Raw genomic sequence first — 72,089 nt, 5'->3', positions numbered from 1 at the left:
TGCTGGTTTGGTAGGAACCACATTTACCCAGTGGGCCGTAAAGGACCTATATTGTCCTTGACTGTAGTTACAGCTCCACACGTCGGCGCTGCCGTGCACTTTGGCAGACACCGACAGGCTCAAGGACTGGCCCACCTTCTGTTCTACATATGTGTGCAGGGCTGGTACTGCCTTTTTGGCAAAGAAATGACAGCTTAGGACTCTCCACCTCGGCTAGGCACAAGCCATCAGTTTTGTGAAAGGTGCAGAGTCCACCACTTGGAAAGGGACTGCAGTACTAGCAACTTGGCCAGGAGAACGCTCAGCTTCTGCGCCGTTGGATGAGTGCACACAAACTGTTGTCTCTTAGCAATCGCTCCGGGGATTGATTGCTGCCGGAATGACTGACTAGGAGAAGGAGGAGCAGGAGAATTAGGACCAGCAGATGATGGGAAGGATAGACAGCTTCTTTTGGCTGAGGTGGTGGAGCCTTGACTGCCTGTAATCGGGTGCATGCAACTGGGTGATGCAGCGGTTGCTGCGGCAGGCTGGACAACCACATTGGAGCCACAGTTCTCCCAGGCCACTTTATGGTGGAGCTGCATATGTTGACGCAGGGCCGTGGTGCCAACATTGGCACCCTAGCCACGCTTCACCTTCTGCCCACAGATTCGACAAATGGTCATGTTCACCTCCCACCGCTGCTTAACAAAAAACTGCCACACGCCGAGTAGTTGATTTTACCCCTAACACTCCGCACTGACTGACTGCTACCCCCACTGCCTCCATGAACCCCTGCGCCACTACTTTCTGGGCTGGTAGGCTCCTGCGAAGCGGGCATGTTTGGCTCCCGACCTCCCACTGCTGCCACCCTGCTGACTCCCTGCCATGCTACCTACTCGCTGCCTCCAACGCTGCTTCATGCGCAAGCTGCCACCCTCTTCTCCCGATGATGATGAAGCCCCTTCGTCACCCGGCTCCCTGATCAGCTACCTTATCATCGAGTACTGTCTGCACATCGCTGATGTCCTCCTCAACGGTCTCTGAGCCAGGAGCAACACCAGCTCCCATGCCACTCTCCTCATCACTACTTGCCCAACTACTGGAGGAAACGGCGGATGTCTCCTTCGGATCTTGCCTCGTCCTCGCTGTATAGTGGAGTTGAGCCCACAGCATATAGTGCCCCTCTGGCTGAGGGAACAGAAAAGGACAGAGGCAGGTTGAGGACAGGTGAGGGCACAGGGCCTGCTCCCGGGCCATGCCAACTAAGGGTTGTGTCTGACAAACCCACGACTCTTGGCTGGGGGTGTCTGATGTCACTTGCGACGAAGTCGAAGATCGAGTCAACCATTCAAGAACCACTGGGTTGCAAGTCAAGACACTGGAAGCTCAGGCCTGGGGGCTCAGGCCTCTCGAAGTGACCCCTGCTGTCACGGCCCCTTACTCTGCTACAACCTGCGCCTGCGCCAGAAACACTTAGGCCTGTGCCCCATCCCTGTGCAGGGCCTGTCACTTCTCTGTCTGACATACTGTTAGATCAAATAAGTAAATAAAAAGGAAATTAATACATGCCAAAAAAGGCTTTCATTTTCTAACTTCACCACACAACAGCTAATAAGCCCCTCCCCCCCACTAATACACAACAAAAAAAAGGCTTTAGAACATATAAGTGCGGCCGTGAATGGCAAATAATATTATTTTTTTGCCACTAATACATGCCTAAAAGGGCTGTAATTTTCCCACTTCACCACACAACGGCAAATAAGCCCTTTTTATTTTTCTTCACTAATACACGCCAAAAAAAGGCTTCAGAACCGTAAACTGCAAATAGTTTTTTTTTTGCCACTCATACATGCCAAAAAGGGCTGTAATTTTCTCACTTCACCACACAATTGCTAATAAGTCCCTTTCCCCCACCCCCCACTAATTCATGACAAAAAAAGGCTTCAGAACATATGTCTGCGGCCGTGAACAGCAAATAATACTTTTTTTTTTGCCACTAATACACGCCAAAAAGGCTGTAATTTTATCACTTCACCACACAATGGCTAATAAGCCCTTTTTTCCCACTAAAACCTCATGCAGACGTCCGTGGAACACGGTCCGTGAGATACCGGACAGGCATTTGCAGGAGCACACGGCGTCAATGATTGCTATGACGCCGTGCGCTCCGGTAATGCCAGTCCGGGATCTCATGGACCGTGTTCCACGGACGTCTGCATGAGGTTTAATACACACAAAAGAAAGGCTTTAGAACATATAACTGCGGCCGTGAATGAAAAATATATATATTTTTTTTGCTACTAATACTGTATATGCCAAAAAGGGCTGTAATCGAATAATTCCTGACATTCGGATCAAATTAAACTTCGATAGCTTCGATTCGCTCATTTCTATTCGCCACTCAATAATTCAGATCGAATCAAATCTTTTTGGAATATTCGGTGAACCGAACGAATCAAATTTTTTGGGAATTTGCTCACCTCTAGTCACCATAAACAATCATTTTCAATTCGTTTAACACAACAAACCAGTATAACAAACAATGGAAAACTGGGCTGTTGTATAGGGCTGCAAGGTTCAGGGGCAGCACTGAAATAGGTAGAGGGGATGGATTTCTACTGGTTTTGTGGTTTTGCTTCTCCATAACAGTTAATTTAATTACACCTGTTCACACATAAGACCTGTGCATCATTTTTGGCTGCATTTTATTCGTTTTTTATATTTTATTTTTAAAAAGGGTGCAAACTAAAAATATTATTAAACCATTGGCGTTAAGCTGTGTTAAACCACACCCCCTTTTAATCTGTGTAACCTGGCATGGCATTTTTTCTTGAGAAAGGTGCCAACCCTACCTATAGCGATTGTGTGTCTCTATGCTGGATATGTGAGTATTTTAGGTAATTGCTCTATAAACAATTTTGCAATGTATCTGTTTTTTCCAATCATAAGATTTTTACTGGAGCACTGGGGGATTGTAGGGGCATAAGTGGTCATAGAGCTGAATAGTGCCCTATACAGTGCGTCTTCCAGACCTGCAGGAGGATCTGAGGGGTGATACAGGAGGGAGGGTCTGAGGGGTGATATGTAAGGGTCAGTCCCTAGAAACACGAAGTTACATGACGCTGTATTGCTAGTGATAAGGTTTCACACAGACTGTAATGCCTTCCTCCAGCCACAGGAGGCCACTGTGTCTTTAAAGGGAACCTGTCACCGGGATTTTGTGTATAGAGCTGAGGACATGGGTTGCTAGATGGCCACTAGCACATCCGCAATACCCAGTCCCCATAGCTCTGTGTGCTTTTATTGTGTAAAAAAATGATTTGATACATATGCAAATAAACCTGAGAAGAGTCCTGTCCCTGACTCATCTCAGGGACAGGACTCATCTCAGGTTAATTTGCATATGTATCAAATAGGTTTTTTTACACAATAAAAGCACACAGAGCTATGGTGACTGGATATTGCGGATGTGCTAGCGGCCATCTAGCAACCCATGTCCTCAGCTCTATACACAAAATCCCAGTGACAGGTTCCCTTTAAAGAAAGAAAAAAAGAAAGAAATGTAGTTGTTGATCCCAGAGGATGTAGGAGGAGTTCAAGTTCCCGGGCTGAAAGAGCAGGAGTGCTGCGACCTTGCTCAGGTGAACAGAGAGAGACTGGCTGTTGTGAGACAGATCAACAGGGACTATAAAGTGATTTTTCCTGGCTGCTGTGGGACAGATTAACAGAGACTGTGAAGTGTGTCCGAGTGTAGTGAGATACAGGAGGGTCTGACTCTGAGGGGTGATACGGGAGGGTCTGAGGGGTGATACAGGAGGGTCTGACTCTGAGGGGTGATACGGGAGGGTCTGAGGGGTGATACAGGAGGGTCTGACTCTGAGGGGTGATACGGGAGGGTCTGAGGGGTGATACAGGAGGGTCTGAGGGGTGGTACAGGAGGGTCTGAGGGGTGATACTAGTTTGTTAGGCTCATTAAACATTGTGTAAACTTTGCAGATGGCAGGAGATGGCACAGAGGCCTGAGGATTTCCTTCAGTGTAGTGCTGTGTACACACCATGCAGTATTATTATCTCTGGTACTCCACTCTGTAATAAGCATTAAGGCTTCATGCACACGGACGTTGTGCGGCCATTCCGTGCATTGAGCACTGCAATTTGAATGGGTCCGTGATCCGTCTGCACAGCAAAAAAATAGAACATGTTCTGTTTTTTTGCGGTGCGGAGGCACAGAGAGAAACCCCATGGAAGCACTCCGTAGTGCTTTCGTGCCTCCGTTCTGCACTGCAGCTCCAGATTGCGGACCCATTCAAGTGAATGGGTCCGCATCCGTGATGCGGGGAGCATACGGCCGCTGCCCGCATATTACGGACCTGCTGTTTGCGGGTGGCAATATGACTGGGCAACTGCCGTGTGCATAAGGCCTAAGTCAGTTGTACAGTGCGTCTGTCTCTTTGTAGCAGTGAGCTCGTCACAGTGTATCAGTCAGAGTTCTATGTCTGATCATCCTGCAGCTTCTAATAGCCTTGTCTTATTGACTGACAAACATGAGACGTCTTTAGGGTCCAGGGATTTATAACTCACTCCAAAATGTTTAAACAGGTTTAAAAGGATTGTAACGCTCAACAAATGTTTTATATTCAAGAGCAGATGTAGCAGAGCTGATGTTGTCACTTGACAGAGCTGCCATAACATGTGGTTTTTGGTAAGAATGCAGGTAAGTTTACTCCCTTGTCTTAAGGGTGCCTGCACGTGGTGCAGATTTGTGTGCAGAAAATCTGCAAGAAATCTGCACCAAAGCATGAAAAAAAAAAAAAATTCTGCATATACATCCACACTATTTATAGTGATATTGATGCCTTTTGTGTTTTTGCCATTTTTGGTGCCGATTTGATCTGGTTTGCCACAGATCTCACCCTTCCATTGAAAAGGGTGGATTCTGCACAAAAAAAAAAAAAGGAAGAACAATTGACTTGATGCAGACAAAATCCGCACGGCAGGTCAGTACTGCATCTAAGAAAAAAAAGAAAAGTGTACAAATATAGCAGTTCCTTTATGTGTAATCTCATTCACGTTGCTGATACTGTATTACGCTACGGTTTTTCTGCACAAAATCCGTGTGTCGGCACCCTAAAGGAACACACAGTTTTGAAATTTTCTACTATGCTGTCTGTGTTTCAGTACCTCACATTTTTCAAGATGTCTGCTTGCTGTCTGTGAATAGATATTTTATTTTTTTCACCGTAGCAGGTGATCATGTGACCAGTGTCCCGCTTACTCTGTATTAACGATTTTGCATTAAGAATTCTGTTTGTCTTCTCTGTTGCAAGACTTTTATAGACATCTTCAGATGATCCATATTCCTCTTTGATTTTGAAAAGCTCTTACAAAGGCTGAAGGACCAGCTGAAGATTCATCTATTTATCTATCATATTGTAATTCTGTGTAATTTGTAAGAGGATCATAGGAGTCTAGCAGTGGTGCACCTTGTAATAATTTTTTTTTTTTTAAATACATTGCCTAAAGTACCGTAGATATTATTTTAACATTCTGTGTTTTCTTATTTCCTATTTATTTTGCAGATTTTGTAGGTTGTATATTTGCGGTGTCAGTGGGTATTTACTATCATCAATGAGTGTACTGGTCACTGTCTTCAATGAGATTAGCATAGTATTCTCCAAAAATACTCTGTGCTGCTGGGCGTCCCATTCTCTTCTCTAAAGCAGTCTACACTGCCGAGTTCCTGTGACAATTTTAAACAAGCTGCATGGCAGTGTGGCCACACATTTAAAAGATTCCCGCTACTCAGGGAAAGCCTGCCCCAGTGAGCTATCCTCTAGACCTCTGGGACTCGCAACAGTCCCCCAATCCTGTCCAGGTGGCTACTGATGCCACATCCAGGTTGTGACAGAAGTACCATAGCTTAGGTCACTGCAAACCACCAGAGATGAAACCCTTAACCCCTTTACTGCCCTAGACCACCAGAGTTGCAGACATTAATCCCTTTTCTGCCTTAGACCCAAGAGTTGTTACCATAACTCTAGCAACTACTCTAAGTCTAATTATGCCAAATTATTTGGTGCTATCGAGTGATATTTATTTAGAGGGAACAGTACGCAGGTTCCTAATTTCCCTATACACTGACTACAAAGGGTTAGAGGGAACATTAGTCCCTGCTTTTTCTTTGTTTCCTTCTCATTCATGATCATTCATGACACTATCCTTATCACATGCAGTCCTGTCCTCAGTAACATTATAACATGATTGGACAGCTCAGTTTTCCTAAAATACTCTGTTTGGGGACATTATAAATGCTGGGGACACTACTGGAAACATTATAAATACTGGGAGAAATCATCATGGTGGTTTGAACTGGATAGAGAAGAAAAGAAATGTGAATGACTTCATTTCCAGTCAGATGAGATATCATCTGCAAGCAAGTGGATTTACCTGCATTGTATTCATTGTGTCTGCACTTTTATCTATCACTATATGGTGACTGTATGTTGGTAATATTTGGCTTATTATATGTAGTATCAGTGTGGTGTAACATTCAGTCACTATGTGGTGGTAATATATGTTCATGGACTTGGCAATATTATTTGTGTCTCAAATAGTGTTATTGTTTGTATTGTTGGTTTTGGTATAGTGCTTTTTATTCAGTATCAGTATGGTGGTATTATTCTGATCCTATAAGGTCATGGTGTAGCGGTATTATTTGACCTTTTCTAGGCGCGCTAAAATAAGTTTTCAATAAACAGGATTTATTGAACATAAAGTACTACACGATTTGGTGCGGTTCATATACCTGACAATGGTGGCGGGCCATCACTGAAAAGCATAGTACTTTATGTCCAGGATTTTAGGGACCCTTGAGTATGTTTTTATTATCTAATATTATTTTATATTTTATTCCATGTGGCAGCTGGTATGGAAAGTACTTGAGGTGGCTATGAGGCGGTGACAACATACGTTGGATCTACACAAATCATTAGCAGTGCAGTTGTAGTGTTGTCACCCCATTCTAGACTGCTTAGCCATCAGTGCAGTAGAGATATTATTCACTACCGACACTGCAAGACACGAATATTAATAACAATTGTCTTTTAATTACTGGACTACCCCTTTAAATATGTACGACTGTGCAGTCTTTTCACCATTACATTTGGTTTTTGTACTTGAAAATCCAAAACAGGTACAGCCCTGTAAAATAATAATATCTTATTCATTCCAGTATCGACAGAATCACATTAATTACGAGAACCCCGAGAATCTACTAGCTTCATGTGGCACAGCGGGCATATCCTGAAAAGCAGCACAGCAGCTTATTTCATCATGCTGTTAGCATCAACAAATGAACAGATTAATTATGAGGTCACAGGTCAGGAGAGAAACAAGCCCATGTGATCTGCAAAGTTAATGAAGTATCTGTCTCCCTAAATGTCACTGCTGAAGCTGCAATGATTCCACTTTGGCCTCAGCTTTCTGTGTGATTGTTATTGATTGAATCAAATGGCTTTTTATTGAGAGCGATGCAAGAAACAAGTAATTATGAATATATTATCTAACCAGGGATGCTATCTGAGTGACAATAAACCATATTTATCATAGGCTGCCACATGAAGAGAGGACCCAATGTGTAACACTGACATCAAATATCATGTAACAGTACTAGAAAACATCCTCTACTGTAATAATGTCCCCTAAGTACAATATAACTACAATAATACTACCCCTATATACAAGAATATAACTACAATAATACCAACCACGATGTAAAGAATATAACTACTAGAATACTGCCTCTTATGTGCAAGAACATACAGTATCTCACAAAAGTGAGTACACCCCTCACATTTTTGTAAATATTTTATTGTATCTTTTCATGGGACAACACTGAAGATATGACACTTTGATACAATGTAAAGTAGTCAGTGTGTAGCTTGTATAACAGTATAAATTTGCTGTGCCCTCAATATAACTCAACACACTGCCGCTGGCAACAAAAGTGAGTACACCCCTAAGAGAAAATGGCCAAATTGTGCCCAAAGTGTCAAGATATTATGTGGCTACCATTATTTTCCAGCACTGCCTTAAAGGGGTTGTCTGAGTTATTTTTTTTGTTCTTTGTATGTTTCTAACTAGGGAAATGTAAGGACTTTACAATTTACTTACTTTATCTCCAGTTGCTGCTTTCTGAGATTTTACTGAGGGTTACATGACCTGTGATGTCAGCTTTTCTCCCTGCTCTGAAGATGTTTCGTGCACAAGCCCCCCTGTTTCGTGCACAAGCCCCCTGCACTGCCGGCTGTTGCTTATTGCTCTCTCCCTGGATTCTTGAGGAAAAACATTAACCCCTTCAGCTGCACAGACTCAGGGCTGGAGGCTTTACTGAGTAGCTGCAGGCAGTGAGGAGACAAATGCTGGGCGCAGGAGCTGGCAAAGGAGTTCTGCAGAGCATTTCAAAAGAACAGGTAGGGGGAAGATCCTGTGTGTATCAGCAGTGTCATTGCACAGCTAAGACTTGTAGTCCTACAAATTCAACATGCTGCTGAGTCTCCCAGCAGGCAGACATGTCACTCAGGGCAGCATTTGTATTCACTCCCTTTGCAGAGCAGGGGAGGGGCACAAATATTCATGAGGAAAACCTGAGATTGTTGTGATTGCAGGTAAACAAAGGGCCAGAAGAGAACCAGGGAAATGAGGAAATATATATATTTTTTTGCCTAAAACTTGCTTAGCTTAGTTATATATTGCTGTCCATCAGATTTACAGTGCAATATTTTTTTTTTCATAACTCAAACAACCCTTTTAAATCTATTGGGCATAGAGTTCACTAGAGCTTCACAGGTTACCACTCCTCTATGACATCACGGAGCTAGTGGAGGTTAGAGACCTTGCGTTCCTCCACCTTCCATTTGAGGAGACCCCACAGATGCTTAATAGGATTTAGGTCTAACTCCTTTACCCTCAGTTTCTTTAGCAAGGCAGTTGCCGTCTTGGAGGTGTGTTTGGAGTTAGGATATTGGAATACTGCCCTGTGGCCCAGTTTCCGAAAGGAAGAGGATCATGCTCTGCTTCAGTATGTCACAGTACATGTTGCCATTCATGGTTCCTTCAATGAACTGTAGCTCCCCACAGCCGGCAGCACTCATGCAACCCCAAACTATGACACTCCCACCACTATGCTTCACTGTAGCCAAGACACACTTGTCTTTGTACTCCTCACCCGATTGGCACCACACATACTTTACACCATCTGAACCAAATAAGTTTATCTCATCAGACAACAGAATATGGTTCCACTAATCCATGTCCTTAGTCTTCCCTCTGGGACAACAGCCATGCAGACCCCCCTTTAACCTCTGCAGCAATGCTGGCAGCACTCATATGTCTATTTTGAAGTGGCCATCGCAGTCACCAGACTTAAATCCGATTGAGAACCTCTGGTGGGACTTAAAGAAAGCAGTTGCAGCGCGCAAGCCTAAGAATGTGACTGAACGGAAGGCTTTTGGAGTGTTACTAAAGTGTTACTGGAGTGTTACTAAACAATAATTCAGTCCCTTAGATAAAACTGATAAACAGTCCTCACTTAATGGAACTTGCGTCAGATTAATGCCATTGTACTCTACTGGTAAATTTTGCGCATCTCCAACATCAGTGTCTCCACAATACTTGTTTCCTCTTGTAACCGCCTCTGTGATTCTTATCTCCTCAGCCTCCCCCTTCTCATTCTTACAGTACGTCTTACAATAAACATAATATGACATTACAGCATATAGTAAACAATTGCAGACACCCTATCTGGGGTATTGCAGTGGCATTCAGTCCTCCTCACAGGTTGCTGGCGGCCATTTTAAATTATTCTTGGAAAACCCCTTAAGGGGTCATGCACACGACTATGTATTTTGCGACCACAAAACACGGATCTGCAAGAAATACGTTTGTGTGCATTCCGTATTTTGCGGAATGGAACCGCTGGCCCTAATAGAAGAGACCTATCCATGTCTGTAATGCAGACAATAACAGGACATGTTCTATTTTTTGGCGGAACGGACATACGAAATGCACACGGAGTAACTTGTTTTTTTTTGTAGACCCATGAAAATAAATGGTTCCGTATACGGTCTACAAAAAAAAAATGGAACAGATACAGAAAGAAAATATCTTTGTGTGCATGAGCCCTTAATGTGGGCCAGTAAGGTAGAGTTTGCCTAGCAGTGTTTTCCTATTCCAAGTGTGTGGGTAAGCGTATAATTATGTAGTCAGCCTCACTACTGAAATTAAGGAGTGGAGTGATTTAATGTGAATAATCCCCAAACTGTTCATAGCATAATGCTGTCGGGCTCCGAGCATTCACTGCAAAGAGCTAATCCCTTCATGGGTATATTGTACTACTCGTAACATATAACTCTCTCAGCGTCTTATGGTGAATGCCCAAAGCTCGAGACTTTTATGTTATGAGCAGCTCAGGGGGTTATTCCAAGTAATACGAGTTTATGCTACATTAATATCCCCACAGACGATGAATACTACAATATACCCTCGAAGGGACCAGTGCCTTATGGTAAATGTCCAAAGCCCTTAGACTTCCTTATTGCCCCATGTTAGGCCTCTTTCACACTTGCGTTGTCCGGATCCGGCGTGTACTCCACTTGCCGGAATTACACTCCGGATCCGGAAAAACGCAAGTGTACTGAAAGCATTTGAAGACGGAACCGTCTTCCAAATGCGTTCAGTGTTACTATGGCACCCAGGACGCTATTAAAGTCCTGGTTGCCATAGTAGTAGTGGGGAGCGGGGGAGCGGTATACTTACAGTCCGTGCGGCTCCCCGGGCGCTCCAGAATGACGTCAGAGTGCCCCATGCGCATGGATGACGTGATCCATGTGATCACATGATCCATGCGCTTGGGGCGCCCTGACGTCACTCTGGAGCGCCCGGGGAGCCGCACGGACGGTAAGTACACTGCTCCCCGCTCCCCACTACACTTTACCATGGCTGCCAGGACTTTAGCGTCCCGGCAGCCATGGTAACCACTCTGAAAAAGCTAAATGTCGGCTCCGGCAATGCGCCGAAACGACGTTTAGCTTAAGGCCGGATCCGGATCAATGCCTTTCAATGGGCATTAATTCCGGATCCGGCCTTGCGGCAAGTGTTCCGGATTTTTGGCCGGAGCAAAAAGCGCAGCATGCTGCGGTATTTTCTCCGGCCAAAAAACGTTCCGTTCCGGAACTGAAGACATCCTGATGCATCCTGAACGGATTTCTCTCCATTCAGAATGCATTAGGATAATCCTGATCAGGATTCTTCCGGCATAGAGCCCCGACGACGGAACTCTATGCCGGAAGACAACAACGCAGGTGTGAAAGAGCCCTTAAGCTGCTGAAATAACTGATGAGTTATGGTTTTAAAATTGAAAGAACTAATCAATACCAGAGTTTTAATACGTATCAATAAAAGTTTTTATGTAATTAGCCCACCCTTATTGAAACAGAAACTGGAGATACCTCTAGCTCTACCGTGACATCTTTCAGCTCAGACTAAGGCCTCATGCACACAACAGTTTTGTGATCTGCAAATTGAAGATCCTCAAAACACGGATGCTAGCCACGTGCGTTCTGCATCTTGCAGAACGGAAAGTCCGGGTCATAATTGAAAAGTCCTATCTAGTGATGAGCGAAGTATTCAAAAATTCAATTCGGCTGCTTTGCAGAATTTTACAAAAAAAATTTGCTGTGCGACAAATTACTTCATCATGAAGCGCATTTCTTTGTAAGTAATGGGTGCAATGACAGGGAGCGGCGATTGCGCTGCCCCCCCTTCCCGTAATTGTACCCCTCAGATGCCCGTTCATAGCTGATTGTGGCATCTGACATTGATATTACAGTTTATTATTAAAAAAAAAAAATAATCATACTTACCTCATCCATTTGATCATAAAGAGCCGACTGCCATACGTCACCGCGCATGGGATTTAGTGTGAGATCTTCAATCAAGATGGACGGATGAGGTAAGTATGATTTATTTTATTTTAATTTTTAACACCATTCAGGGAAAATTGATTAGCTACCGAAGCACGGTGAATCGAATTGTCCCTGAAATTCCGATCAAATTCCACTTTGTGGAGTTCGATTCGTTGAACACCAGTCCTATCCTTGGCCATAATGTGGACACGAATAGGACAGGTTCTATATTTTTGCAGATGCCACGGAATGGACATACGCGTTCCCATTGAAGTAAATGGTTCCACATCCGACCCGCAAAAAATGCGCACCAGATGCGGACAAATGTGTGCATGAGCCCTAAGAGTCCCCCAATGTATCTTACAGGAGGAAAGGCAATCAACCAACCAGTCCAGTAATCACAAAATAACATGCTAGAATAGATTGTCCTAAACTGAGTGGGCATATTTTAGTGTTGTTGTCCATCCTTGACCAGCTGTATACACTCTCCCAGCATCTTCAATGGATATGATATGAAATTAAAGGGTTAAATGCTAAATTGTTATTGGGCCCGCCACAATCATCATTTCAGTAAGTCATACGCTACCTGATTTAATACATGAACGGGTTCAAAGCGGCTGCAATACTTAACTCTTTATGTCACTTGCTTACCCAAAGAGCCCGTGGGTTGGTTGTTTTTGCATAGGCAGTGATAAAATATTTGCTGACTCCACAATCACATTGCTAAATGCGTTCTGTGGTTTACTGATAATAACTTGCGAGATTCCCTGCAGGGACGCCATTATCTTTCCAAAGCAGCGTAAAATATATCAATTGTGCGGTGCTGAATATCCAGCTCCTGATCTTCAATATCACTGTTTAGGCAGTAAAATATTACGATAACAGATGGAAAGCAATGTCTCCTAATAAGAAGACCTCGTGAAGAGCTTGGGCTGTCATAAGTGAACTTTGTACGGAAGAATAATGATGCCTAAGTAAGCAGGAGAAGCCTTCATAATACAATCCACAATGATGAATTATAATAGAGGAGCTTGGGTAGTTTTACATGCCTTGAGATGGTGCAGAATAAATTTCGGAAACTCCAGTTGTAAATGCTGAACTGAACTTTATCTCAGTAAGGCCTCATGCACATGGCAGTTGCCCGGCCATGCACGTATTGCGGCCCCCACACAGTGGGTCCGCAATATACAGGCACTGGCTATGTGCACACCGTATCATGGATGTGGACCTATTCACTTGAATGCAAAGAAAAAGGGGGTCAGTCAGCACATCCCAAAGCGCAGGGGCACGTTGCTATGGCTGAGAACAAGACTGTTAAACAAAACAAGCAATGCAACAGCTCACTGCAAATCAAATAAAGTACAAAATTGCATCATAATAGCAAATGCTGAACTAATAAGTTAGAGATACTTGAATGGGTCCGCAATCCGGAAGGTTCTGTGCGGAACAGAGGCACGGAAACCCACAGAAGTGCCATGGAGTGCTTCCGTGGAGTTTCTCTCAAGTTGAATGGGTCTGAATCCATCTGCGGCAGCCGCACAGATGTTGCCCGTGCATTGGGGACTACAAATTGCGTTCCCCAATGCACGGAACGGCCGAGCAATGGCCGTGTGCATGAGGCCTAAGAGGCAGACACACTTATGGGTACACAATCCAGGCAGAGTTCTTGGCAGTTACTCTCAACGTGAGGTTCAAATATGGAGCATCTCTTTGGCAGCTTGCACCCTGTATTGCACCTGACTTGACTAAGGAATTGATGAATCGTTCCCTACCAAGTCCACTCCAACCACATTAACAATCCCCATCCATCCAATAATGACCCAACACCTTGAGTGGATTTAATTGGCCACAGCTGCCATTTATTAACAAACATAAATAATATAAACACAATAATCATAAATAACCTACCAGCCTCAATCTATTAAGGGCCCCCGAACAAGTAATACTGGGGAGGGATCTTTAAGCCCCAAGATCTGATATAAATCTACCCAGTGTAACCCCTGTAACATAAATAAACACCAGCTCAGAGGCAGAACGAACTAAACCTTGGGCCCAAGCCCAATAAACCCAGACGGATCTTCTTCAGACTACAACCCATTTACCTGCACCTGGGGAGTCCAGAGCCTCATTGGATCCCTCCCCACCACACCAGAACTGCAATTACCACCGACTCCAAGGACCCCCCAACTGCCACAGCCGCTTTGACAAATGCCAATCCACTGGGTCAACTTTCCTCCCACTCAAGCAATCTGTGGCAAAATAGACAAGGGAAAAGACAAAAAAAGGGGGCTAAAGTACATCTAACTGAAAATGGCTGTCAGACTACACTCCCCCCCCCCCTTTTTTTAACCCTGTAGTTTGTTGCAATAGCCTGCTCTCTCATACTATGTGGCTTCAGCTACACACTACTGCCTGTTTCCTGCTGCCAGCCCTTACAGGATTTGTAACAGAACTGCCTAGTGTCACGAACACTACAATACACAATAAATGACATGCACACGGGGATCCATACTGTAAATGCACAGCATGCAGACCATTTAAAGTAAATGCTGCAATTCACACTCTTCCTGCTCTTATTAACAAAGGCCGGAATGTACTGGATGTGCCAGGGGTGCCAGATCATGGGGGCACATGCAATAATCAAAATAATTCACTATAAAACAATTCAACATTTCAGTCATATGAACAGATAATAAGCGATAAAAAGTGCAAAACACAACAGTACAATTTTGTAAGGGGGCAAGGGCAGGTCAATTGCAGTTCACCCCAGGGTTTACTAAGGAAAAGAAGAACCAATGGCCTAACCATTATGGTCACATAGACTGCAAGATCGACAAGCCTGGAAAAGTTCTTGACAGTGGAGAGTGCTACTTTCAACTGTATCTGCATCCCCAGAGCATGGATCCAGTGGAAATCTATGGCAGAACAGAGAGCCAATGGCCCCCTGCTCCATCACTTAGTCTGATAAGCCACAGGCTTCCAGTGGCCCACCAGAGGTTGGGAGTAGGCAGATAACATCAGTGCCCAGCACAGTCAGCGTGCTGGCATCCTGCATCACCCCACCAGCACCAGGCAGCAGGAAGGGCACCCAGGAAATGATCCTGGCAAATGAGTTTTTTTTTATTTGCATTGGTTCAAGGGTGCACAACAAGTCTACTTTTAAGGGGACATTACTGTTGTATCGTACAATGAGGGACATTTTATTGAGTGTGGGCACAAAGACATTGCTATGTAAGGAGCACTAAATGGGAACACTATTACTGTTTATGGAGTACTCATACTCTATGGGCAACTAAGTGGGTCACTATAGATAGGCAGTTCTTGAAGGTAGGGAGTATGGTTGGTGTATGGAAGCATTTACTTTAATGTACAGGTGCAGCCCAGCAAATAGTAGTAATCTGCCTGCCGATCCCATGGCATGACTGCACCATGTATGGGTACCTGTTAGGAGTTATACATGTTAACATGTTTACTGCCACCTGTAGGCTATATAGATATGACAGTTTATAACCATTGTTATATTGTTTGTGTCTGAATAAAGTTTGTTGAATTACCTCACATCGCCTCAGGAAACATGGTGTCAGAAGTGGAGAGGGCTTTGGTGTTTTAGAAACCACTAAAGTCCTAATATCAGAACAAAAGATCAACAAGAATAGTTTCTCTGGTAATTTATTAATAAGATACACACAGTGTTACAGAAAATGGCTGCAAACGACTTCCCTGTGCCGTCTCCCATGGACTGTAAAGGGGACCTGGCAGTTAACTGGACATATTTCAAATCCCAGTGGGAAGATTATGAGGTGGCAATTGAACTTGATAAGAAAGACTCCAAGGTAAGGACAGCGACACTGCGCTCAGTGATGGGGAGAGACGGTCTGCGTATTTATCAGCACCTCTCACTCTCTGATGCCGACAAGCAGGACATAGAGAAAACTCTGGATGCATTACAGAGCCATTTTATGCCTTCACGTAACATCATTTATGAGAGGTACATATTCAATACCACAAACCAAGGCCCATCAGAAACTATAGATCAGTATGTGACTAGACTGAGGCAGCTAGCCGCTACATGTGAGTTTGGAGTATTACATGATGAACTTATCAGAGACAGAATAGTTCTGGGATCAAAAGACATTAATGCTAGAAAGAGAATGCTCAGAGTACCAGACCTGAACCTACAGAGAGCCATTGACATGTGTAGAAGCCATGAACTTACAGAAATGCAAATACAAGCAATGCAAGAAAGCAAAAGTGAAACTGAAGCTGTACATTATACTGCTAAAACATATAAAAAGCCCATGAAAGAAAGCAAAGTAAAAACAATCAGATGTAGATACTGTGGAAACAACCACCCCTGGGGCAGAGACCACTGTCCTGCATATGGAGAAACCTGTAGTAAATGCAAAAAGCAAAACCATTTTTCTAGAGTATGCAGGCAGAAAGCAAATGCCAGAATACATATGGCTGCACAGATCAAGAGCAGCAGCTCAGAAGAATCAGTATTCACTATTATTCATCAAATAGGAGCAGTAAGCAGTCCAGGATCACAGTGGTTTGTACCACTAGAACTCAGCATTGACAGAGAAGCAGGGGAAAGGTTACACTGTCAGTTAGACTGTGGGGCCACCTGCAACCTTATGACATACAAAGACTATTGCAAAATTGTTAAAGAAGGAAAGCCAACATTACAGAAGAGTAATGTCAAATTAAAATGGTACAATGATACCTATATGATACCTATGGGCCAATGTAATCTAAATTGTACATATAAAGATAAAACATATACACTGCAATTCCAAGTTGTCCAAGGTAAACACAAACCACTTCTCTCAGCAGAAACATGTCAGAAAATGGGCCTCCTTACACTGAATGTAGAACATAATGTATTATTACATGATGACCAGCAAACAACTACAACTTCACCCTTTTCTTATGAAATGATCACAACTGAATATAGAGACATTTTCAAAGGACTAGGGTGTCTACCTGGAGAGTATCACCTAGAAATAGATGAAGCAATACCTCCTGTTCAACACCAACCAGAGACACTGGGAGTGATAAAAAAGGTCATAGAACCTACGACATGGATAAGTAGTATGGTTGCTGTTAAGAAACCAGGCAAGCTGCGAATATGCATTGATCCCAAAGACTTAAATAAAGCACTAAAACGCTCACATTATCCAATGCCCACTATAGAGGAAATCCTGCCAAGTTTAACAAATGCTAAAGTATTTTCTGTCTTAGATGCTAAGGATGGCTTCTCGCAAGTAAAACTGGACACTAAAAGCAGTTATCTCACTACATTCTGGACTCCCTTTGGGCGTTACCGATGGCTACGCATGCCTTTTGGGATTGCTACTGCACCAGAAGAATATCAACGTAGACAACATGAAGCAGTAGAAGACCTGCCCGGAGTGGAAGTTATTGCAGATGATATATTGGTGTATGGCTGTGGTGAAACTACAGAGGAGGCCACAAAGGATCATGACAAGAATTTGATTGGACTCTTAGAGAGAGCACGAAAGCTGAACCTAAAATTCAATAAAAAGAAGCTGAGATTGAGGCTATCTTCGGTACCATACATGGGACATTTACTCACAGCAGAAGGCCTGCGTCCTGATCCAGAAAAAGTCAGAGCAATTATAGAGGTACCAAAGCCTGACAATGTACAAGCAGTTCAGAGACTGCTAGGGTTTGTAAACTACCTTTCAAAATTCTTACCACATCTTTCGGATGTATGTGAACCACTACGCAGACTGACAGACAAAGACAGCTTGTGGGCCTGGCAATCCAGCCATGATGAAGCCCTCAAGCAAATAAAAGATATTGTTACTAAACATCCAGTTTTGAGATACTACAATGTCAATGAAGAAGTAACAGTCCAATGTGATGCCAGTGAAAAAGGTCTTGGAGCAACACTTTTGCAAGGAGGTCAGCCAGTGACGTTTGCATCACGTACACTGTCTTCAACAGAACAAAGATATGCCCAGATTGAAAAGGAATGTCTTGCCATTGTATATGCATGCCAGAAGTTTAATCAGTACTTAAATGGAAAAAATATTATTAACATTGAGACTGATCATAAGCCACTAGAGAGCATTTTAAAAAAAAACTCTCCTAGTAGCACCAAAACGTCTACAGCGCATGATGCTACAGTTGCAAAAATACAACCTTAATGTGGTTTATAAAAAAGGATCAGAAATGTATATTGCAGACTTCTTATCAAGAGCAGCATTACCTCATAAAACAATGGACAAGGACACCCCAGATTCTGAGATTTTCTTGATGCAATCAGAGGATGCTTTTTCTAAGGAACTGGAAGAGATAAACTTTGCAGAATATCTAAGAGTGTCTGATTTGCGCCTACAACAAATTCAGAAGTTCACAGAACAAGATGAAGTCTTGCAAGCATTAAAAACTACTGTTCTTACAGGATGGCCAGACCAGAAAGAAAAAATACCGATTTGTATCAGGGACTACTGGGGCTTTAGAGATGAGATAAGCATACAAAATGGAATCCTATATAAAGGACACAGAGTCATCATACCAAAAAACATACGCCCAGAAATGATAGCGAGGACTCATTCTAGCCACTTAGGAATAGAAGCATGCCTTCGCAAGGCCAAGGATGTCATCTTTTGGCCACACATGGGCTCAGATATTATAGAGGCAATAAAGAACTGTAATACTTGCAATGAGTATATGCGTAAACAAACAAAAGAACCTCTGATGACTCACAAATTGCCCACTCTACCCTGGAGCAAACTAGGCATGGACTTATTTTCCTTAACAGGACAAGATTACTTAATAATTGTTGATTATTATTCAGATTTCTGGGAAATTGATTTAGTTTCTGATACCACCTCTAAAACAATTATAGATTGTTGCAAAGCACATTTTAGCAGACATGGAATCCCTGATTCTGTAATTACAGATAACGGACCACAGTTTGTCAGCTCAGAGTTTGCACGATTTTGTAGAGAGTGGGAATTTGAACATCTTACATCATCCCCATATCACAGTCAGTCCAACGGTAAAGCTGAAGCTACTGTAAAAATAGCAAAAACACTCATAAAGAAAGCTAAACGAGATGACAAGGATATCTGGAAAGCGGTTCTTGACTGGAGAAATACCCCATCAGAAGGCACCAGCAGTAGTCCTGTACAACGGCTAATGTCAAGAAGGACCAGGACTTTACTTCCGACTGCTCAGAAACTGCTGTTTCCAAAGGTTATAAAAGGAGTGGTCGAGAACCTAACTGAAAGACGCAAAAAAGCAAAGGCATATTATGATAAAGGAGCCAAGGAACTTCCCGAACTAAGCATTGGTCAGCCAGTGCGAATACAACCATCGCCGTCGTCAACAGATGAAATTTGGCGACAAGGTATTTGTTTGGAGAAAGTTGCTCCACGATCTTATAAAGTGGAAGCAAATGGACAGTTGTATAGAAGGAATAGGAAGTTTCTGAGGACTGCAGATGACAAATCTGACATTGAAATAAGTGAAGTGATTACACCAGGTACAACTCCAGATGGGACAACTCCCAAAGAAACAGGGATGGATGATCATATGCAACAATGTGAAGCTCCTGCCACACCAAGACGTACTAGAACTAGGGTTATTAGAACACCAACAAGATATAAGGATTTTGTATGCTAGATATATTATAAAAAACATTGTCACCTTTGGAATGTATTGTGGTATCCAATCATCTTATGTTATATATTACTTGATTTCACAAGAAAGGGAGGATGTTAGGAGTTATACATGTTAAAATGTTTACTGCCACCTGTAGGCTATATAGATATGACAGTTTATAACCTTTGTTATATTGTTTGTGTCTGAATAAAGTTTGTTGAATTACCTCAGATCGCCTCAGGAAACAGTACCCTAAGTTATCAAGTTAAGCTTAACCCCCACCCCCAAAAGTGCCACCATTGCCTTAAAGTGCAGCTGAATACAGTGTAATTTTCTAAGCGTGTTTTTATAAGTATTAATACCATTGCTTCATTAGGTTAAAGAAGTACTTTGATCACTACACATGTTGCATGTTACTTACATACTTGGAGTCATGGAGAAGGAGTCACTTAAAGGGGTTGTCCCATGAAAATATTTCTACAGTTTTCCAACCAGCATCTGGATATGAATTATTGTGTACTTGCATGTGATTAAAAATTTTGCATAGCCACTGAGTTATTCAATAAAATGTATCTGTATAGCCCCACCTGCAGTTTTTTTTATTTATTTCTTTGACCTGCTCACTGAGAAGGCCTGCACATGCTCAGTTTTATCCTTCAACTGCCTCCTGAGCTGTGATAGGTAGAGCTGAGACACGCCCCCCTGAGCTGCAGCAGATTGGACACTCCCCTTGAGCTGCCAGCTTGATATAAATCTAGCAGATCAATGAATGGGGAGATCTCTGGATCCATGTGAGGTACAAGGCTGGATCTAACTTTGTTAGACAGAGATCGTCATGTTCTATACAATGTCTCATTTTCATTTTTTACATTACTCATAGGATAACCCCTTTTAAGAGTCATGGTTGATAGTTCAGAACATACTTGTTTGCTTAATTATTGTACCAAAAGCTGATGACCTATCCTAGCTTCAAGAACGTTATTCAGTCAACAGTAGGCCATTCAACAGCAGAGCAACTTCACCTCCATGACTGCAAGTAGATACTTAAAGGGCATCTGTCAGCAGATTTGTGACTATGACACTGGCTGACTTGTTACATGCGCACTTGGCAGCTGAAGGCATCTGTGTTGGCCCCATGTTCATACTGTATGTGTCTGCATTGCTGAGAAAAAAGATTTTTTTATATATACAAATAAGCCTCTTGGTTGTTACACCTAGAGGCTCTGCTCTCTCTGCAACTGCGGCCCCCTCTCCACTTCGACAAGGCCAGATGTGATGACGTTTTCACTCACTGGCCCTGTCAATCAAAGTGTGGAGGGTTCAACAGTTGCAGAATCTGCAGAGCCTCTAGGTGTAAAGACAACATCCCTGTTGCTCCTAGAGGCTCATTTTAAATATCAAAACATAATTTTTCTCAGCAATGCGGGCACATATGAACATGGGACTAACACAGATGCCTTCAGCTGCCAAGTGCACGTGTAACCGGTCAGCCAGTGTCATAGGTGCAAATCTGCTGACAGAAGCCCTTTAACATACAGTGTGTTTGGCTGTAGTATTACTTTTACCTACTGTAGTTACTATAAATACTTCGGGGACATCTTTAGAAAGCTACCATATTCAGCTACCCTATAAGGCAGAGTTAAAGGGGATGTCTGCTCTTTAACCGCTTCATGACAGCCCATTGACTATAAATGTCCTTGGGCTGGTCGTTTATCTCTGAATGGACGCTTTGGAACGTCCATTTAGAGATGGCAGCTGCACGATTAGCTGTCAGTGACAGCAGGCCACCCCAGAGAGAAGGCAGAGACAGTTCCCAGGTGTCCCTGCCTTCTAGATCACTGTATACACAGTGCTCTACGAGCGCTGTGTATACAGATAAGGAAGCGCTATGCGGCTGGGAGAGTGCAGGAGCTGTCGGCTCTTCCACAGACCTCGATCAGCCCTGCACTGAGGCTGTACAGTGCAGTATTATGCTGTGAAATAAATAGTGGAAAGAAAAAAAAAAGTTAAATGTCCCCCAGAGGTCTTGTATGACCTTATGGGGGACGCAAAGTGTAAAATAAAAATAAATTTAAAAATTTAAAAATAAAGTGTTTTATATAAAAAAAAAGGTTTCAATTAAGTAATTTAAAAAAATGTTAAAAATATAAAAAACTTAATAAAATAGACATATTTGGTATTGCCGCGTCCATGACGGATGGCTCCATAAATATGTCACATGATGCACCCTGTCCGATACACACCATAAAAAAATTAAAAAAATTGTGTCAAAAAAAGCCATTTTTGTCACCTTACATCACAAAAAGTGCAACACCAAGTGATCAAAAATGCGTATGTCCCACAAAATGGTACCAATAAAACAGCCACCTCATCCCGAAAAAAAATTAGATCCTAACTAAGACAATCGGTCAAAAAATAAAAAAGCTATGGCTCTCAGACTGTGGAGACACTAAGGCCTCTTTCACATGGGCGAGATTTCTGTACGGGTGCAATGCGTGAGGTGAACGCATTGCACCCGCACTGAATCCGGACCCATTCATTTCTATGGGGCTGTGCACATGAGCGGTGATTTTCACGCATCACTTGTGCGTTGCGTGAAAATCGCAGCATGCTCCTCTTTGTGCGCAGGCCCCATAGAAATGAATAGGGTTGCGTGAAAATCGCAAGCATCCGCAAGCAAGTGCGGATGCAGTGCGATTTTCACGCACGGTTGCTAGGTGACGATCGGGATGGGGACCCTGTTCTGCTTCGCATTATTGAACTGTTGTATAACACTAGTCAGACAGCTTAACCACCTCAGCTCCCCTAGCTTAAACACCCTTAATGACCAGACCACTTTTTACAATTCTGCACTACACTACTTTCACGGTTTATTGCTCGGTCATGCAACTTACCACCCAAATGAATTTTATCTCCTTTTCTTCTCACTAATAGAGATTTCATTTGGTGGTATTTCATTGCTGCTGACATTTTTACTTTTTTGGTTCTTAATCGAAATTTACAGAAATTTTTGAAAAAAAAATGACATTTTTCACTTTCAGTTGAAATTTTATTTTTTTTTAACTACATTTCTATATACATTTTTCTCTAAATTTATTGTTCTACATGTCTTTGATTAAAAAAAAAGGTTTGGGAAAAAAAAAAAATGGTTTGGGTAAAAGTTATAGTGTTTACAAACTATGGTACAAAAATGTGAATTTCCGCTTTTTGAAGCAGCTCTGACTTTCTGAGAACCTGTCATGGTTCCTGAGGTTCTAGAATGCCCAGACAGTAAAAACACCCCACAAATGACCCCATTTCGGAAAGTAGACACCCTAAGGTATTCGCTGATGGGCATAGTGAGTTCATAGAAGTTTTTATTTTTTGTCACAAGTTAGCGGAAAATGATGATTTTATTTATTTATTTTTTTTCCTTACAAAGTCTCATATCCCACTAACTTGTGACAAAAAATAAAAACTTCCATGAACTCACTATGCCCATCACGAAATACCTTGGGGTGTTATACTGCCCTGGCATTTTAGGGGCCCTAATGCGTGAGAAGTAGTTTGAAATCAAAATGTGTAAAAAATGCCCTGTGAAATCCTAAAGGTGCTCTTTGGAATGTGGGCCCCTTTGCGCACCTAGGCTGCAAAAAAGTGTCACACATGTGGTATCGCCGTACTCAGGAGAAGTCGGGCAATGTGTTTTGGGGTGTCTTTTTACACATGCCCATGCTGGGTGAGATAATTATCTCTGTCAAATGACAACTTTGTATAAAAAAATTGGAAAAGTTGTCTTTTAGAGAGATATTTCTCTCACCCAGCATGGGTATATGTAAAAATACACCCCAAAACACATTGCCCAACTTCTCCTGAGTACGGCGATACCACATGTGTGTCACTTTTTTTGCAGCCTAGGTGGGCAAAGGGGCCCACATTCCAAAGAGCACCTTTAGGATTTCACAGGGCATTTTTTACACATTTTGATTTCAAACTACTTCTCACGCATTAGGGCCCCTAAAATGCCAGGGCAGTATAACTACCCCACAAGTGACCCCATTTTGGAAAGAAGACACTCCAAGGTATTTCGTAATGGGCATAGTGAGTTTATGGAAGTTTTAATTGGAAGTTTTTATTTTTTGTCACAAGTTAGTGGAATATGAGACTTTGTAAGAAAAAAAAATAAATAAATAAATCATCATTTTCCGCTAACTTGTGACAAAAAAAAAAATTCTAGGAACTCGCCATGCTCCTCACGGAATACCTTGGGGTGTCTTCTTTCCAAAATGGGGTCACTTTTGGGGTAGTTATACTACCCTGGCATTTTAGGGGCCCTAATGTGTGAGAAGTAGTTTGAAATCAAAATGTGTAAAAAATGCCCTGTGAAATCCTAAAGGTGCTCTTTGGAATGTGGGCCCCTTTGCCCACCTAGGCTGCAAAAAAGTGTCACACATGTGGTATCACCATACTCAGGAGAAGTTGGGCAATGTGTTTTGGGGTGTCTTTCTACATATACCCATGCTGGGTGAGAGAAATATCTCTCTAAAAGACAACTTTTTCCATTTTTTTATACAAAGTTGGCATTTGACCGATATATTTATCTCACCCAGCATGGGTATATGTAAAATTACACCCCAAAACACATTGCCCAATTTCTCCTGAGTACGGCGATACCACATGTGTGACACTTTTTGCAGCCTAGGTGCGCAAAGGGGCCCACATTCCAAAGAGCACCTTTAGGATTTCACAGGGCATTTTTTATCCGTGTTTTGCGGATGCGTAGATCCGCAAAACACATACGGACGTCTGAATGGAGCCTTACAGGGGGGTGATCAATGACAGGGGTGTGATCAGGGAGTCTACATGGGGTGATCACCCCCCTGTAAGGCTCCATTCAGACGTCCGTATGTGTTTTGCGGATCCGCAGATCCGTGGATCCGCAAAACACATACGGACGTCTGAATGGAGCCTTACAGGGGGTGATCAATGACAGGGGGGTGATCAGGGAGTCTAATATGGGGTGATCACCCCCCTGTCATTGATCACCCCCCTGTCAGGCTCCATTCAGACGTCCGTATGTGTTTTGTGGATCCGCGGATCCGCAAAACACATACGGACGTCTGAATGGAGCCTTACAGGGGGGTGATCAATGACAGGGGGGTGATCAGTGACTGGGGGTGATCAGGGAGTCTATATGGGGTGATCAGGGGTTAATAAGGGGTTAATAAGTGACAGGGGGGGTGTAGTGTAGTGGTGTTTGGTGCTACTTTACAGAGCTGCCTGTGTCCTCTGGTGGTCGATCCAAGCAAAAGGGACCACCAGAGGACCAGGTAGCAGGTATATTAGACGCTGTTATCAAAACAGCATCTAATATACCTTTAAGGGGTTAAAAAAATCGGATCTACAGCCTGCCAGCGAATGATCGCCGCTGGCAGGCTGCAGATCCACTCGATTACCTGCAGTTCCTGTGAACGCGCACGCCTGTGTGCGCGCGTTCACAGGAAATCTCGCGTCTCGCGAGATGACGCGCCGGCGCGTCCACTCGGAATAACAGGGCCGCCGCAAAGACGTAATCCTGCGTACGGCGGTCCTGTAGTGGTTAACAATAATTCAGAAGTCAAGATCCAGGAGCAGTCATGAAATGGAGGAAATACAGTTCCAGGTTAAAGGTTACTCTAACGCTTGCAAGGATTCTGTCCATTGAACCCACTCACTTAGTCTCTCTTGTGAAAGCAATGCATCCCATTCACTTTTCCCAGATGACAGTTCACAAACTAAGGCCTTACCTCTTATTGTCACAGGTGATACAAACCCTACGGGATCATAGAGGCTATTTACGGTGGATAGAATGCCTCTACGTGTAAAAGGCTTTTCCTCTGAGGAAACTCTGAAAAGAAAAGAACTATCATTTTCTAGATTCCAACTTAGATCCCAACTCATTTTCTAGATCCCAACTTAGGCCTAGGGTTTTCTGCAAGGGAAGGGTGTCTGTACCTAGGCAAAGATCTTTAAGGTCCTTAGCTCTGTCTGCTACAGAGAAGGCTTCCATTACTTTTTGGCTGTTGGAAGCGATTTTATGAAGACGCAGATTGGATTCTGCCAGCATTTGCTTTGCTTTACTGAGGAGATTGCATCTTCAGGTGTGCTAGCAGAAGCGAGTCCATCATCTACATAGAAATGTCTCAATGCAAAGTGTTTGGCTTCTTGTCCATAGCACTCTGCATTTTTCTGGGCAGACTTTTGAATGCAGTATATAGCGACAGCAGGAGAGGGGCTATTGCCAAATACGTGCACTTTCATTCTGTATTCGACAACTTCTTTGTCTATGTCATTGTCTTTGTACCAGAGAAAACGTAGAAAGTCTCTGTGGTCTTCTCTGACATGGAAGCAATAAAACATTTGTTGCACATCTGCTGTGAAAGCAACGGGCTCTTTTCTGAAGCACATGAGGACACCTAGCAAAGTATTGTTTAGGTCAGGGCCACTCAACAGTACGTCATTTAAAGACACTCCTTTATACTCTGCGCTGGAATAAAAAACTATTCTGATTTGGTTAGGTTTGTGTGGATGGTAAACACCAAACATTGGTAGATACCAGTGTTCCCTGTCTGTCTCAAGTGGTCCTGCAACTTCAGCGTGATCATTGTCTAGCATCCCCTTAATGAATTCAGTGAAATCTCTTTTCACTTCTGGCTTTCTCTGCAGTGTTTTGCTGAGTGAATGCAAACGCTTCATGGCTTGCTCCCTGTTTCTAGGCAAAACACATCTGGGTGTGCGAAAGGGGAGAGGGGCCACCCAACTGTGATTGTCATCTTGGTAAGCCTCTCTATCCCTAAAGATCTGATCCTCTATAGAGAGGGCCTGTTTATCATCATCTTTAGTTTTCTGGAACACTGTTATCCCTAGATTGTCTGTCTCAATGTTGTAATTGATTTCTTCTTTACCATATAGTGTAGAAGAGTCACAGTGTTGTATTGACCTGCCAAAGCTTTCCTTGACAATGAAGTTGTTGTGACAGGGACTGAGAAGGGATGTGCGTCCATTTGTTAACACAGGCGTCTTCAAAGTACTAATGTTGTCAGGCTGGTGCACTGTCCCCAGGCAAACTTCTCCTACAATGACCCACCCCAGGTCCAGTCTCTGTGCATAGGGGGCATTATAAGGTCCATTGATTTGCTGGCATACCTTCTGTACCTGAAGGATATCTCTTCCAAGAAGTAGAAGGATAGAAACATCTGGCTCAACAACTGGGATAAAGTGAGCAATTGGGCGGAGGTGAGGGTGGTGATGGGCTACTTCTGGAGAGGGAATCTCAGTTTTGTCGTCAGGTATCATGCCACACTCTATTAGGGTAGGAAGTGGGAACTGCACTTTCTTATTGAAGGATTCAATGGTAAAGTCAGTAGCTCTTCTCCCTGTGGTTTCAATTGTCCCCGCACATGTCCTTAGAGTGTATGGAACTGCACTTGCCTTAAGGTTAAAGATATCAAAGAAATCTGACTTTGCAAGGGATCTGTTGCTCTGTTCATCTAGCACTGCATACTCTTTCACTGCCCTTTCTCTCTTGCCAGTGGGATACACAGTCACTAGACAGATTTTAGAGCATGATCGTGCACTCTTGCCTCGTCCACATACTTCGGTGCAATTAGACATTACCGAAGAAAGTGGGGTCTCTTGTTGATCCCTGCCCTGATCTTTCCTGGGTTCTACAGTCTCTAGTGGGGCAGGAGCATGGCTAGGGTGCAAAGCTGCAATATGTCTCTCACTGGCACATTCTGTACATTCTACTGGTATTTTGCAGTCTTTGGCAATGTGATAAGTAGATCCGCAGCAATTGAAACAGATGCCGTTTTGTTTAAAGAAGCTTCTAAAGCCTTTGCATTTCTTTAGTGGATGTGTTTTTTTGTGTATTGGACAATGTCTATCAGGGTTTTCTATGGTGTGTACCTTGTGGGTGCTTTGGTAGTCTGTGACTTCTGAAGGTACAGCTGTTTTGTGTGTGGATACATAGGTCCTACCGTGAGGTCTGTGAGGTCTCTCAGGTCTGTGTGATTGATTGCCGCTGGTAGTGAAGGCGAAACTGGGATCACTTCAGATTTTCACTTGCTCTCGGACAAACCTAGAAAACACAGAGAAAGGGGGAAAAGCGACTCCATAATCTTCTTTGAATTTACCTCCCACAGACATCCACTTGTCTTGCAGATTTGAGGGTAGCTTCTCTACTATGGGATTAGTGCCTCTAGCTGTATCTAGATACGAAAGTCCTTGCAAGTAGCCATCCTCTTTGGCATAAACTATCTCTAGTAGAAGATCACTTAGTTCTTGTAGCCACACGTTGTCTCTGTAGCCCACCTTGGGAAAGACTTCAAGTTTTTTCAACAGTGCTCCTTCTATTACCTCTGGGGATCCATACGTTTCTTCGAGTCTTCTCCAGGTCATGTTGAGTCCTGCTGCAGGGTTGAACAGGTTTGCTCTTCTCATCCTCTTAGCATGCTCTGCTGACTTGGTGCCAAGCCATTTTATCATTAAATTAAGCATTTCTGCTGGTGATAAGTTCAGACCTTCAGTGGCATTCAGAAAGGAAGATTTCCATGCCCAATAGTTTTCAGGACAGTCATCAAATTGGAGAAAGCCTGAGCTAACCATTTCTTTGTGGATGAGATATTTGGTGACATCCACTGCACATTGTTGTTTGCGCATGTAATCTATAGGTTGAGGTGATGGGAACACTTGTTTTTTGTTCTTAGGGGCTTATGGTGCTTCATTCTTGGTTTGCTGGCAGCTGCTGACCTCATGAGGTTGATTGGTCCTGCTCAGGGGGTATGTTGATCTCGGCCTGAATTCCTTTGCTTCAGGTTTAAGAGACTGTTCCTTTGTATGCGCATCAGTAAGGTTCTGGACGTACTCACTTGTACGATCTGCAGAGAATAGAGGTTTTTCTGGAACCTCTGAGTCCTTATATGATTTTTCACTTCCTGACCGACTTGTTCCCATGTAGGAAGCGGCCTCTGCTTCAGCAGCTGCATCTGCAGTCTGTCGCTGCAGGATGAGCAATTTTGATTCTAAAACCGCTTCTTCTTGTGCTATGGCAGCTTCCCTAGCTGCTTTCTCTTGTGCTAGGGCAGCTTCCCTAGCTGCTCTCTCTTGTGCTAGGGCAGCTTCCCTAGCTGCTTTCTCTTGTGCTATGGCAGCTTTCTTTGCTGCTAACTCCTGCATCATCATGGCTTCTTTTTCTGCGTACTGTAGCTGGACGCGGGCAGCTTCTGCCTTGGCACGAGCTCTAACTGCTGAGGACCTTGCTGAGGACATCTTGCTAGCCCATGAAGTTCTGGACACATGCAACTTTGCATCATCTTGCTGGGCACTGGGAGTGTTCTCCCTGCCTCGCTGTGTCGGCAGTAGCATGGCATAAGCCTGGTACTTTGTTCCTGATCTTAGACTCATGCTGCAGTAATGGCGTCTCAGTTTATTCCAGGCCGCCACGTGGGTTGTCTTTTTACTGTTCTGCTTCGCGTTATTGAACTGTTGTATAACACTAGTCAGACAGCTTAACAATAATTCAGAAGTCAAGAAACGTGAGACATCAGATCTGTATGTATTCTTTTTTCTGAATAACTTTGTAAAAAGACAATTCCATCATAAGTCCAGGAATAGATCAAGAGCTCCTCTGCATGCAGCCTGCTAGACCCAGGAGCAGTCATGTAATGGAGGAAATACAGTTCCATGTTAAAGGTTACTGCCTTTGACTCAGAGAAAAATACACTTCCTGTAAAGTTCTGGCAAAGTAGAAACTAACTTTGACCACTAGATGGCAGCAACGTCAAACATAACATTTCAGTATAATCTTTACAGCACATTACATACATTTATTATGCACAAAATGGGCAGAACAGACCCGATCATTATTATTTCCCCTTATAACATGGTTATAAGGGAAAATAATAGCATTCTGAATGCAGAATGCATAGTAAAATAGGGCTTAAGGGGTTAAAAAAAAATAATAATAATTTAACTCACCTTAATCCACTTGTTCGCGCAGCCGGCATCTCTTCTGTCTTCATCTGTGAGCAATAGGACCTTTGATGACGTCACTACGCTCATCACATGATCCATCACCATGGTGATGGATCATGTGATGGACCATGTGATGAATGCAGTGACGTCATCAAAGGTCCTATTGCTCACAGATGAAGACAGAAGAGATGCCGGCTGCGCGAACAAGTGGATTAAGGTGAGTTAAATTATTTTTTATTTTTTTTAACCCCTCCAGCCCTATTGTACTATGCATTCTGTATTCAGAATGCTATTATTTTCCCTTATAACCATGTTATAAGGGGAAATAATACAATCTACACTACAACTAACCCAAACCTGAACTTCTGTGAAGAAGTTCAGGTCTGGGTACCACAGTTGGTTTTTTATCACGCGCGTGCAAAACACTTTGCACCCGCGCAATGAAAACTGAACATCGGAACGCAATCGCAGTCAAAACTGACTGCAATTGCGTACCTACTCGCGCGGGTTTGCCGCAATGCACCGGGACGCATCCGGACCTAATGTGGACACGCTCGTCTGCAAGGGGCCTTAAAGTTTGAAAAAGCACAACAAGCGCAAAACGGCTGTTGCCTTTTAGCTGTGTTTTTCCCGCATGACGCTGACCTTTTTATGTGAATAGAGCTGCATAGAGTATTTTTTGGTGAGTGCCACATTCATTTTTCTTTTCTCTCCTTTGTTGCAAATACTACTTGTTTTTTATGCTGAGCACCACCACTACTTACATTCGATCAGTGCAGCACTAAATTAAATCCCACACCTACAGCAGTGCCGACCATATCCTCTACATATTACTATTCTCAAGATAGGTCATCAATAGGGTTGAGCGAACCCGAACTGTAAAGTTCGGGTTCGTACTGAACTTTAGGATTTTTGGACCTCGGACCCGAACCCGAACATTTCAGTAAAAGTTCGGGTTCGGGTTCGTTGTTCGGCGATTTCTTAGCGCTTTTTAATCAACAAGCGTTTAACTGTGTGACCTTAGAAGCCATCACAGCCATGCCTACTAATGGCATGGCTGTGATTGGCCAGTGCAGCATGTGATCCAGCCTCTATATACCGTATTTTTCGCCGTATAAGACGCACTTTTTTCCCCCCAAAAGTGGGGGGGAAATAGCAGTGCGTCTTATACGGCGAATGCTGCTGATTTTGCCGAGTTTTCAATGATACACCCGCCGCGATGCCGTGCGGCGGGTGTATCAGCTGTGAGGGAGGCGGGACTGGGGGCTGGCATCTGCTTTTATAATGACAGCGGGGCCCGTGCAGTGACTGTATTCTACTAAACGGGCCCCGCTCACTGTATATTATTGTATCTCTAATAGTAAATTGTTATGCATATAATCGCATAATGAGCGCTGTGTATTACTTACAACTACAGTACAAGCGCTCGCCGCTCGGTAGGTAGCAGAGAGGAGGGAGGAGGCAGGCCGGGAGGACGGGCGCTGGCAGTGTGAGTCATACGTCACGCGCCTGCGCCGCCTACTTTATGAATGAAGCAGGCGCGTGACGTATGACGCACGCTGCCAGCGCCCGTCCTCCCAGCCTGCCTCCTCCCTCCTCTCTGCTACCTACCTACCGAACGGCGAGCGCTTGTACTGTAGTTGTAAGTAATACACAGCGCTCATTATGCGATTATATGCATAACAATTTACTATTAGAGATACAATAATATACAGTGAGCGGGGCCCGTGTAGTAGAATACAGTCACTGCACGGGCCCCGCTGTCATTATAAAAGCAGATGCCAGCCCCCAGCCCGTGTATTGAGGGTCATTCACTACAGGGACACTTATGGAGGGGATCTGTGGATGACACATAGCATAAGATGCTATATATGTGTCATCCACAGATCCCCCCCATAACTGTCATACACAGATCCCCCATAAGTGTCCCCCACAGATCCCCCATAAGTGTCCCCCACAGATCCCCCATAAGTGTCCCCCACAGATCCCCCATAAGTGTCCCCCACAGATCCCCCATAAGTGTCCCCCACAGATCCCCCATAAGTGTCACCCACAGATCCCCCATAAGTGTCACCCACAGATCCCCCATAAGTGTCACCCACAGATCCCCCATAACAGTGCCATCCACAGACCACAATTAGTTCAAAACCCACCAAAAGCACACCTTTTGGTTCAAAATATTTTTTTTCTTATTTTCCTCCTCAAAAACCTAGGTGCGTCTTATGTGCCGGTGCGTCTTATAGGGCGAAAAATACGGTAAGCTGAAGTCACGTAGCGCTGCACGTTACTCTGCTGTTACTAGTGTAGGGAGAGGATTCTGCTGGTGCTTTCAGGGAGAGAATAGGACAGAATCTGTGATCAGAACTCCAACTTAACTCATACATACATTTAGTTGTGTGGGTGCAGTGCACAATCTTTTTACCCTGCCTCGAGCCCAGTGACAGAAAAAAAACACTTTTCTCTGTCTGTTAGTTAGGTGGGCGGCCGCGGCCATTTTATGCAAACTCAGTGCACCAGCACTGCATCTGAGCTTTTGTGAAAATCAAATCCAAGATTGAAATACTGCACTAATAATCTGGTTTTAAAAAAACACCCTTTTTTGGCAATATACAACATCTGGTGCATTTGCAGGATTAGTCAGTGTGCAATTTAAGCTAGAAATACAGTCATAATTTTCTGGGTTTTTACAAACACCCTTTTTTTGCAAAATACACTATTTTACAGCCCTTGATGCATCTGCACGTGTGAAATTCAATCGTTATATAACGCTTTCATATTCTGTTAGTAAAAAAAACACACTTTTTTGGCAATATCCAACATCTGGATTAGGCCTCTTTCACACGACAGTATGTCTTTTTCAGTGTTTTGCGGTCCGTTTTAAACGGATCCGTTGTTCCGGTTTTTGTTTCCGTTGTGTTTCCGTTTCCGTTCCGTTTTTCCGTATGGCATATACAGTAATTTCATAGAAAAAATTGGGCTGGGCATAACATTTTCAATAGATGGTTCCGCAAAAAATGGAACGGATACGGAAGACATATGGATGCATTTCCGTATGCATTCCGTTTTTTTGCGGACCCATAGACTTTAATAGAGCAACGGAACGTGATTTGCAGCCAAATATAGGACATGTTCTATCTTTAAACGGAACGGAAAAACGGAAATACGGAAACGGAATGCATACGGAACACATTCCGTTTTTTTTGCGGAACCATTGAAATGAATGGTTCCGTATACAGACCGTATACGGACCGCAAAAAACGGCCCGCAAAACGGAAAAAAAAAATGGCCGTGTGAAAGAGGCCTTAGTCAGTGTGCAATTTAAGCTAGAAATACAGCCATAATTTTCTGGGTTTTTAAAAACTCCCTTTTTGTGCAAAATACACTATTTTACAGCCCTAGCTGCATCTGCACGCGTGAAATTCAATCGTTATATAACGCTTTCATATTCTGTTATTTAAAAAAAAATTACTTAATATTGCAGCTCTTGCTGCATCTGTGATTGTTGAAAACAAGTTTTAAAAATGTAAATAATTTTCTGGCTTTGAAAAAACACAAATTTTAGGCAATATCCAACATCTGATGCCTTTGCAGGATTATTCAGTGTGCAATTTAAGCTAGAAATACAGCCATAATTTTCTGGGTTTTTAAAAACACCCTTTTTTGGCAAAATACACAATTTTACAGCCCTTGCAGCATCAGCATATGTAAAATTCAAGGGTTATATACTGCTGTCATATTCAGTTATTAAACAAACACCCGTTTTGGGCAAAAAAGTAAATTTTGCAGCCTTAGCTGCATATGTCATTGTGTGATACACACTTTAGATACTGTGGTTCTAATCAGATATTTGAAAAACAGCCATTTTGTGCAAAAAACTTAAATTCCGGCCTAGTCTGGATCAGTACGTGTGAGATACACCCTTTAGATACTGTGGTTCTATTCAATAATTTGAAAAACAGCCATTTTGTCCAAAAAACTTTAATTGCGGCCTAGTCTGGATCAGGACGTGTGAGTTACACCCTTTAGATACTGTGGTTATATTCTTCTATTAATAAAACACCCTTTTTGGCCAAAAAACACATTTTACAGCCCTTGCTGCATGTCATTGTGAGATACACACTTTAGATACCGTGGTTCTATTCAGATATCTGAAAAACAACCATTTTGGGCAAAAACTTTAATTGCGGCCTAGACTGGATCAGGACGTGTGAGATACACCCTTTGCATACTGTGGTTCTATTCAGTTATTTGAAAAACAGCCATTTTGTGCACAAAACTTAAATTCCGGCCTAGTGTGGATCAGTACGTGTGAGAAACACCCTTTAGATACTGTGGTTCTATTCAGTTATCTGAAAAACAGACATTTTGGGCAAAACACTTAAATTCCGGCCTAGTCTGGATCAGTACGTGTGAGATACACCCTTTAGATACTGTGGTTCTAGTCAGTTATTTAAAAAACAGCCATTTTGGGCAAAAAACTTAAATTCCAGTCTAGTCTGGATCAGGACGTGTGAGATACACCCTTTAGTAACATAGTAACATAGTACATAAGGCCGAAAAAAGATATTTGTCCATCCAGTTCGGCCTGTTATCCCTGCAAGTTGATCCAGAGGAAGGCAAAAAAAACCTGTGAGGTAGAAGCCAATTTTCCTCACTTTAGGGGAATAAAAAATTCCTTCCCGACTCCAATCAGGCAATCAGAATAACTCCCTGCGGCCTAGTCTGGATTAGAACATGTGAGATACACCCTTTACATACTGTGGTTCTATTCAGTTATTTGAAAAACAACCATTTTGGGCAAAAAACTTAAATTCCGGCCTAGTCTGGATCAGGACATGTGAGATACACCCTTTACATACTGTGGTTATATTCTTCTATTAATAAAACACCCTTTTTGGTCAAATTCTTTTTATTGCGGCCTAGTCTGGATCAGGACGTGTGAGATACACCCTTTAGATACTGTGGTTATATTCTTCTATTAATAAAACACCCTTTTTGGGCAAAAAACTTTAATTGCGGCCTAGTGTGCATCTGTACGTGTGAGATACAACCTTTACATGCTGTTGTTCTATTCTGCTATTAGTTAAACACCTATTTAGGGCAAGATCCAAAATTTGAGAAATATGAGGAGAGCATCAAATAAGGGACGTGGCCCAGGTCGTGGTGCTGCTGGTGGAGCTCCTGTTGCAGGGAGAGGACGTGGTCGATCTGTGCCAGCTACACGCACAAGTGAAATCCCTTCCTCAGGTGCGAGTAGGTGACAGAACCTGCAGCGGTATTTGGTTGGGCCTAATGCGGCTCTACGAATGGTGAGGCCAGAACAAGTACAGGCGATAGTAGATTGGCTTGCTGACAGTGCCTCCAGTTCCTTCACATTGTCTCCCACTCAGTCTCCTGCTGAAAGATCAGAGTTGGCACCTGCAGCCGATGTCCATCAGTCTTTCACCTCACCCCCTTGCAAATCAGCCAAGCCGTCTGAGCCCCAAGTCATGCAGCAGTCTCTTATGCTGTTTGACTCCCAGGCCATCCACCTATCCCTGCCCCAGAAGTGGAAGAGATTGAGTACACTGATGCCCAACCACTTATGTTTCAAGATAAGTACATGGGAGGACCATCGCAGCACGTCTCGGATGATGACGAAACACAGGTGCCAACTGCTGGGACTTTCGAAAGTGTGCAGACTGACAAGGAGGGCTGGGGTGAAGACTGGGTGGAAGATGATGTGGAGGACCATGAGGTCCTTGACCCCACATGGAATCAAGGTCATGCGAGTGACTTATATAGTTCGGAGGAAGAGGCGGTGGTCACACAGAGCCACCAGCACAGCAGAAGAGTGAGCAGGGTGCAAAAGCGGAGTGGCCGTCCCCTAGACAGTACGCCTGCTACTGCCCACCGCAGCAAGGGACCGAGCACACCAAAGCCAGCTCCAAGGAGTTCCCTGGCGTGGCAGTTCTTCAGACAATGTGCTGACGACAAGACACGAGTGGTTTGCACGCTGTGCAATCAGAGCCTGAAGCGAGGCATAAACGTTCTCAACCTGAGCACAACCTGCATGACCAGGCATTTAAGTGCAAAGCACAAGCTGCAGTGGAGTAGACAGCTCAAAAACCAGCTCTGGCTCCTCCACCTGGGTCACCAAGCATCTCCACAATGTCCCACGGAAGCGTTCAGCTCTCCATCTCCCAAACGCTGGAGAGGAAGAGGAAGTACCCCCCTACCCACACGCGATCCCTAGCCCTGAATGCCAGCATTTCTACATTACTGGCCTTTGAAATGCTGTCATTCCGTCTGGCGAGACGGATAGTTTTAAAGGTCTTATGGCGGTGGCCGTCCAACAGTACGTGGTGCCCAGCCGCCACTACTTTTCCAGGCGAGCCATCCCCTCCCTGCACAACCAAGTGGGGGACAAAATCAGGTGTACACTGCGCAACGCCATCTGTGGCAAGGTGCACCTGACTACAGATACGTGGACCAGTAAGCACAGTCAGGGCCGTTATATCTCCATAAGAGCACACTGGGTAAATGCAGTGGCGGCTGGGCCTGAGGCGGATAGCAGTTTGGCGCATGTCCTTCCACCACCGAGGATTGCAGGGCGCTTCAGTTTTCCTCCCGTTGCTTTCTCCTCCTACTCCGCTTCCTCATCCTCTACCGGCTCCTCATCCGGTCAGCGTAACACCTTCACCACCAACTTCAGCACAGCCAGGGGTAAACGACAGCAGGCAGTTTTAAAACTTATCTGTTTGGGGGACAAACCCCACACCGCGCAGGAGCTGTGGACGGGCCTTGAACAACAGACCGATGAGTGGTTTGTGCTAGTGAGCCTCAAGCCCGGCCTGGTGGTGTGCGATAATGGGTGAAATCTCGTAGCAGCTCTGGGACTAGCCGGTCTACCGCACATCCCTTGCCTGGCGCATGTGCTGAATTTGGTGGTGCAGTGATTTCTTAAAAATTACCCCGATATGTCAGAGCTGCTGCATAAAGTGCGGGCCGTCTCTGCTTGCTTTTGGCGTTCTCACCCTGCTGCTGCTCGCCTTTCAGCGCTGCAGCGTAACTTCGGCCTTCCCGCTCACCGCCTCATATGCAACGTGCCCACAAGGTGAAACTCCACCTTGCACATGCTGGCCATACTTTTGATTTGTACGTATTTTTTTTTTTATGTCATTTCACTACATTTTCAGGTGAGATTCACCAATTTATGGGTGTGATATACCACTGCTATACCTAGTAGACAGGTTAAAAAAATTCACATATTTGTCTGTTACATTTGCTGGTGAAATTCACAAATTTTTGGGTGTGATGTACCACTGCTATACCTAGTAGACAGGTTAAAAAAAAATCACAAATTTGTCTGTTACATGTTCAGGTGAAAATCATAAATTTTTGGGTGTGATGTGCCACTGCTATACCTAGTAGACAGGTTAAAAAAATTCACAAATTTGTCTGTTACATTTACGGGTGAAATTCACCAATATTTGGGTGTAATATACCCCTCCTCTACCAAATAGACAGGTTAATAAACTTCACTAATTTTTCTGTTACATTCTTGGGTTGACATTTGAAAATTTTGGATGTGAATAAACCGCTGCTCTGCATTTTTTCAAATTTTGCCAGATAGAAAACCCTGCTCTGACAGGGAATACAATTTAAGAAATTCTTCTTTAATTGATGCGCGCCACCTCCTTTCATTCAATGCTTAAACTTTAACAAGTTGTCCCACATTTGCGCTTCAATACTTTGTCCCATATTTCCACTCTATCATATTTAATTTGAAACAATTAAACTCCCTTGGATGTGGTATCTCTTTCTCACGCTCCCTCTCCGGCGTGGAACCCTGATTCGCCGATAACCGTGATCAACATGGTAGGCCCAGAAAAGAACATCGAAAGTTGATAGAGAAGATATCCAAATGGATGGTGGACGCACAGGGACGTGCGATCAGGCAGAAGATATCTAGAGTCAACAAAGCAGGGCCTCTCCTGGCTAATGTTTCCAAATCCAAAATACCACAGTGACATTCCCTATAATTTTTTATTAATCATTCCAATAACAGAGCATCTTAAGAGTCCTGTATAGTTATTTGCTGGAAGGAATGGTGGCTCACCTGGCTAAATGTATGGAGATAGGTGCTCTAATCTAGGACTGCTCAAAAGTTTGGGTCCCCATTGACTTCAATGGGGTTCGGGTTTGGGGTCAAGTTCGGGTTACCGAACTCAAACTTTTTTGTGAAGTTCGGCTGAACCCGTCGAACCCGAACATCCAGGTGTCCACTCAACTCTAGTCATCAATATACCAGCACCCCTGCCGATCAGCTGTTTGAAGAGAAGGCTGTGCTTATACAAGTACTGTCTTTTCTTCATAGTTTACCTGGTCGCCATCACAACTGTAACACCCTGGACTGGTGTTACAACTCCTACACCCTGCTACTATCTCTAATGGGCTAACCTGAATGTCATCTGTGTATTTCTGTCCAGGTCCTCTACATGGTGCAATGATAATATCTCTATGCAACTGTTTTATTACATGTGATGTGCCTGGTTCACCAGCAGGTGGCAGTGCAAATGGCAGAGCTATAATTAGACAAAATGGAACTCACCATTTCATTCTTACCCCTTTGAACTGAAATGAGCCAGTCCTGCTTCCTGCTGGAAGGGTGGGGCAGAAGTTTTCCAGTTAGTGGGAGTTGGAGTCTAGTTCTAGACAGGAGAGGAGTGTGAGCAGGGACGCGCTCAGGCATACCTATGCCAGCCGGAGCACCCTAAGCTCTACTGGACATGAAGAAGAATGTCTGGAAGCCATAGGGGCGAGAGGAGTAGTTCTTCGGCCACCTTAAGAGAAATCAGCCAGAAGGATGAGTTCTTCGGCTGAAGATAACTTTTACTGAGTGTCAGGAGGGGAATGACAGTCGACGGCACCCCATTCAAGGATACCAGAGCAGATCAGAAGTACAGAACCCAGACTAAAGCAGAATTTAGTGCAGCTTAAAGGGACACTGACAGGCCGTTAGAGCATATAAAGTGACATATATTCTTCTATTAGTCTTAATAAGCTTAATTAAACTAAACCATTATCCTATACTATTACCATAGGCTGTCCCTCATTCAGTTCTGTGCCCAGCCGCGCCCCAACTGCTGTCTCTTAGTGCCGCCCAGCTCATTAGTATTCACTGCACTGGGCGGCTTTTTTTTCTCCTGACGCAGTGAAATCCCGCGCATGCTCAGTACTATCTTCTACTTGAGCTGGAGGGTGCCGGGGACCTTATCCGGCGCAGGCACGGAGCGACAAGATGAGGCTGATGCCAGGAAATAGTACTGGGCATGCGCGGGATTTCGCCGCGTCGGGAGGAAAAAAAAGCCGCCCAGTGCAGTGAATACTAATGAGCTGGGCGGCATTAGGAGACGGCAGTTGGGGCGCGGCTGGGCACAGAACTGAATGAGGGACAGCCCCTTGGGCACAAAGTAAGGTAATTTGCATATTGATAAAAACACTTTTTATAAGTAACGAGGCAGCGAGGGGTGATAATGGTATAGTTTAATTAAGCATATTAAGACCAATAGAAGAATATATGTCACTTTATATGCTCTAACGGCCTGTCAGTGTCCCTTTAAAGAAGTAAAGCAGAGTATTAAAGGGGGTCTTTCACCTATACTGACTGTTTTTGAACACTAACACCATTCTCAGCATTATAGTACCCATATGTGAATGCTACTTACTGTTTAGCTGTCCTTCTCTTATTTCCTTCAAAAAACACTTTAATCCACAATTCAAATTAGGTCTGAAGGTGCCCAGGGGCGGCGTTCAAGCGGCCGGTGCCCAGGCCCCTCTTTGCTATTCATATGAAACCCCTCCCCTTTAAACACTCAGGCCGGCCCTAGGTTCTTCTTATTACCGCCTCCCTTGATTGTGAAATGCCGCACCTGCGATGTGCATCCGAATTGCCGCGCTGCGCACAGCATTACCCATTATGGGCATCGGCCTCCGAGCGTTTATTGCGCATCCACCGGCCCCAACATCCCGATCTAGCCGGCGGCTACTTCCGCTGGCTAGATCGGGATGTTGGGGCCGCCGCATGCGCAATAAACACTCGGATGCCGATACCCATAATGGGTAATGCTGTGCGCAGGCGCGGCAATTCGGATGCACGGCGCAGGCGCGGCATTTCACACTGAAGGGAGGCGGTAATAATAAGAACCTAGGGCCGGCCTGAGTGTTTAAAGGGGAGGGGTTTCATATTAATAGCGAAGAGGGGCCTGGGCACCGGCCGCTTGAACGCTGCCCCTGAGCACTTTCAGACCTAATTTGAATATTGGATTAAAGTGTTTTTTTAAGGAAATAAGCGAAAGACAGCTAAACAGTAAGTAGCGTTCACATATGGGTACTATAATGCTGAGAATGGTGTTAGTGTTCAAAAACGGTCAGTATAGGTGAAAGACTCCCTTTAAGCAAGCCTGTCAGTACAGCAGAGAGAGAAAAAGCAAGCACAGTTATTGAAGAGGCCTGCCAGTTTATGCCAAAGCCTGCTGGAACCAAGACAAAGCTTGAAGATTGGCTTTGATGAACGTTTATTCAAGTAAAGCTGCAGTTGAATTTCATCACAAGGTCTGGACTCAATCTTTCTTTTAAATCCCGTAATTATTCCCCCTTTTTATTGCTTTGGAGCCAAAGCCTGGGGTCCCGCAGTATCCAGGTAGGAGCACCGTGACAACTTTTAGGCCGCACTACACCACTCGGCATTTCACTAAACCTGGGATGCGATAGAGGGCCCTGGGGGGCGGCGTCCGGCGTCCGTTGCACAACTGCGAGCAATTCACTTCAATGGAACAGCTTCTTTCTATGCACTTGAATGTAATTACTGCTGATCAGTGTGGTAGCCTCTCGCCAATCTGATATTGATTATCCTCAGGATAGGTCATCAATATAAATAAAGCGGACAACCCCCTTTAAAGCTAGTTCTTCTTTTTAAATTATAAAATTATTTCTGCTACCACTAGGGAGAGCATCCTACTTTTTTATGATTGTGTTCATTAGGAACTGTATAAATCTTATACAGTAAACTCCTCCTAGTGGCATCTACGAAAAGTAGACAGAATTGTATCATTTAAGTCAACTGTTGCATAAATTTTATTTAGGCATTTCGATTAAAAGGATTGTCTTACTTCTATAGAGTGCAAACACGACCACTGCTGTTGAATTGCTCAATGGTCATAACCCCTGGAATGAGCAGTGTATAATGTGATGGGAAAATGAATCCAGCCAGTAAAGGAGGCAATATGGACAATCACAATACATTAGTCAGTGCCTTGTATTAACTTTCTCTACATAATAAATGTCTTTTGCTGAAGTCAGACATCCCCTTTAACACCGTTACCATCCCAAACCACTAGAAATATTAGATGTTAACTCATAACTAGAGATGAGCGATAATTCGCCAAATTTCACAAAAAAATTAGCTTGGTGACGAATTACTTCATCACAAAGCGCATTTTTTTGTAAGTAGCAGGTGCAATGACAGGGAGCTGCGATAGTGCTGCCCCCGTCATTGTACCCCTCAGATGCCACGTTTATACATGATCACGGCATCTGAGTGTAAAATTAACAATAAAAAGAAAATTAAATCAAACTTACCGCCTCCATTTGCTTGCGACGGGCCTACCGCCGCCATCTTGCTTGAAGATCTTGGCCGAAATCCTGTGCAGCACGAGATTACGTCATCACGCCGGCTGGTTAAATCGATTCGCTGACACAAAGCATAAGGAAATTCAGCTTCTAGGCGAATCAAATTTATCCTGAAATTCGGATCTAATTCCGCTTCGTGGGATTCGATTCGCTCATCTCTAACCATAACACCCGGAGATCTTCAGGAAAATTACATATGAATGAACCCATAACTACCTTGGACCACCATAATTATGAATATCACTAGTGTTGAGCAAAGTATTCAAAAATTTTATTCAGCTGCTTTGCCGAATTTTACAAAAAAATTCACTTCCTGATGAATTACTACCCGTTATGGTACCCATCAGATGCCGCGTTAATAGCTGATTGTGGCATCTGATAGCAATATTACAGTGTAAATTAAAAAAAAACATCATACTTGCCTTATTCATTTGCTTGCGACAGGCCGGCCGCCTCCATCTTGATTGAAGTACTGGTGTGAAATCTCGCACGGCCCCTGATAAGATCTTCAATCAAGATGGCGGTGGCCAGCCCGTCGTGAGCAAACTGATAAGGTAAGTATGATTTTTTTTTGTTCTTTACACAATTTCAGGGAAAATCGATTCACTACCACAAAGCACACAGAAATTCGGCTTTGCGGCAAATCGAATTTTCCCTGAAATTCGGACCAAAGTGGATTTTGAATCACTTAACACTAAATATTACTAATAAAACCTTCACCACACTACAGCCTAAGGCCTCTTGCACACGACCGTATGTATTTTGCGAGCCGCAAAAAACGGATTCGCAAAAAATACAGATGACATCCGTGTGCATTCCATATTTTGCTGAACGGAACAGCTGGCCCCGAATAGAACAGTACTTTCCTTGTCCATAATGCGGACAATAATAGGACATGTTCTTTGCGGAATGGAAATACTGAAGCGGAATGCACACGGAGTACCTTCCGTTTTTTTGCGGACCCCATGAAATGAATGGTTACGTTTATGGTCCCCCCAAAAAACGGAATGGAAACGGAATGAAAATACGTTTGTGTCCAAGAGGCCTTAGAGATCGGCCTATGGGATCAACAAGGACAAAGTTTACATCTGGTGGTATGTTAAGCCCCTGTACTTTGGGTCATAATTGGTTTTCCATCTTTTGGGTCACTTTAAGGCCTCATGCACAAGACCGGCTTTTTTTGTGGTCCGCAAAACAGATTTCCGTTGTTCCGTGATCCGTGACCGTTTTTTCTTCCGTGGGTCTTCCTTGATTTTTGGAGGATCCGCGGACATGAAAAGTGAAAAAAAAAAAAAGTCAAGTTTGCATTGAAAATGATAGGAAAAACGGACACGGATCATGGACACGGATGCGGATGACTATCTTATATGCATCCGTGATTTTTCACGGACCCAATGACTTGAATGGGTCTGTGAACCGTTGTCCGTGAAAAAAATAGGACAGGTCATATTTTTTTCACGGACTGGAAAAACGGATCACGGACGCGGAAGCCAAATGGTGCATTTTCCGATTTTTCCACGGACCCATTGAAAGTCAATGGGTCAGCGAAAAAAAAACGGAAAACGGAACAACGGCCGCGGATGCACACAACGAGGCCTTAGGCGAGTGTTGCTTTAAACCACACTTTCTATATAACAGGACGGCTGCCAGTGCTTAAGCAGAGCTTTAATAATGTTATCTATTAGAGTTCAAGCTGGAAAACTTTAAATAACAGGAGAGGCAATCACAACATATTGATTTCACTTTGTAGACGTCAGGTTAAACCTAACAGTTTTAGACCTAAATAAAAGAACAAGAAAATCGCTGAAGAAAAAGCAGCTAAATGAAACTTCCTGCGTAAGTTAAATATGTTGTGTATTCAATTTAGATCTAGTCACCGCTTCAGGGAAGATGAGCAGCTGTGTTATACGGAACAAACCGCTGCGGCAGTGCTTTGCCGTACAGTTCAGGAACAACTCGTTTACACGTTTAATGTATAGAGAAAATGTATCCATAGGGTTCCATTGTAAAAAAAAAAACGATGCGTGTTTGTGCATGGTATAGTGTGACACCACAGAAATGCATCATAATGTTTTCTAGTTTGCTTATTTTTGTTCTCAGTGTGAACAGCGTCAAGTAAAAGCCTGCAGATTCTGAGTTTGAGTGGCCGTGTTCTGCACCCCACATAATGCCCATTGCAAGTCTTACATGTAATTAGGTAAAGGAGATGAGTGTTACAGTTCATGTATTTTTTTTATATACTTAAAAAGGTTTTCCAAGACTTTAGTACTGATGACCTATCCTCTGGATAGGTCATCAGTATATGATCGTGGGGGTCCGACACTGCAGATCAGCTGTTTGAGAAGGCATTGGCGCTCCTGTGAGCACTGAAGCCTTCTCCCTGCTTACCAAGCACAGCGCTGGGCATTGTATAGCGGCTGTGCTTTGTATCTAGCTCAGTCCCATTCACTTCTATGAGGCTGAGCTGTGCCTAGGCCACGTGACCAATGAACGTGTCGTCACTGGCCTAGGAAAAGCTGAGAGAAGGCCGCTGGGCTAGTGTAAGCACCAGTGCCTTCTCAAACAGCTGATCGGCAGGGGTCCCCATTGTTGGACCCCAACCAATCAGATATTTATGACCTATACTGAGGATAGGTCATCACTGCTGACCCAATATTAACATTTGGTTTGACAATTGGCATGGTCACTTTGTCACTAGGTTTTGCAGTCGCATTTTTAGTCAAATTTTCTTATAAAAATATTTTTTCACACTAGTGGAGTAGCATTATTCCATTATTTCATAATTAATTGTTTTACATTATTTATTACATTTTTTCATCACTATTTTGTCACACATTTGCACTGATTATGTATTTTTACATTTTTTCATTTTTTTATATTATTTATTATTATTATTATTATTATAATTGTTATTTCTTATTATATAGTATGTATTCAATTATGTATTAACAATTTATTATGTTTAGAATCATGTTTTGTATCTGGTGATATAGTACCTATGATTATATAGAGTAAATATATTGTATATATATTTTATATATCTTTTATATAATCATGCTTCTAATTTATGAACTGTTGCATATTTCTGTCTATACAATCATGTTTTCTATTTTATTTAATTTCGGGCGGCCGCTCTTCTCTCTTTTTTATTATTATTGTTATTTCATTCTCTCATTCTCTCTATTTTCCCCATGGTTCTATCTTCCATTCCATTCATATAGAATATGCGGTGAATCCGATGACTATCAGGTCTGACATCCGCAATGTCCCAATCGATGCTGGAAGCATGGTCTCGCGATATTATGTGACGCGATTCTGTGCTGACATCATCATCACGTGATTGCGGAGGCGATCACGTGTTGCAATCTTGATCATATGACTCCCTAGCATCGTTTAGCACGGCTGCATCTTTTTTTTCAGAGACTCACGTGTTGTAATCTTGATCAAATGGCTCCCTAGCATCGTTTGGTGGGGCCGCATCTTATTTTTCAGAGACTCGCAGGTTATACAGAGTAAGACAATTATTTTATTCATAGTGATTGGTTGGTTGGTGTATTTAATCTGTGTCCCCTAGTGATGACGCCACCCCCCAGACGAAGGTTCGCTGAAACGCTCGAGGGAGCACAGCAAGGGTAACTGTTCGATGTCCATTTGATTATCATGGAATATGTTTTTTTCACTTGCACTTTATTGTTAATCATGTTTATGTAGATGGACAGAATTATGAACGCAGTTGCTTTTTCCCTGGACCTATGTTCTTTTAATCATGTTTGTGAGATAGCCATTTGTAATCATGCAATAAAATGACATTAATTCATAAGCGGTCTGGTAGTTGTTTGTAGGTTCCATAGGACAGGTCTTAGCTGGCCAGCTACAGTACACTTCCACCAAAATTACCTATAATTCTGTGTTCTTAGTGGTAGGGCTTAAACATGAATTTAAGGAATTTTCCATCAGGTTCTCAACTTCCAAGTGTATTTTATCACTCTCAAGTAGAACAACTAACTTCTGTATAGGACATTCCAACTTGAGTGGAGAAGTGAGACATTTTGTGAAGTTTTGAGTCTCCTATTTGTAAAAACTCTCTTCTTACTAGTCTGTCTTCATCTATTTTTAACTCCAATTCTTCTCTCAGAAACTTGCTTTCTGATGCTGAAACAACAGCTGCTGTCAGTTCAAGTCTTGGTATTGTCTGAAAACTGGTAGGTGCAACTCTGGCCTTTTCCATAACCAGGGAACAGTGTATCTTTTCTTCTCCAATCACTCTGATGTAGGAGCACTGACTATAACCATAACTACTGGCATCTCAAAAGTGATGAAGTTCTATTTTCTTGTACTTTCCGAAATCATGAGGTACAAAACATCTGGGTATCCGAACCTCTCTCAAGATTGGCAGGTCTCCCACCTTGGCCTCAAATTTTCAGGTATGGGCTCATCCCATCCAAACTTCTGTCTGCATAAATCTTGTAGTATTTCTTTTGCTCTGAGGATTACTGGGGACAAGAATCCCAATGGATCAAATATAGAAGCCACTGTGGAAAGAATGGTTCGTCTAGTTGCAATTTTATCTTCAATAGATACTTCAAAGAAGAACTTGTCATTCTCTACAGTCCATCCCAATCCAAGTACGTTTTGAACTGGAAGATTATCATAATTGAGATCTGCATTCTTCATTGATGATGCACGTTCAGAGTAATTGATGGATTCCAGTACAACTCTGTTGTTTGAGATAAATTTATGAAGGCGCAGGTTTCCGCTTGCGCATAACTCTTGGCTCTTGGCTTTCCTTCACTAGTTTGATTGCAGATTCTGTGGACTCTAGACTTATGAGACCATCATCTACATAAAAGTTTTTCTTCAGAAAATTTGCTGCTGGTAGGCAATTTTTTTCATTCTGATTGGCCAGGTACAACCTGGAGATGATGCTGCTCAAAACAAGTGTACTTTCATTGTGTATTCTGCTGACTCTGAATCTGTATCTCCGTCCTCCCACCATAGAAACTTCAGGAAGTATCTATCTTTATTCTTCACATGAAACTGGTGGAACATCTTTTCAACATCACACATGACCGCTATGGGATACTTTCTGAATCTACAGAGTACTCCAGGCAGAGTGTTTGTAAGATCTGGTCCTTTTAGTAGATGATCATTCAATGCAACACCATTGTAATTTGCTGAGCATTCAAATACTACTTTAATCTTATCTGGTTTCTTTGAGTGGTAAACACCTTGATGTGGGATGTGCCACACTTCTCCTTCTTTAGTTTGGTTATTAACTTTCTCTGCATTTCCTTCTTTGAGGATGCCTTCCATGAATTTCAAATAATCCTGCTTGAATTTGGGATCTCTTCCCATCTATTTCTTCAAACATTTCAATCTTGCTTGGGCAAGATTTCTGTTATTTGGCAGACGAGGTCGTTCTCTAAAAGGTAAGGGCATTTCAAGATGACCTTGTTGATTCTGCTGAATACTTTCTTCTAGAGTGTGTACGAACTTTATGTCTTCTTGGGAGACATTATTTTCTTTAGAACTTATATCTGCAAAGTCGGTATCAAGGATCTTGATTACTTTTGCTGGACTTACAGTTGGTAACTCTTGGACAGATATTCGATGTCACAATCCTGTCTTGAGTTTGCGATCTGCTGTTTTCCTCCAACAACACCCTATCCTAGATCAATTTGAACAGCGTAGGGTTCACCATTTCCTCCTGTGATTACCTTTCGTGGTACCAAGGCTTCGGGACAATCGTAACCTATCAACAGTCCAACACCAAACTCCTTCAGCAGGCAGATTTCATGAGATATGACAGATAGGTGCTCCCATTTATTGGCTGTTTCACAGGTAGGTATGCGATCTCGATCTAAAGGTATATTGTCTTTTGTATAAGCTGGAGGTAGATATAATGTGAAGTTTGAATGAAGTCCTCTAACTCTCAGTCCTTTGACTCTTTGAGTGTTCACTAATGTGTCTCTCCCTGTCATTGTGGTGAGTTTGAGCATCACTGGTTCTGTAGCCACTTGTAATTTCTTGCAGATTTCTTAATCAATAAGGGTGACGTCACTCTGTTCATCTTTTTAGGACTTGAAATGCACACTGGTGCAGCCATTGATGTGCCATTGCTTTCTCCTTCCCTCATTCTGCAAGAGAATACCGATACTTTCCTTCCTTCCTCAGTATCTTTAGGTATTGAGGAGTTATCTTTCTTTGGAAGTTCTTCATGTAGTGGTGTAGGATGGCATCCTTTGCAAATGCTGCATGTGACCTTTTTCTTACACTCCTTAGTAACATGGACTTTTCTTAGACAACTAAAACACAGTTGGTTCTCAAGTACAAACCTTTTCTTTTCATCTGGGGGCTTCTCCTTCAATTGTTGGCACTTGTATGTGGAGTGGTTCTCTCCACAGAACATACATTTGAAGGTAGTCTGAAGATTTGTCGGTTCTGTCTCTTTAATCCCAGTAGTGACTTTGAACTTGCTCTCTTAGGTATCTGGACCTTTAGCTGCTGCGTTGGTTGCAAAGCTAGTTGCTCTTGCGCGTCTTATCTCTTTTGCAGGCTTTTCTTCTACTGATTTTAAGACGTAAGATGATGTTACTGGATTATATGCTATCCGTGCTTCCTTTTTGATGAACTCAGAGAACTCTTTAAAACTTGGGAAGTTCTTACCTAGATCTAACTGTTTAGTCACATAGCGATTCCATCTAGAAGTCACTTCTTCAGGTAGCTTGGCTAGCATCCTGTGGTTTTCTAGATAGTCATTCAGTACTTCTAGACCTTGAACATGTGGGATGGCATTGCTGCATGATTGCAGGAAGTCACCATACTCTTGGAGTCAGAAGTGTTCTCTAGGACCTATTTTAGGCCAGTTATTCAATTTCTCTCTAAAAGCTCTTTGTACTAAGAAAGGAAGACCATATCTTGCATTTAATTTTTCCCAAGCTTGCTTGTAGGCTTCTTCATCTTTTCTATAGAAATGACCTTCAAGAACTTTCTTTGCTTCCCCACCAACATATCTCTGAAGGTAGAATAACTTGTCGACTGGACGGAAGCAATAATGCTGAATGATCATTTCAAAACTTGCCTTCCACTCTATGAACTTCAGTATGCCTCCTGAAAATACTGTAGGTTCTGGAACGGGAAGTCTAGCTAGGACTGTTCTCTGTGGTCTTGCTGTGACAATGGTTGTAACATTCTCCTGAGCATTGCAGTGGCATCTAGGAATAGAATCATCCGGTTCTATTTTCTCACTTAGTTCTGAATTAGATCCGTCCCTTTCTTCTTCTTTTCCGGTAGAGACAGAGGGTAAATCCACACAACTTTTTCCTAAGACTGGACTAGGCCTCTCTTTGTCTTTCTGAACAGGGAAGGAGTGTGTGTATATATAGAGACAGACTCATTAGCTGGCCTAATTCATTAGCTGAAAGTACTAGCTTCAAGTACTACATTAAGTACTAGTAAAGAGATATTGCAGGAGATAGTCAGGAGGTAGGCTGGAAGGTGGAAACAATACAAAAAAAAAAGGTAAGATTTGTTTGATTTAAAGTTACAAATTTATTTTTTAATTTTTTAATTTTTTTCTCCTCTTTAAAATGGCAGACTTGGTTCAGTGCAGGAATTGTTGTGCATTTATTTCATGTTCCACTCTTTGGAGATTCGGATGCTGTCAGATCTGTAGACAGTTCTCCTTACTGCAGCAGGAAATTGCATTTTTGAAAGCTGAAATATTTAAATTATCTGTTAAACAAACTCCAGCTAGGACTGCTGCAATGCCACTGCCACAGAGGACCCCCAGAAATGGCAGATGGGTTAATGTAGGTTCTGGAAGTCTTAGAGTGGTGGATAGAAGACATGTCCCACAGTCGGTGGTTCTCCATAATTCATTTGCAGCACTCTCAGAATGTAAGGACAACATGGATATGGACTCAAGCACAGAGGGTGAGAAACCATCGACTCCTATGTCTAATGTATGCAACAAAAAAGATAAAGTGAAGTCTCAAAGGATGCAGCTGTTGCTGGGTGATTCAATCATAAGAAGTGTGGAGCTTAAAGAAAATGGTTTTGTGAGATGTCTCCCTGGGGCTACTGCTAGAAGAGATAGAAGACGTATTATTAATATTGTTAAGCAAGCAAAGCAGGAAGGGGACGTGGATGTTCTTGTCCATCTAGGGACAAATGACCTGGCTTGCAATGAAGTGTCAGAGGTGAAAAAATCTTTTATCACACTTGGTAATGACGTACAGGATTTTGCATCCACCATTTCATTTTCTGAAGTTCTGCCTGTGCATAATGTTCAGAATGATAGGCAGAGGCGCATAAAGGAGTTCAACATATGGCTTGGTAAATGGTGTCAAGAGCAAGGATTTGGCTTTGTTTCTCATGATAGCTCTACTTGGAATAGAAAGGAACTGTACAAAAAAGATGGTTTGCATCTTTCTCTCAAAGGAACAAATGTACTTAGTGAACAACTCCAAGAATTTGCGAAAGAGTATTTAAACTAGGAAGGGGGGGCAAAAGAGTGAAAATAAAAGAGTCCAATTGCCCCCCGAAACAATGCCAGAACAGGCCAGAAGCACTGAGGTTAAGAAATGATAAGCTCAGAGTCCTGTCTACAAATGCTCGCAGTTTAGGTAAAAAAATCAATGAACTTGGGTCAATAATGGCATCTGAGAATGTAGATTTAGTGGCTGTTACGGAGACATGGTTTAATGAAAGAAATGACTGGGACATAACCATACCAGGGTACTCTTTATACAGAAGAGACAGAGAAGGCAAGAAAGGAGGAGGAGTGGCCCTGTATGTGAAAGATAGCATTAAATCTAACCTAATACAAGTTGGTGAGGCCAACATAGAGTCAGTTTGGGTTACGTTGCAGTTTGCTAACCATGCAGTAACTCGTGTAGGTGTGATATATAGACCACCTGGTCAAGTTAAAGAACTAGATGATCTACTAGTTGAAGAAATAGCTAAAATGACAATGAAAGGAGAAGTTATCATTATGGGAGATTTCAATCTTCCAGATATAAACTGGAAAACCAAAATAGCAAGTTCTACCAGGAGTACAGATATTCTAAATTCCCTACTGGGGTTATCTCTACAACAAGTGGTTGAGGAGCCAACACGGAGGGAGGCCATTTTGGATTTGGTATTCACAAACGGGGATTCGGTATATGATGTCATTGTAGGCGAAACCTTGGGATCTAGTGATCACCAGTCAGTGTGGTTTAATATAAGAACTGTGAAAGAGTCCCACCACACAAAAACAAAAGTTTTAGATTTTAGAAAAACAGACTTTTCAAAAATGAAATTAGTCATAAATGAGTCCTTATCAGACTGGAACGGATTACATGGAGTCCAGGAGAAATGGGACTACTTAAAAGGTGCATTATTGAAGGCAACAGAAAATTGCATTAGACTCGTCAGTAAAAGCAAAAAAAGGAGGAGACCAATGTGGTACTCAGCAGAAGTGGCCCAAATCATTAAAAATAAAAAGCTAGCATTTTGTAATTATAAAAAAACCCAGAGCAATGAAGATAAGGAAATCTACAAGATTAGGCAGAGAGAGGCCAAGCAAGTTATAAGAACTTCTAAAGCGCAGGCAGAAGAAAAACTAGCTCAGTCTATGAAAAAAGGGGATAAGACATTCTTCAGATATATAAATGAAAAAAGGAAATTAAAACAAGGAATAACTAAATTAAAAACAAAGGACGGAAGGTATGTAGAAGAGAATAAAGGGCTAGCCGACTGCCTTAATGAATACTTCTGTTCAGTTTTTACAAAAGAAAAAGGAGAAGGACCTCCACTAGAAAGAATGACTATTAAATCGTTTGATGCATGTATCTTTACAGAGGAAGATGTTCTAAGTTTGCTGTCTAAGGTGAAGACAGATAAGTCACAGGGGCCTGATGAGATACACCCAAAACTATTAAAAGAGCTTAGTGGTGAGCTGGCAAAACCGTTAACAGATTTATTTAACCAATCATTAGTAACAGGAGTCGTCCCGGAAGATTGGAAATTGGCAAATGTCGTGCCCATTCACAAGAAAGGTAGTAGGGAGGAATCGAGCAACTATAGACCAGTGAGTCTGACATCAATAGTAGGCAAATTAATGGAAACCCTATTAAAGGATAGGATTGTGGAACATCTAAAATCCCATGGATTGCAAGATGAAAAACAACATGGGTTTACTTCAGGGAGATCATGTCAAACAAATCTTATAGATTTTTTTGACTGGGTGAATAAAATAATAGACGGTGGAGGTGCAGTAGACATCGCATATCTAGATTTTAGTAAGGCTTTTGACACTGTCCCACATAGAAGACTTATCAATAAACTGCAGTCATTGAGCATGGACTCCCATATTGTTGAGTGGATTAGGCAGTGGCTGAGTGACAGACAACAGAGGGTTGTAGTCAATGGAGAACATTCAAAACAAGGTAATGTTACCAGTGGGGTTCCACAGGGATCTGTACTGGGACCGATTTTGTTTAATATCTTCATAAGTGATATTGCAAAAGGCCTCGCTGGTAAGGTTTGTCTTTTTGCTGATGACACAAAGATATGTAACAGGGTTGATTTTCCTGGAGGGAAACGCCAAATGGAAAAGGATTTAGGAAAACTAGAAGAATGGTCAGAACTCTGGAAACTGAAATTTAATGTGGATAAGTGCAAGATAATGCACCTGGGGCGTAAAAACCCAAGGGCAGAATATAGAATATTTGACACAGTCCTGACCTCAGTATCTGAGGAAAGGGATTTAGGAGTAATTATTTCAGAAGACTTAAAGGTGGGAAGACAATGTAATAGAGCAGCACGAAATGCCAGCAGAATGCTTGGATGTATAGGGAGAGGTATAAGCAGTAGAAAGAGTGAAGTGCTTATGCCGCTGTACAGAACACTGGTGAGACCTCACTTGGAGTATTGTGCGCAGTACTGGAGGCCATATCTCCAGAAGGATATAGATACTCTAGAGAGAGTTCAGAGAAGAGCTACTAAACTAGTACATGGATTGCAGGATAAAACTTACCAGGAAAGGTTAAAGGACCTTAATATGTATAGCTTGGAAGAAAGAAGAGACAGAGGGGATATGATAGAAACTTTTAAATACATAAAGGGAATCAACTCGGTAAAGGAAGAGAGCATATTTAAAAGAAGAAAAACTACCACAAGAGGACACAGTTTTAAATTAGAGGGGCAAAGGTTTAAAAGTAATATAAGGAAGTATTACTTTACTGAGAGAGTAGTGGATGCATGGAATAGCCTTCCTGCAGAAGTGGTAGCTGCAAATACAGTGAAGGGGTTTAAGCATGCATGGGATAGGCATAAGGCCATCCTTCATATAAGATAGGGCCGGGGGCTATCCATAGTATTCAGTATATTGGGCAGACTAGATGGGCCAAATGGTTCTTATCTGCCGACACATTCTATGTTTCTATGTTTCTATGGAAGGATAATGACTTATTTTTTCACTAAATGCTGGAGATTTCCTTTCATTCTCTTGAGCGTATGAAAGAAAATAGGAGTCTTTTTCTTCACTTAGTACAGATTTGAACCTATGACTACTCTGACTCATATCCTCCTCATGTACTGAGTCTGGCTTCTATGATCTAAACTTCTTTCTGCCTTTCCAGACTTTTCATCTGTTTGCGCTGTGCCTCCATTTCAGCTTCCATTTGATGGTGCTGTGCCTCTATTTCAGCTTCCATCTGATGGTGTTGTGCATCCATTTCCGCTTCCATTTGATGGCGCTGTGCTTCCATTTGACAGCACTGTGCCTCGATGGCAGCTTTCATTTAAATTTCTGCTCTCTTGACAGCAAGTTGTTCAGCTAATTTCTCTCTTTTGGCTGAAGTATTTGAGGACTCTGATCTGTGGGTGGCACTTCTGCTAGTGAAGGAAGTCCCACTTGAGATTGTGGTACCACCTAAGGACCTAGTCTCTCATAAAGAGCTCCTTTATTCTACTTCTTGCTTTAACTTCATCATAGTTTTCTGCAGATGATAGCTCTCTCATGAGCTTTACAAAATCTTTAGTGACCGCAGTACATGTGTCCATGTTCCTTGCAATATTCTGGGAAGGTGTCGTAAACGACCGCAGGTTGACATATGCTGCCATAAGCTCTGATTCAGATTCTTCTACCGTCTCTACCATATCACTCAAGTTCCTTTTTATACTTTCTTGATTTAGCTTTCTACGAATGTCTTCAATGTATGATTTCCACCTATCATATTGAAATATTCACGAATTCTCAAAGTTGCGATATTCGAGATAAAAATTCGCTATTCGAATATTCAAGCTCAACACTAGTGATGACTTGCGATGCTCTGTGCAGGCTTTGGGCCGGGTGGCGGGAAACTAGCTGGCTGCAGTACGTGGTCTCTCCATGGATAGCGGTGCGGGCACTCTAGCTCTGGACTTTGGCCTCCCACTATGCATCTCTTTCTCTCTCTAGGGATCACAGGAGGGTTGGCACTCTTTCTCTCACTATTTTGCCTTTGTCGTTCTGCCACTTTAAGAGTTGGCTGGAGTTTGACTAATGCACACGTTCTATGGCCTCTATGGTAGCTCCGCTGAGGTGTCTTTGTTTGCTCACTCAGGGAACAGTTGCTGCGCGGCGGTATATGCTGGCGCTCCGCTGCTCTAATGTGCTTTTTACTGAGCAAGTTGAGGAGCGCTATCACTTCGCCCTCTGAGGGTAATAGTTCCACTTTGGCAGGCACAGCACTATGAAGTGCCTTTTGTGCTGTGGCATTAGAAGTATTTTGATATTTCTGACTTTTAGTCTAACCAGACTGTCTATTACTCTGTAATTCCTCGAGCGCCGTTCTATGGAAAGAGTAGGTTTAAAGAGCACACCAAATGCTTTAAATAACTTCTTTATTAACTTCAACTTTTCTTCATATAACACTGCTGCCTCCGCAGCAGATAGTCCATGTACAAAGCACGTGTTGAATAAAGTATCACAAAATGGCGGTATGCATAAGAGGGTGGTTCAACTGTACAATAAACATAAAATGGTGGATATATTTCTCTCTTGAGTATCTGTACTCTCACTTTAAGTTATTTAAGCACTTTATGGTCTCTCTGAGAGGTATATCTGAGGTCTAACTAATAGTTCTACTATTTTGCTGAATTTGGTCACAATTTGCAGTATGCAGTTAGCAGTAACTATTTGCAGATTGGTTAAGTATGATCTGGTATGGTTGCAATATGGAATTTGAATTTGGATTGTGAACTTTGTAGTTTGCAATTGGTGAAACTGTAAGTAATCACACATATAACTGGTTCAGTATACAGTTCTAATCATTACATTAACAATAGGAACATTATATAACTGTTTTAAATACCTATTTTGGCCTCTCTTTTGCTTTCATAAAACACAGCTCTTAGTGGAGTGAATTTCTGTTTAGCTTCTCTCCTCTGGTATAATAAATCTAGCAGCTCCTGCTAGGGGAATTTCCCACAAAAGCTGTGTGTGAGGCTGGCTGTAATTGGTCAACACTCCTAGGCTGTGTGAGGCTGGCTAGGATTGGTCAAGAGTCAAGACTCCTGCTTAGCAACAAGAGTTTAACTCTGCTTTCTGTTGTGTCTGCTGTGTCATTGAGCTTACCTTACATTATATAATGAATCTTAAAGGCATATTATTTTTTCTGCCTCTGTGAACACAATATATAACAGTTATATGACATCCAAACATGAAGTCACTGTGAATAACTCTGCCCTTGTCTTTAGCACACAAATATAGGAACTGTATTAAGGTTATTGGCAGGTCTAGCTGTATAAACATATAATCTATGTTAGCAACCTAGGACAGGTCTTAGCTGGCCAGCTACAATGAGTGTCTCTGTATGTTTTGGCTTCCAAATGGTATCCTCAAAGGAGTGCACCAATTTAGCTTACATTCGGAGCCGTTTTTTCTTTTTATTGAATACACCTTTGCTGATAATCACTTTATCATGTGCGTATACCTGGTCAAACAAAGTGGACCATAGCAGCTCTGTAGATTTGTAAGTGGTGCGGAGGATGAGGTTGAATGTATTGTGTTTTGCTAGATGTTTCAGTGTGGAGATGTCCATACTTACCTTTCACTGCTTGGAGGAGGTCCTCTAGTATCCAGAATGCCTTCTCCCGCCCAGCCGGACTTCTTCTGAACAGCTCCGACTGTGATGGTTCTCTCCAAGGGACTGTATGAGACTTCTTCTGTGATGCACGCACGTGTAATGGTTCGTGAAAGGCAACAAAAAAATTGTTATTATACACAAAAAATCTAAATATTTAGGTTCTCTGCTGTAGATCTTGCCTTGTGTTTAGCTCTGATTAAAAAAAAAAAAACAGGCCCTGGACGCTCAAAAAACACTGACCGCTTCACTCTTGCCTAACTAGTTCACAGAGTAAGCGATTTTCTCCACCAAAGCCAAACACATAAACAACGTCCTAGCAGTGGGCCTGGCTTGCCAATGTTAAAGGGGATATTAATTATTAATATTTTGGTTAATATCAATATTCATAAATATGCGTGAGTCATCTAGTGATGATATAAATACAAACTAACTTCCTTGTTCCACTTACTTTGAACTGAACTACGTGCGCTATGTTACTACTACGGCGGCGACTACTACAATAAATGACTATATATATGAACAAATAACGCATTTATTACACAATAACAGGTCTACAGTGTAAATATTACTTTAACTATATATATTTATTTTAATGGACATATAAACATATATACTTATAGTCGCACACAGTAATATATTAACAATACTACAATACACCTAACTACACTAAACACAATACAATATCTTACACAATTTCACCCCCAAACTCTACCTAAAAATACACTTACACACACACTATTTAGCAGCCCACCCTCCTGGCTATACACTGTCCCTATGGGGAAAACAAGGGGTTAATTACAATACCAGCGATGCAAGGGTTAAACAGGATGGCAGGGGTAAGGGGTTGATGCAGTGGAAATGGCACTGCAGGGGAGCAGTGAAGGGGTTAATGATATTGGTGGCAGAGGAAAGGGTTAATATTGGGATGCAGTGCAATTCAGGGGATGAGCTGTGGGCTATGGCAGGAAAGGGTTAATACAGGAGAATATAGGGATTGGTGGCAGTGGGCAGCAGGGGTTATCAGGGGTTATATACGTTGGTAGTAAAGGGAAGAGGCAGGGATAGGCAGGGAAATACGCTGTTGGCATAGGGGTTAATGATACTTAGCACTAATGCTTATCTTCCAGGCGTTGCTCGTCTTATGGGATGATCCTCGCAGGGGCTGTACGGCTCAACTCGACTCCTTGAGCGCAGCGCCGCCAGGTTATTTAAACCCTGCTGTGCTCGCTCCCGAGCAGCCTGTGCTGCAGACGTGCGCACACGCCTGCAGGCAAGTCCACGTGTCCTGGTGCGTGCTTCCAGGCGGGGGGTGCTTTAAAGTGACCACGTATCTACGGCATGGTAATTACTGCACCGGAGATACACAGCAGGGGAGAATGAAAGCATCTCCGGCACTGCTGGAGTTGATATCAAAAGCCAGAGGATCTACTGATCCTCTCTCCTTTGAATTGACCGAAACTGGACATGTTTGTCCAGTCACCTAGGCGTCATTTCCCTCCTGCAGGGGAAATTAGCTGGGGGGGGGGGGGGGCACCTGTGATTGAGGGAAATAATAGAAGTATATATATCTATATAGATAATTGAGGAATATACAGTCAGGTCCATAAATATTGGGACATCGACACAATTCTAAAATTTTTGGCTCTATACATCACCACAATGGATTTGAAATGAAACGAACAAGATGTGCTTTAACTGCAGACTGTCAGCTTTAATTTGAGGGTATTTACATCCAAATCAGGTGAACGGTGTAGGAATTACAAAAGTTTGCATATGTGCCTCCCACTTGTTACGGGACCAAAAGTAATGGGACAGAATAATAATCATAAATCCAACTTTCACTTTTTAATACTTCGTTGCAAATCCTTTGCAGTCAATTACAGCCTGAAGTCTGGAATGCATAGACATCACCAGATGCTGGGTTTCATCCCTGGTGATGCTCTGCCAGGCCTCTACTGCAACTGTCTTCAGTTCCCGCTTGTTCATGGGGCATTTTACCTTCAGTTTTGTCTTCAGAAAGTGAAATGCATGCTCAATCGGATTCAGGTCAGGTGATTGACTTGGCCATTGCATAACATTCCACTTCTTTCCCTTAAACTCTTTGGTTGCTTTCGCAGTATGATTTGGGTCATTGTCCATCTCCACTGTGAAGCGCCGTCCAATGAGTTCTGAAGCATTTGGCTGAATATGAGCAGATAATATTGCCCGAAACACTTCAATTCATCCTGCTGCTTTTGTCAGCAGTCACATCATCAATAAATACAAGAGAACCAGTTCCATAGGCAGCCATACATGCCCACGCCATGACACTACCACCACCATGCTTCACTGATGAGCTGGTATGCTTAGGATCATGAGCAGTTGCTTTCCTTCTCCATACTCTTCTCTTCCCATCACTCTGGTACTGATCTTGGTCTCATCTGTCCATAGGATGTTGTTCCAGAACTGTGAAGGCTTTTTTTAGATGTCGTTTGGCAAACTCTAATCTGGCCTTCCTGTTTTTAAGGTTTACCAATGGTTTACATCTTGTGGTGAACCCTCTGTATTCACTCTGGTGAAGTCTTCTCTTGATTGTTGACGTTGACACACATACACCTACCTCCTGGAGAGTGTTCTTGATCTGGACAACTGTTGTGAAAGGCGTTTTCTTCACCAGGGAAAGAATTCTTCGGTCATCCACCACAGTTGTTTTCCGTGGTCTTCCGGGTTTTTTGGAGTTGCTGAGCTTTTGGTGTTGCTGGTGTTCCTTCTTTTTAAGAATGTTCCAAACAGTTGTTTTGGCCACGCCTAATGTTTTTGCTATCTCTCTGATGGGTTTGTTTTGTTTTTTTCAGCCTAATGATGGCTTGCTTCACTGATGGTGACAGCTCTCTGGATCTCATCTTGAGAGTTGACAGCAACAGATTCCAAATGCAAATAGCACACTTGAAATGAACTCTGGACCTTTTATCTGCTCATTGTAATTGGGATAATCAGGGAATAACACACACCTGGCCATGGAACAGCTGAGAAGCCAATTGTCCCATTAATTTGGGTTCCTTAACAAGTGGGAGGCACATATGCAAACTGTTATAATTCATACACCGTTCACCTGATTTGGATGTAAATACCCTCAAATTAAAGCTGACAGTCTGCAGTTAAAACATATCTTGTTCGTTTCATTTCAAATCCATTGTGGTGGTGTATAGAGCCAAAAATGTTAGAATTGTGTCGATGTCCCAATTCTTATGGACCTGACTGTATATGTGTATATATATATATATATATATATATATATATAAACACAAAAAACAAAAAGCAACAGCAGCACAGTGAGAAAAAGTAAATTGGGTGCAAGTCCTCAGAGAAGGTAGGCAACCTTTCCTCTTTATACAATATATCCAAAAAATAGGCAGCACTCCAAGTATGGTGAAAAAAGGTGATGACCCGTTTATTCCCAGGCAACATTTCAGCCCACTCAATGGGGCCTTTGTCAAGCCGCGTATATATATATTCAGATGCATGCATTAACTGGGGCATACATACATCTCTCTCTATGTATATATATATACATACCTGGGGCACAACAAATATATACAGAAATGCATATAATACTGGGGCAGCATACATGCATATCTATATATACACATCTATATCCATATACTGGGCCCACATACACCTACAAGGGACATATGGGCAAATACTGGGCCTATACAAACATACACAGGGGATATATGTATATATTATGTAACATATATCCCCTCTGGCCATTCAGGGCTAATATATATTTGTATATATGCATATTTTAATGGAGATATATAAATGACAGCACCAACCTTAGAATATTGCAGATTGGGTGCAAGCTCCAATGGGAATAGCGTCCCAGGATAATATCAATGAAAAACAGAGCAGAGCAGCACTCCAGTATGGTGAAAAAAAGAAAGCTTGAGAAAGGCTTCATGTTGGAGCCGAAACGTCGCGCCACCACTGGGTGAATAAACAGTTTTCTTTTTTTCACCATACTGGAGTGCTGCTCTGTTTTTCATTGATATATATATATATATCTCAATCTCCCCCTTCCCTCTACAGTGGTCTATAACAATATAACTAGGAAAGGCGTGATCTAGCACATGCTGTGCTGTTGAGAATCAAACACTGAGCAATTATTGGGGTGAATTCCTTCCTATGACTCTACATGAGAAAAAAGTAATTATTTTTGTATGACATGTTCTTTTTGAAACCGATGACAATCCTGTGTAACACGTAACAATGGCACCTGTGAAAGGATGGCAACACCCATCAGTGCAGATTCCACCTATTAAATGGACTCCTCTTTGTGTGGCCGCTATCCATCCTGCAGAATGATTTTACTTGTAATTAAAATTCAGCAGAGCAGAGTCCAAAAGTGATCACTGTCCCCCTCTTGTCATTACTGTGAAATCTCATATTCCATTTTTTTCCTTTCAGAATATCGCTTTAGAAAGGTCACCAGAAAGGTTACGAGCATTAGTGGCTGTGAGTGTAGAGCCAGGCTCCTGAAAGACTCATTTCTGGGCTTTCACAAGCTGATATTGATCACTAAATACAAAATAAATTAGCCTTTAATATGTGTCAGGTAATCCTTGACAGAACGCATGGCTGGCCCGATAATTATTTATTCCATCAAAATACTGCACAAGCCCAAGGCTGCGGCCAGGATTTCAAATTACATTGCATATATGTGGTGGCTGTGGCAGGGTTACCTGGCTTCAGGATGTATGCTGAATGGGGGCTCAACCGTGAGGTATGTCCATCTTTTATCACAATGTCAGTTTTAGGTCCTGCTTTATACGCTGGTCAATTTCTTAATACACCTTTATAGCAATCTGAGCTGTTTTTCTGATACAGAGCACTGAATTGCCTGCATAAACATAATTAGATTTTTAAAATGATTAATTCAAAATTGCATTCACCACTCTGACCATTTTTAAGGTTACAACTGTCTATTGTTGCTTATTGTGGCTCTTTACTTTCATTTTTGTGGCATTTTTTTTACAATTAGTGGGAAACAACGTATATAGATCTCGAAGGTCCTTACTATGGACCCCTCCAGCTCCCCAGTTCCCCAATACACATGCGTCACCCAGTCCCTGGAAATATACAATGCTAATCGTGACTCCCCAGATTTCTGAACAGTGCCCTCCCCTTCAAAAGTGACTTGGAACAGTGCCCTACCCTTTAAGCGTGACTTGGAACAGTGCCCTCCCCTTTAAGAGTGACTTGGAACAGTGCCCTCCCCTTTAAGAGTGAGTTGAACAGTGCCCTCCCCTTTAAGAGTGAGTTGAACAGTGCCCTCCCCTTTAAGCGTGACTTGGAACAGTGCCCTCCCCTTTAAGCGTGACTTGGAACAGTGCCCTCCCCTTTAAGCATGACTTGGAACAGTGCCCTCCCCTTTAAGAGTGACTTGGAACAGTGCCCTACCCTTTAAGCGTGACTTGGAACAGTGCCCTCCCCTTTAAGCGTGACTTGGAACAGTGCCCTCCCCTTTAAGAGTGAGTTGAACAGTGCCCTCCCCTTTAAGAGTGAGTTGAACAGTGCCCTCCCCTTTAAGAGTGACTTAGGGTAGAATTACTTACAGTGATCAAATATTCCAGCTCTTCCGGATCGAAATTGCTTTTTGCCATTCCCGTCTCGTTTGTAGGATCTACTGTATCTATCTCCACTCTCCTCGCGATCCAAAGACAGGCGCGCACGTACAGACGCACGCACGTACAGACGCACAAACACGATTATTTAAATTACGTAGTATCGCATTAATGAACCAAACAGTAGACTGTATAGGCATAGGCAGGCAAATCTCATATTAGTACCTTGGGAACGGCTCCATGCTAGAATGTACTGTCGGATTTGAGAAAGTTGAAATCGCAATGCGGTTAATTCAAGTTCTATAAATTGCATTCCGATTTCAACTTAGAGCTTCTGCCGACTTCCGTGCTCATGGAGCGTCCCCATCACCATGGGAACGGCTCCATGCTAGAATGTACTGTCGGATTTGAGAAAGTTAAAATCGCAATGCGGTTAATTCAAGTTCTATAAATCGCATTGAGGTACAGTGTACAGTAGCTGTCTGGTGAACTTCCCCCCACCCCGCCAGCCCCGACACCCGATTTCTGCTTTTTGGCCGCGTGCGTGATGAAGGAGGGGCTGCAGTTTACAGCCTACTCTCCAATGTACTGTAGTTCCAAGCGGGTCCCGGGTAGTTCCAAGCGCCATCTGGTGTTCACTCAGCAAAATTGCACCACCAAGCGCTTCGGGTTCACAAATTAAATTCGCTATCGTTACGCGCTGATGCGAGTCTGCAGGGAGCGCTAACGATGATACAACTATATATATATATATATATATATATATATATAAATACAAATAAGGAAATGTAGCAAGGAAAAGAGCAGGGACATCACTTTCTGGAAAATTAATGTATTTGACTGTTTATTCAGACTATAATACTCAATACATGATTTAAAACTCAATAATACACGGGAGTGCAGGGACAGCACGTTTCAAGTCCTACAGGCTCAGCAATTCGCCTTGAAGCATGGGAAGAAGCTTGCGTTTCTCAGCACTGACGCTGAGAAGGCGTTCGATAGGGTGGACTGGAATTATATGAAAGCCACCCTGTTGAAATTCGGCCTCCCTTCGCAGTTTGTTAATGGGGTGCTGTCTCTGTATTCCAGCCCCTCCGCAAAAGTCCAAGTAAACGGTATCCTATCCCCTACCTTTATTATAGCAAATGGGACGCGGCAGGGTTGCCCGCTCTCGCCCACATTGTTTATACTCTGCTTGGAGACGTTCATCCAAGCTTTGAGACAAGATCCTGCAATCCAAGGGCTAACAGTGGGAAATGAGGTCCATACTGTAGCCGTGTTCGCGGACGATATGCTAATATTTCTAACAAGACCAGAGGAAGCGCTCCCAGCCCTCCTGAAACAACTAGACATATTTGGATCCCTGTCCAACTTTAAAATTAACCTCTCTAAATGCACAGCCTTAGACATTAACATTGCCCGCTCTTTAACAGAGAGACTTAAGAAGGATTTCCCCTTTCAATGGCATGACTCCCACATTAGTTACTTAGGTATCAAGGTGACAAAGACCATAACCAGCTGTTTTTGTAGTGTACGGGGACTGTAATGCCCGTCACTACAAAAGTGTCACTTGGTGTGCTGTCGTCCCCCCTTATTTATGGGGAAGTTGGTATATGTCATTTTTATAAATTGTCATGTAATGTAATGCTATGTATTTCCCTGTTACTATGACACTTGCATGTACAGGCCTGCTAGGGGTGTCATTCCAGCTTCTAGTCACTAGAGGGAGCTAGAGAGCCCTAGTTTATATAAGGCCCAGTCAGGGAAGCAAAAGTCAGTCTAGTTTAGAGCTCAGAAGTTTCTAGAGCCTGAGGAAGCTGAGAGGGAGACAGAGGCAAAGCTCAGAGAAGCAAGAGGTACTCAAGAGAACAGAGGAGGTACTTTATAAAGAGAGAACCAAGGATATACGCCAGAGTTAAGGTATTGGGCCTTGGAGAAGATTTTCTATGTCCCAGGATCAGTCAGGAATAGAGTGCAAGCTCCTGTACTGCAAGTCCTGTGTTTCACACTCTGAAGTCACCTTGCTTAATCTGTATTGCCTGCATCGACCGTATTGAAAAATCAACTGTATGCAAAGCAACTGTGCTTCCGTTAATGTCTCTATATGGAAACTACTAAAGTTGGAGTTTTGTTTTAACATCACGTGGTTCCTCAGTTATTCCTGCTATCAGCAAACGGCGTGCCACCGTTTAATTGGCACTGGCGTCACGAACATTTTCCTACCATTACCTGCCTATGCAGAGAGTCAGCCGTCTCAGGTTAGTGTCTATTGCACTACTACACCCAGGAACACATTTCTACACACAACTTGAGTACGCTGCACCTCTCTTTTGGCGTCACGAACAGGATACGCACGCTTTCTAGTGCAAGAAGCGTGAACTTTGTGCCTTATACAGTTGCCCTGTGACCAAAGTGACAAATTGCCTGTTTATTTAAAGTGGACTTTGTGAACTGAAAATCATACCAAAAGTGTTCCTAAAACCTCTAAAAAGCGCTGTGCAGTGTTGCGCTACCAAGAGGAAGAAAATCGCCACATTGGAGTGTGGTTTTGTGGACTTTTTACAATCCTGCTTGCTGTCAGTGAATGGACAGCGTTTTGCTAAAGATGGCCACCGGCCGCCTGGAGTAAAGTTTCCCGCGCTGCTGAGGACCTTCGTGGGCGGATCCCTGCAAGGACACAGAGAATCCCGCCCCTCTTCATCATCGCACCGCCGCGGCCCTGCTTCTTCTACGTCATCGGGTGCTCAGGACGTCCGGAATCTCGCGAGACTTGGCCTGCGCAAGCCCGGCGATACCGGTAAGCACTTGTAACCGGAGGGAAGGGGAGTGTTCCGGCCCCTTTAGTCGCCAGTGGCCACCTCTCAATAGACTACCATGTCAGAGCCAGGAGTGCCTGAGCAGCCGGCCCCGGGAGAGTTCGCGGCTCCTAATCATCCTACAGCCCCCAGCATGATGCCCTTTACCATGCCTTACTATTTCGGGGCCCCATGGTTCCCTCGCTACAGGGGAGAGACCCATACCCTAAGGGACTTTAAAGAAAAGTTGCTGGCATTATTCAAACTGTACCCCATAAATGCCGACCAGCAAATGGAAATCCTGCTAGCGCAGCTGGAGGGAGCTGCCCGCAGGGAGGTATTATCCTGGCCTGCTACTGAGCGGAGTACTCTAGAACAGATATTCACCCGCCTCAGGGCCACTTTTGAAACTAGGACTGCCTCAGAGATAAAGATGCACTTCTTTGGCAAGAAACAGAAGTCCGGTGAGTCCCTCCGTGACTATGCCCTATCACTTCAGGAGGCTTTAGGGGCTGTAATTCAGATAGATCCCAAAGAGGCTGATAACCAGGACCAGACCCTGAGGGAACAATTTATCAATGTGTCTAGTGAACAAATAAGGACCCAGTTAAAGATGCTGGCCGCCCAGCACCCTAACAGTGCCTTTCTGGACTTTAAAGAACTGGCTATAAAAATTTTGGGGTCCACAGTATCTCCTGAGTTGAGCACCCCACCTGAGTCATCAGCCTGCAGGCCAAAACCGCTTATCACTAACCGAGCTGAGGCCGGCCAAGCTGTTCAAGTGTCAGCTACCGATACTATTGCCATGCTGACAGAGCAAGTAAATCACCTCACTAAAAGTCTAGAGAAAGTGTGCAGAAAAATAGAGGAATGGGAAAAACCCATAATGCTAGATGAAGAATTCCTGTCACCTCCTAGGCCGTTCCCACCTCCTTACCAAGAGACTCACCCCAGGGATCCTGGGAGGCGTAATAGAGATCGCAAGCGGCCCGTGTGTACATACTGCAAAAAGCTGGGACACACAGAATCCACGTGCTGGCAGTTAAACGAGCAACCCCTGAGGCTGAGGACCACCCCTCGGGAGGTAGAACACTAGGTCCAGAGGATCCAAATTGGATGCCACGTTATGTAGGATCCCATCCTAAAATCAATATAGAGATCAACGGGGTCCCCTTTGAAGCCCTATTAGATACTGGGTCTCAGGTCACTACTATTCAGCTGCCTGCATTTGAAAAGTTCTGGGACACCAACCAGTTGACCCAACCGCCTGAATCCTGGGTGGAAATTATCGCCAGCAATGGCAAACCAGTAAAGATTCATGGATACTGGGAAGCCACCCTGCAGGTGGGAGAAGTAACCCTGCCTCAACAGGGAGTGATCGTAGTACAGGCCGGTGACAGAGGAGGACATCCTGTCATTCTAGGCACCAATGTCTTCAAAAACTGTTATTCAGAAATACTTGCTGTATTACATCAGACTTTGCCCACTGCTTCCTCTGCATCCAGGAGGGTGATTCAAAAGACTATTACTGTGTTAAGTGCCCAGCAGAGGTTTGCTAATGGGAAAGGAGAAATTTGTACTGCCAGGATTAGTGATATTAAGCCTGTGACTTTGCCTCCTAATTCTCAAACTCTTTTATGGTGTCGTGCTGTCCTGGGAGTCCAAGGCCGAGATTATCCAGCCCTGGTGGAACCAATCCAGATGGAGGATTACCCTTATGTGAGAGCTGCCAAGTGCCTGGTGAACGTCTCCCAAGGTAAAGTACCTGTCCGTCTGATTAACCTGAGTGATCATCCTGTTGCGCTTACTAAGCATTGCCGTGTTGCCCAGCTGTCCCAGGTGTCCTTCCAAGACATCATTCGTCTTCCAGTGACAGAAAAGCCGCCAGCTGCAGTCAGCGGACGTCCGTCGGTGACCCAGCCACAAGTGCCCTGGTGGGAAGAGCTCCATGTGGGGGACGAGACTACCCCCCAATATCAACAAGAAGGGATCCTACAGCTGGTCAAAGAGTACCACCAGGCGTTCAGTAAGCATGCTACTGATTATGGGGAGGTGAGAGCCATACAACACACCATACCTACTGGCTCTCATCCTCCTATCAAGGAGAGATACAGACCCTTACCACCTACTTCATATCAGACTGTAAAAGAAATGATCCAAGAGATGAAAGACTCTAATGTAATCCGGGACAGCCGTAGTCCGTGGTCTGCACCCCTGGTCCTTGTAAAGAAGAAGGATGGTGGTATCCGTTTCTGTGTGGATTATAGGAAAATTAATCAAATAACCCACAAAGATGCATACCCACTGCCCCGCATTGAGGAGTCACTAACTGCTCTGGGCTCCTCTGCCTATTTCTCCACATTGGACTTGACCAGTGGCTACTGGCAAGTACCCATGGCCCCTGCAGATAGGGAAAAGACTGCTTTCACTACTCCCATGGGCCTGTTCGAATTCAATTGTATGCCGTTCGGGCTATGTAATGCCCCAGGAACTTTCCAGAGACTAATGGAACGGTGTTTGGGTCACAAAAACTTCGAAACAGTGCTGCTGTATCTAGATGACGTCATTGTGTACTCAAAAACGTATGAAGACCATCTGAAACATTTGGCAGAAGTATTTGAAATCCTTATCAAATATGGCTTGAAGGTAAAGCCATCCAAGTGTCACCTGCTCAAACCTGCAGTAAGATACCTGGGGCATGTAGTAAGCGGAGAGGGAGTGCAACCTGACCCTGATAAATTAGCAGCTGTCCGTAATTGGCCGGTTCCTACTACCGTCAAAGAGGTGAGGAGTTTCCTTGGTTTTGCCGGCTACTATAGACGTTTTATCCCCCATTTTGCTCAAATAGCTGATCCTATCCAGGAACTCTTGAGGGGGCAACCCAAAAAGAGTCCTAGAACTCCTGTGCCCATTGAGTGGAATGAGGAAAGAGAGATAGCGTTCCAATTGCTAAAAAAGAAACTGACCGAGCCTCCCGTGTTAGGTTACCCAGATTATAGCAAGCCTTTCCATCTTTATACCGATGCTAGCAAGCGAGGCCTGGGAGCGGTGTTAGCCCAAATCCAAGAGGGAAAAGAGAGAGTGATAGCATATGCAAGCCGCTCCCTGAAAGGAGCTGAGAAAAATGACCAGAATTATAGTTCCTTCAAACTAGAGTTCCTGGCATTAGTGTGGGCGGTGACAGAAAAATTCAAGGATTATCTAGCCGCCACCCCGTTCATTGCATTCACTGACAATAACCCTCTGGCACATCTAAATACAGCTAAATTGGGGGCCTTGGAGCAGAGATGGGCCTCTCGCCTTGCCAACTATAATTTCTCTGTAAAGTATCGTGCTGGACGTACTAATGATAATGCTGATGCTTTATCCAGGCTTCCCACAGAGACAGCTCCTGATGATGTGCGAGATGCTTGGGAAGATGTAGAGATGCCGGCTTTCTATAACAAATTTGCTCAACAGGATCAGGCTCGAGCTGCCAATAACAGAGCTGCAGTTCCTTCACCCTCCAGTAGGCCTGATCCTAAAGAAGAAAGGTGGGTGAAACTACAGTCTGAAAGTAGAGTGCTAGGGGAGTTGTTGGACTTCATTACTAGTGGCAGAGCCCCTGAGAGGATTCGGCGTAAGAGTGCAGATCCTGAGCTCATCAAACTGTGGAGACAGCGCCATCAACTCTTCATACAAAAGGGCCTATTGCTACGGAGAAGCCTAGACCCAGTGTCCAACGAAAGAGTACACCAGATTCTTATACCCCGACGAGATGCAGGTATGGTGTTGGAGATGTACCACAATCAATCCGGTCACTTTGGGGTCCAAAAGACTGAGGCTACTATCCGCCAGCGGTTTTACTGGGTGGGCATGAGAGAAGACATGGAGAAGTGGTGTCGGGAGTGTGTAGCCTGTGCCTTAAAACGAAGTGAGCACCATAATCAGAGGGCACCACTGAGACCCATTGTAAGTACTCGTCCTCTTGAACTTGTCGCCATCGACCATGTGAAACTGGAGCCTAGTCGCTCAGGGTATGCTTATGCCATGACTATTATTGACCATTTCACTAAGTTTGTTGTAGCGGTGCCTGTGAGAGACCAGACAGCCAAGACTACCGCCGAACTGTTCTGGAAGCACTTCCTCCTGCCCTATGGATGTCCAGAAAAGATCCTCACCGACCAAGGACCTGCTTTTGAGTCCCATCTGTTCCATGAACTGTGCCGCTTACACAACTGTAAGAAGATCCGGACAACGGCCTACCATCCTCAAGGTAATGGATTATGTGAAAAAATGAATCAGACCTTGATAGAGATGCTGAGGGCCGTGCCTCCTGAAAACAGAGGAGATTGGCCTAATCTGTTGCCACAGCTCATGTTCACATACAATCATACCATACATTGTTCCACCGGGTATACCCCTTTTTACTTGATGTTTGGGCGCCAAGGGACATTGCCTGCTGATCATTCATTGGACATACACGTACCTGATTGCATTAACCCATTACCTAACACCGACTGGGTTGCTGAACATCAAAGGCGATTGAATACAGCCAACGCCATTGTTCAGGAACGTATGGACTATGCTAGGGACCGACAGCAGAGAGACTATGATCAAGCAGCCCATGCAGAACCCTTGACAATAGGGGCCGTGGTATGGTTAAAGAATAACCGCCGTACCAGTAAACTGGACAGTAAATGGGAGCGAAGTCCCTATGTTGTCACTGCAATCCCAAATGTTGGAACTCACACTTATGAGATCACCCGGGAAGACAAGGGATCCCAAATTGTACACCGAAACCGGTTGAAGCTCTGCCTGACACCAGAACCTAGTGCCGAGAGTTCTGGATCTGAATATCCTGTGTCAGAGTCAGCAATACAGCCCGAGGATCCTATGCAGGCTGTCAGTAATCTAAGGTATGACGCTGATCCCATGCATTGGCTTCTGACACCATGGTTGAACTTGCTGGTGCCTGCTCCGGCACCTACTGTAGCTTCACCTCCAGAAGAGCCGGTTCAAGATGCCCTGGATCCAGTTCCCCCTCTAGTGGATCTAGTTGTTCCTGTTGTTCCAGTTGTTCCTGTTGTTCCAGTTGTTCCTGTTTTTCCTGACCAAGGTCTCACTGATGGAGACCCTCCTGTTGCTCCTCTTTCTTCTACCTCGTTGCTAAGGGAAGAGGAGACCCCTGTATTGAGAAGGTCCACCTGGATGACCAGGGGACGCCCGCCAGTCCGTTTAGGAGACTTTGACTATTCTGGTGGTGTCTCCTCCCAAACAGTTGCCACTGGCAATACCTTACTTGACATTTGTGCGCAGGAATGGACTCCTCCACGTGAGCCCTTGCCGGTGATACACCCACAGGAAACTCCTGGGTAGTTCCGTTTTTATACTGTTTTATCTATTGTGCTGTTCTGTTATGGACTTATTCATTGTCATGGACTATCCTGGTTATAATGTTACGCTGTGCCAGGTCAGCGCCCCAGTTCCATTCACTATCCTGAGAGAAGAGAACGACGCCCCTTGTCATCTCCCTTCACCTTTGCCAATTGGACCTGATATGAATGTAAATGCAGATGAATTACATGTATGTATGCCTGCATGTCTCTTTTTCTGTTTCAGGTAGAGATTCCAGTTGGGCGAGCCCTGATGGAGTACGAGGCCGTACTCAGCTTAAAGCAGTGGGGTATGTAGTGTACGGGGACTGTAATGCCCGTCACTACAAAAGTGTCACTTGGTGTGCTGTCGTCCCCCCTTATTTATGGGGAAGTTGGTATATGTCATTTTTATAAATTGTCATGTAATGTAATGCTATGTATTTCCCTGTTACTGTGACACTTGCATGTACAGGCCTGCTAGGGGTGTCATTCCAGATTCTAGTCACTAGAGGGAGCTAGAGAGCCCTAGTTTATATAAGGCCCAGTCAGGGAAGCAAAAGTCAGTCTAGTTTAGAGCTCAGAAGTTTCTAGAGCCTGAGGAAGCTGAGAGGGAGACAGAGGCAAAGCTCAGAGAAGCAAGAGGTACTCAAGAGAACAGAGGAGGTACTTTATAAAGAGAGAACCAAGGATATACGCCAGAGTTAAGGTATTGGGCCTTGGAGAAGATTTTCTATGTCCCAGGATCAGTCAGGAATAGAGTGCAAGCTCCTGTACTGCAAGTCCTGTGTTTCACACTCTGAAGTCACCTTGCTTAATCTGTATTGCCTGCATCGACCGTATTGAAAAATCAACTGTATGCAAAGGAACTGTGCTTCCGTTAATGTCTCTATATGGAAACTACTAAAGTTGGAGTTTTGTTTTAACATCACGTGGTTCCTCAGTTATTCCTGCTATCAGCAAACGGCGTGCCATCGTTTAATTGGCACTGGCGTCACGAACATTTTCCTACCATCACCTGCCTATTCAGAGAGTCAGCCGTCTCAGGTTAGTGTCTATTGCACTACTACACCCAGGAACACATTTCTACACACAACTTGAGTACGCTGCATTTTCCCTGAACTATATGCCGTTACTGTCAGTATTAGACAACAACTTGCAGATATTAAGATCCCTTATCTATCTTGGGTAGGGAGGAAAAATATACTAAAAACTTATATTTTACCCAAACTACTATATACTTTACAGACCCTCCCCATTCCCCTTCCTCAATCTTTTCTGGCCCAAGTCCGCAGCCTTTTCTCCTCCTTCATATGGGGCAACAACAGTCCTAGACTTGCATATAAGGCTTTAGCTAAACCTAGATTTAAAGGCGGCTTCGGACTTCCAGACGTGGCTACTTATTACAGAGCAATTCAGCTGAGATTACACTCTGAACTTAGTAACCCAAAGATCTGCAAGTTGGGGTGCCAGATAGCCAGGAAGTTACTAGGTCCAAGGGGTCTAGCAGGTTTATGGGATCCTAAAGCGGTAGTCAAATGCAGCAAAGGTTTAGACAAACTTGACCCTCTCAATGGCGTTTTGGTCACGTGGTCTAAAGTGTCAGCACACATATACAGTGTCTGTCTCCGTTTACCCATATAAGTTATTTACCATACTTATTGATCAAGGGCTTCCAGGATGACCTGGGTCTATGGGCGGCACTAGGCACGGATGCAGTAGGTGACCTCTTGAAACAGTGTAAGGTCCCTTCCCTCCAATGGCTCCGAACTAGCTTCCCACATATTCCATGGACACCTCTACATTATTCGCAATTCTTGAAAATATGCACTCAATACATAAAGTGCACTCCTGGTCATCTTGATCCTACTTGGTACGATACAATTCTGACGCAACAAGCGAGTAAGAAAGGGATTGTCTCTAAGTTATATAATAAGTTATTAGACACTGATGGCCCATCCAAACCCCTTTTCATCATTCAATGGGAAAAAGACATGGATACCTCCTTTGATAGCGAAACAGTAGATAGGATTCTTTGCCATTCTCATGGTTACTCTAGATGTATTAGGATCCAGGAAAACGCCTATAAGTTAGTCACTAGGTGGTATAATATGCCTGTTAAACTCCATGCCATGGATTCCTCACATTCGGATCGATGTTGGAGGTGTAGAGGTGCTAAAGGCACGTTGTTTCATATATGGTGGTTGTGACCATTGATCTCCCCCTTCTGGGACATGATCTCCAAACACATCCAAGAGATCTGCCTTTCCTCCTCGCCACTTACTCCTTTAGTAGTCTTGCTTAACTTACCCAATGTCAGGTTTGTGTTATCAAAATACTCCCTGCTAGCCTCACTAGTTTCTGCAGCAAAGCTATTAGTTCCTATGTTCTGGTTAACCAGTAAAGCACCACAATTGGTGGATTGGATTGATAAAGTACAGGAGATATGCCGGCTGGAGGAGCTGTCCAGCTGGGAATCTTTATCTCATGATAAGTATCTATTGGTGTGGAATCCATGGCTGAAGTGGTATAAAAAAAATCACACCCAGGTTAAAAGTTCCTCATATAGTTAGGGCTTATTTGACATTAGTGTAGGTCGATATAGAAATGACAGTGTGATTATGTTACGCCGTACCGCACTTAGTGTACCATTGTATATCTTGTAGTGAAGCTTTGCAGTCCGAATGCTTTGTGTAAGATTTGGACCGTTAAGTTGTCATTAAAATGTATAACCTCATTATACTACTGCTTAGGCTCACCATTATAGTGTGTAGGTAGGGTTGTTAGACACGAGCAATTATTATGTCTTTTTATTGTCTTTATATGTACCCAATCATGCGCTATGTATATTCTGTATCAGACCAAGGATATGTTCTATGTTTTTCTTCATTGTTCATTTGTACAATGTTTCTTATAACGCTCTATACACAAAAGAAAAATCTTAAATAAAGATTGGATAAAAAAAAAAAAA

The 72,089-nt window shown here is 43.3% G+C and overlaps 1 long non-coding RNA gene across 1 annotated transcript; it reads right to left on the bottom strand.

The window, feature by feature from the left end:
* Positions 1 to 30,276: 30,276 nt before the first annotated feature.
* Positions 30,277 to 56,639, bottom strand: LOC120999478. Its single transcript, XR_005778535.1, has 4 exons — positions 56,629 to 56,639; positions 48,439 to 48,444; positions 41,456 to 41,465; positions 30,277 to 30,409 (listed from the first exon to the last, which is right to left on the bottom strand). It is a non-coding gene; the product is annotated as an uncharacterized LOC120999478 (long non-coding RNA).
* Between the last annotated feature and the right edge of the window lie 15,450 nt (positions 56,640 to 72,089).

This window comes from Bufo bufo, chromosome 1 (genome assembly GCF_905171765.1).
Source record: "Bufo bufo chromosome 1, aBufBuf1.1, whole genome shotgun sequence".
Lineage (NCBI taxonomy): Eukaryota > Metazoa > Chordata > Amphibia > Anura > Bufonidae > Bufo > Bufo bufo.
Note: the sequence above shows the minus strand (reverse complement) of the source record. Positions and strands in the feature narration are given on the sequence as shown.